Consider the following 71950-nt stretch of genomic DNA (forward strand, 5'->3'; position numbering starts at 1 on the left):
TTTTGAAATAGAAAATCTAGGAGAGTCCAGAATCAACAGTGCTGGTTGATAGTGATAGGGCTGGTTATGGCACTCTAAGAAGACAGAATGTTTACAGTATTCAAACCATCCTCAGTATAACCCTGTAAAACTTATTTTTATCCCAGCATCCTGCAAAACCAAATGCTTTTTAATCAAGAGAGCAGTGACCAAAATGCATGCTCTTCATCAAGTCATTTTGCGGATCTCGTTCGCTTGGTGACAAATGTAACAAATGATAAGAGGTCGGCTTAAAGCAAAATCTTAATCTTTATCATCAAAAAAAATTTTAAAAAATAATAATAATAATATAATAATAATAATAATAAAAATAATAATAATAAAAATAATAATAATAATAATAATAATAATAATAATAATAATAATAATTATTATAACCTCACCATCTTTCTTCTTATCATTATTATCATTATTGTTCATTTTCGATATCACTACCACTATTACTACAGTCGACTCCGCTTAATCGCACACCCTCGGGAGTTCAGATTAGTGTGTCGATGAAGCGGAATGTGCGATTAAGCAGAGAAGCTACAACTAGCATTAGCATCTAAGCACCAGTTTTCATGTACCATTCATCTAGGACCTTCCCCTCTGAGGTTTCTAGGGGTTTGGGACCGTCATGTGCAAGACATTTGACTGATCAGAAGAGGCGTTGACGGGATAGTTTTTTTCACGCGTGATACGATATTAACGCACCGAACTGGTTCAATGTGAAATGCATTTTCATCACTTTTTAAAATTGTATTTTTTAGATATTTTTCTTCAATCAAGATGGAATCAAGATGTAGCGATTAAGCAGAGAAGGTGAGCAATTATATAGAAAAAATTATTCAGTTTTTCGGAAATGTGTAGTGTTTAAGAGGAGTGTGCGATTAACTGATGTGCGATTAAGCTGAGTGAACTGTATTATCATTATTATCATAATCATCATCATTTTTACTATTACAATCAATTATTTTTTGTTTCATTATTATTATCTTAACATTATAGCTAATATTGGCCCAGAGAGCACAAACTTAAAGATTTGTGGATTGATAGAATAACTGTTATAATTATATATAAAATATAGATATAATATACGAGTGAGACTTTGTGACCAATAATATTTTTTAATGTTTTAAAACCTCACCCGAGTGACCAATGTAACATTACACACATATTTTCTATGAACATCACATCGAAGTATTCAACAAATCTATCTATTTAAACACGATATACATTATCTATAATATGCACATTATTTAACTTTTGATTAAAACAAAAACAAAATGGTTAACATTACCTTTATAGCATAAAGATTTCTATTTCTAAATTATTATTTTTTTTTTCAAAGAATGAATTTCCTGAGATACAAGTTAAAGTTGAGTGATGACGTCATCTGCATAGATTTTGTAAGAAATTTTCAAAAACATCTGCAATATTTTACCCACAAGTCACCTGAACAAATCATGTACAGTGCACTTTGGATACATCGACGTTGCTTTCGTCGATTTTTTTTTCTTGGTCCCTCCCCCTTCTTCCTATATAACATTAGTTAAAAAAAAACAACTCCACATAACTCAATGTTCTTATCTCTCATGACCGCAATAAAATCACAAATATACAAGTATTTCTATCGGTTAAAAAAGCTACCAGTAAGAATATTCAATAGTTAAGAATATCCGTAATGATTGGGGCACACCGATGTGATGTAGGTGCTTTGCCTGACGTCCGTACTCAATTGTACATAAGCAGTATCGAACAACTTTGGTTTCTCCCTCTCACATTTTACACCTTCGCAACTTCAAGTTCAAGATTTTTTTTTATTATGGCCCTCTTTTTAAAAAATCTCTAGTAAAAAAAAAAGTGGGCTATGGCTTATTTCGTCAGCATCTCCCAATGGTCAATCAACACACATTTTGTGTGTCTGATTAGTCCATTCAAAGTGTGTTCAGCTGATGTCAGATAATATATTTTTGTTGTTTTTGTTTTTAAGAGTTTTACGGCGCTTGCAACACATTTAGGTTATATCAGCGCCAGTAAAAAGAAAGAAAATGGGATAGTCAAAAGTTCTAGAATTACAATTAAAGCACCCAAGAAAAAGTAAGACATAGGGGAACTGGGAACAAATAGGGATCAGATGTAGATTCCAAGAGCAAACCATCAATGCACCTAGTTTGATATCACCTATAAGTCTCATCCAGACACAAGCACAAAATCCAACAAAGAGGAATACACTCAAATGCCTAAATTATACATTAAAAATAACAAAAAATACATTACAGAGAGATGGTTTACAAGGAAAAAAATATCATCTCCCCAAACAATAATTATGCATTTGACTGTTTCCCTCCCAGCTAGGACTCCGGCCAGGGCCAGGACAAAACCAAGTAATCTCATGCCAAGACAAAGACAGAAAGCATGTTGGAAAACAGATATAAGGGGATAGAAGACACAGTATGTACCCCCCTGCCCACTATGGGAGGTCAGTAATATATTTTTGGGAGGGGGGTTGACCAAAGTATTATTATTATTATGTTGACTCCAATATATGAGGTCAATGACCTGGGTAATATTATTGAGTACGGTCAGATTCTTTCCCTTTTTCATTTTCGGCCTGTGTATTTGTGTGCCGGCACGCCCGTTTGTTTGATTAGGTGTGTGTTGAGGTGGAAAGAGGGGGAGGGGGTAGGAGGGTCCTGACAAGGTTAAATCCATCCATTCAATACTCTGCTCTGTATTTGACCCCCTGATTAAAAAAAAAAACAAGAAAAAAACAAAACAAGGTGACAGCTTGGCTCAGTGGTACAGTCTTTGCTTCGTGCTCAAAAGGTACCAGGTTCGATCACCCACCGTTGCGATTTGTGGACTTGAGCAAGTCACTTAGCCCTAGTTCAATTCACTATGGGATGAATAAAGGGAATTTTATTATATTTATTTTATTTTTACACAATCTGCACATTTTCACACATTTTATATTTTATCATTTGAGTACTTTTGGATTGTCTATTACATTTTCTGTTGCAAAGCATGTCCTAGTCAATAACAATAAGTTGATTCCGCTTTTTTCTAATCTCAAATTCCGCTTTTTATGTATTCTGATTCCTCTTTGGGGCTAGGAGCCTCTGATTACCACTTCAGGGACCTCTGCTTCCCTGGTCAATTCAACGCGACCAAGCAACGTCAGCGAAAAGCGCGACATGAAGGGTCATATTCTAGATTGGTTTGCTTTGTTCACATGCATTTTTGCTCATTCGGTTACACTCCAGCTAAGTTGATTTTCGGTTAAGTCAATTTTTTTCTCTGTTCCCCTGGGCATCGTCTTATCCAGAGTCTATTGTACATTGAAAGCTCATTCCATCCCTGTCACTGTCACACGTGGGACTTAAACAAGTTTCAAGTAGAAACAATGGGATTTATTGTGGATTTTATACAGCTTGTGGTGGAATATGCAATGCAGACGGTTCAGCTATGGGAGGGTAGGGACTGGTTTCACTGTATAATACTTAAATCTCCTGTATGCATTGATATGGTGAGTACATTTATCTTTTATAACACTTTCAGTTAACACAACAACGCATCAACATCATCAAATTGGATTTGATTTATCATAACAAGAACAAAAAATCAATAAATAAAAAAATATGGCTTGTATTTTGAAAGTTGCTGCGAAATGGTCAAAATAATAAATAAATGAATTTAAAAATTGAACAAATGTGGTAAACATAGACCTGTAAATGAGCTCTATAAAAATTGACTGAAACTGAAACTCTTCGTAATTCGTCGTAGCGGCAGCGGTAAAATCCAAAGAATCAAAATGAAAGGTAAACAGCAAGCTCACTTGAGCAAAGCAATGGCAGAAAACTAAATTGCAAGGGAATTAATTAGGCTACTTACCATTGTTCCTTGTAATTAGGTACCCAATCAGTGAAGAAACTTAGAAACGGTCAACCAGTTTGTTTACAACATGAGGTAATCGAGATGTGCTTGTAGCAATCATTTAACTTTCGATTTGAAGGTGTCTACATAACGAACTTCAGGTGTTTCGAATTTTTCTTTCTCATACTTTTCCTGTCCTTCAAGTAAATGTGGTCAATTTTGGCTTAGACGAAACAGTGAAATTTATCGCTCGGCGGCTCAGTTAAAATTGGCTACGACAGGTTTCGAAAGTGAAAAAATAATTTCACGAAGGCTGTGTGAAAATACACTGGGGTGTGTTCAGACACAGCAATTCTAAAAAGCGTCGCTTAGCCTTGGCAATATATATATATCCATCATTAATATAAACGGCCCATGAGCTATGCGTGGGGCTGTGGAACATTCCTAGTTAACTTTACAGTCAATCGACTACGATTCATGAATTCTTTCTTTATTCATTTATTTCTTCCCTTTTTAAAAATATTTGAATTTGACGAATTGACTGATTTCAGTTGTTTGTTTGTTTGTTTGTTTGTTGCTTTAGGTCTCTTCCAACACAATTGAGGTTATATGAGAGACCGCTGAAACAAAAAAACAAGCAATCTAACAAAAATAGTACAAATGGAAATAAAAATCATAACCTAAAGATATCATAAGCTGAATTATAAATAACCAAGGACAAACAGGCAGAAGATTTACAGAAAAAAAATATCCCCTGTCAAAAATACAATCACAAACCAAAGAAGCAGGATAGGCTAGTAAAGAGAAGAAGAAACGACATCACTATCGGATCGTACACCCATGCGAACATCATAGGTATATGATTCAAGGGTGATGCTCCCATCCAACCACCCGCGACTGATTTCAGTTAATTGACTGAGAATTTACAGGTCTATAAACACCAAGGAAATCATTGGTTTACTGTTTTACAAATTTGTAACCCCCCCCCACTTCCACCTTCACCCCCAAATTCAACCTCGTTGAATGTTGGGATGAACAGACTCCTTTTTCATGCCACGACCAAACAAAAGGAAAATCCGAGCACTCACTTTCGCCAACCACATAACCGAAAACCCACTTTCGCCAACCACATAACCGAAAACCCCATTGAGAGATACGCCACAAACAATTCGAACTGTTTCAAAATCCCACAGACAAGAACACAAAACTACAGAAATTCTTTCTTCATTAGAACTATCTCGGAGTGGAATGGGCTGGATGAACTGGTCATCATGGCACCACACCTAAACGATTTCAAGGCCCGACTGACACGGGCCCCCGCCCAGTGAGGAAGCCGCTGAAATACAACCAGACCATTGGTTTCTTCAGCGCCAACCATACAGATACAGAACTAAATGTATTTGATTCACCCTGACATAAGACAAGATTGAGTGGTCTCCCTTTACCAGGAAATACAGTCAAGTATTACCATAGCGGAAAACTCAAATATCAAATGGCACCCCATTGGTCTTTTTAAAATTATAATCTAACTCTAAATCTAGTTCCCGTTACATCTACTTGCAATGTAATATTTTGCCTATACGGACACATGAAAATATGACATTTTTTTTTTTCAACAAAGATTTTCTTGGTAAGACATTAAAGGGTGTGACATCGATTCCTCATTATTTCAGCCATTTTATACAAAATGCTTCTTTTAAAACCCTTTAATGACAAGAGTAAATTTCTTTCTTATCAAAATATCCACCATTATTTATCTGCTAATAAAGAAGATATCAAAATATTAAAATTAAATCTAATCCCGATTATGAAATGTTGAATAAAAATCTTTTTTTTTTTGGCTGTTGGACCCAACGACTTCATCATGTGATTTCAATTTTTAGAAGTTGAACTGAAGGACTGACTTCATTGATTGGTGCTTTTGATTTCAGTGTTGACAAACGACAGGATATGGAACACATCTTGAGCTGTCCTAATATAATTGGTATGTGTGTTCATCATCCATATATTCAATGTACATCATCCATATATTCAATATACATCATCCATATATTCAATGTACATCATCCATATATTCAATGTACATCATCCATATATTCAATATACATCATCCATATATTCAATATACATCATCCATATATTCAATGTACATCATCCATATATTCAATATACATCATCCATATATTCAATATACATCATCCATATATTCAATATACATCATCCATATATTCGATATACATCCATATATTCAATGTACATCATCCATATATTCAATGTACATCATCCATATATTCAATATACATCATCCATATATTCAATATACATCATCCATATATTCATATAATACCCATATATCATCCATATATTCTATACATCATCCATATATTCAATGTACATCATCCATATATTCAATGTACATCATCCATATATTCAATGTACATCATCCATATATTCAATGTACATCATCCATATATTCAATGTACATCATCCATATATTCAATGTACATCATCCATATATTCAATGTACATCATCCATATATTCAATGTACCTCATCCATATATTCAATGTACATCATCCATATATTCAATATACATCATCCATATATTCAATGTACATCATCCATATATTCAATATACATCATCCATATATTCAACTAAAATTTCCGATCTGTCCAGAAGGCCAGACTTTTTAACTTGGAAACGAACACGTCAGATACCAAACCGTAGACACCGTTAATTTATAGCCTGACACTAAAACCTACTAAGACCAATATTTTGACGTGATTTGTTGGTTTGTGGACTGCCTGGCGTGTTGTCTTTGGTATTGGTCAAGGAAACAAGCGATCGATGTTGAATACAACTCACCAATTTGTTTTCTTTTGTGGCCAAAGCCTCGTCTTTTGACGTCAGTTGTAGGTCAGAATCAGGCCATGAGTTTATGAAGGCTACGATCAAACATCTTATTCCAGAAAATGACCTTTGTGAAAAATAGAAAGACAGCTTCTACAACCATAAGTCATAGACTGTATCACTTCTGCTCTCATTCATGCATAAGTCCTTTGCTTGAGAGAATATGTCTGTAAGTGCCATTGTGAACTAAGTACTAAATTTCACTACCCTTTGATATAACACCAAATAACGCGAAATTGTTCTACATTTGTATTTTCCAACATTTTAATCTTAACACTTCGCGGTAAGCCCAAAATGTGGAATTTGTTTAATTTAGAGGTACAATATTCCTCAATATTGAAGATGAGTAAAAATCTCGAATTTCTTAAAATGTCAATGCATGAAAGACTCAAGACAATCTCCTTGTTCTTTTAAAAAGAATCAAATTGTTTTACGATGACATTTAAAATGGATGATTTTGTTTTGTGGCATCGTGCATCATATTTTATCAGTTTTTAAATATCACATCAAGCTAAGCTATCAATTGCATTGAATAACAGCTAATCTTGAATATTTTACAAAGAAAAAATAAAATAGAATGTATGCACCGAGTCATTCAAACCTTTAAATACTGGACAACTTTCAGGACATCCTAGACGCCTTAGTGCCGTCTTGTTTGAGTGTTTCCTCCTTTATTATGAGGTGAGAGAATGACAAATCATTCCAAAAGTCATAACGAATCAGGCGATTCAGGGGAAGCCCCGCCCAAAACTTCTGAAGCCTTCTTGCTGGTTGCCTTGGCGATGGCCAGAATGTCTTCAGCTAGAGTCTCAACTGTTGCATAACGAACCTTGTCAAAACTGAAGATGTCCCTGATGAAACCAAGGACCAGATCCTGAAACAATAGAACAATAGAATATATGGTGGTCATAATAATAACAATAATAGAAGAAGAAGAAGAAGAAGAAGAAGAAGAAGAAGAAGAAGAAGAAGAAGAAGAAGAAGAAGAAGAAGAAGAAGAAGAAGAAGAAGAAGAAGAAGAAGAAGAAGAAGAAGAAGAACAACAACAACAACAACAACAAATACATGAAATCAAAAGAGTTCAACACGTGATAATTTCTCCAATGTTCCCACATAGCTACACACATACACACCTTGAACACATTACACAGCTGCTTGAGATCTGATTCTGGACCAAGGAAACCCCAAGCTAGAAGAGGGCTGGTGTGCTCCGATATTGAGTAGAAATGAGAGATGAATCCATCGTTGAACTGAAAGATTGAAAATCATCAAATTACTTATTTTAACAACTAGTCACAGACGTTTTGTTTATGCATCTTAACTACGCCACTACCACATTATTTCATTCATCTGTGGTGTTTCATTCATTCTGTTTTGTTGATAAAGGGGAAACCCGAAACGTTCATTTGATCTGTTTTTGTAATTAAATTGAAGCTTACAATCAATTTCACATTATTATTTATAATGATATCTTTGAAAATCAAGGCAGGCTGGAGAGAAATCAAATATCCTCCATTAAGGGGAAATAATAATATCTGACTCACCTTCAGAAGACTTCTTTTTGCCTTTAGCACAGACCACACAGCAGTAGCCAAAGCCTATGAGTGAAAAAAAAAAGATAAAGAAAAAGAAAGAGAATTTGTCTTCAAGGCTTTATCAAGTCAAACAAAATAAAGAAAAAAACAAGTTACACGTACAATGAGAATCATTAAAAGTCTTGAGACAACGTAAAGCAAGAAAAAAGACATGGGCAGAGATTCAATATACAATTGAAGGAATATTATTTGTAGTATACAATTCTATTCACTCATGAGATTTTATGACTCTGTCTTATACAACAGTCTTGAAATATGTTTTATGTTTATAATATCCAGTGATAGGATAGCTGGGAAAAGTTGATCCAGCAGAAAGTACTTAGTGATAGAGCAGCGTCCTATGAAAAGGGGTAGCATGCAAGTGTTATTTGATGCATTTCAATAAAACCCTAGCTCCATAAGACTTGTGGCTCTAGACAACAACTTGCCAACTAATGCAGTGTTGCCAACCCTTGCCCATGTACAATGGAAATCCAAAATGAGTCAGATTTGGTAAAAATGCTTACAATTCTGCAAAAACGATAATTAGCACTAAATCTGATGATGGACAATTAGACCAAATTTGCAATATTATAATACTTGATAGTTTAAATCAATGAATCAACCGACTATTTATAGACAACATAAATAGTATCCACTTCCAGAATCCACTTATAAATCTGATATGACCAACCCAGATAATACTATAGATAGTATGCGCTTGACTAAGAAGCTCATAACATTGCCATCCGGAAGTATAACGGACCAACACACAAAACTGTGTGTATCCATGAACGTTTATAGTCTGGTTAACACAGTTCAGTGAGCATTACTCATAAACGTGGATGGCAATAAACAATAACAAAGACCTGAGTGACGTCATCTTCGAACTTTCTATATAGAACTCCCTATATAAACGTCCATGCTAACAAACAGACTAAAGTGTTTAAGTACACAAAAAGAATGTACATGATTGTTAACAATGCTTAAATGATAAAATATTAATAATGTGTACACTGCTGAGCAAAATGTGTACAATAAGCAAAAATGGGTCAGAATATGAATAGGCATTTTTAGGTAAGGTTGGCACCTCTGCCATTGTGACTATTCTGTTGTATTCAAGAAAAATATCTACTAAAAATGTTGGCCAAAACACGGATCCTTCAAATATCGATTGATGAAAATTACCCACATTTTGCCAAAAACTCTCAAACCTGGGACTTGCAAAGTATGGTAATTCAATCAGCATGTGACCTTTAGATTTTAGGTTCGAATCTCACAGTGGGTGCTGGCAAAGCTGAAACCTCGAAGAAAGCTCTTTATTTACATTCATTCTCTCACAACATTCAGGTGTAAAATGAGTACCTGAATGGTAACAGCTTTGTTCTTGTTAAGAAGATATAAAACTCTTACAGGTTATCTTGCTATTACCTTTGGATCCTTTGCAAAGTACGAAGAGCACATTTAGTGGATATTGCTCTATATAAAAAGGTTATTGATTTCCTTGATAAATTGAAACCTTTCATCCCCCCCCCCCACCAAAAAAAAAAAAAGGAAAAGAAAACCAGCAAATAAAATAAAGCCCATACTGTTTCTTTAAATCCATTGGAGAGCCATCGATTCTGTACCACAGTCATGATGGTGGACGGTGGATGGGCCAGGTCATCGAAGGCGTCCATAAGAATGAAATCCAAGACAATGTCGTAGAATCCCATCACACGCACCTGACAATTCAAAGTAGAAAAAAGAAAGTGAAGAGAAACTCACGGATAACAGAAGGAATCATGGGAATGGGCATGATCTATATTAACTTTCCATGTGCTCCAGGTCATTGGTCACATTGTAAAATGTGCTCAAAGTGACCCACTTAGTGAAAAGTGCTCACAGCTTTTTAAATTATCTAACATCATGATTGGTCATTTTGTTCAGCTTGACACATGGGTATGTTTACAGTTTTCATCAACAAAGCAGCGTGTTTACATTTTTAAAGAAATATCCAATTGTTGGACAGCAACAAATCATGTGATTGATGACCTGGTTAGATGAAAACATGAATATAGATTGTTCCCATTAGAATTGAATCAATCAATGATATTTTGTTTGTTTCTAAGGGTTTTACGACACTTGTAACACATTTAGGTCATTTCAGTGCCAGTGAAAAGGAAGAAAATGGGAAAGTCAATTGAAAGCACCCAAGAAAAAGCAAGATAAAGGGGGATAGTTCAAGAAGGGAATAGATGTAGATTCCATGGGCACGCTATCAGTGTACTTAGTTTGACATCACCTAAATGTCTCATCCCGACACAAACACAGGTCCTCACTTAGAGGAATACACGTCAAATGTTTATAAATCATATATATATTAAACACCTTTCTAAGATCTCATTTATTCATATTATATCAATTAAACAATCCCTTGAGAGAAAAAAATTGCTCAACTTTTCTTTTCGTTTGTTTTAAGAACTGTATGAGATCAAAAAGTGATGAATTCATTTTTTGACAAGTTTCATTTTGTACTTTTTGCAGAAGCTGACGTTTATTCCATATATTTTCTTCCAGATCCAAACATGCTACCTTCTTGTTACCCAATCACTGTGTGACAAGTGGCAAGTAAGGCCTCCGATACAAACTAAAATCTAAAACAATTTATAAAAGATAAAGTTCAATGAAACTCTCTTATTTTGATAGTAGTAGAATGAAACCCTGATTTTGTGTGGCTATGTGGTCTGACACTCGCTTTCGGATCGGAAGGTCCTGAGTTCGAGCCTTGCTAGACGCATAGTTGAGTCCTTGGAAAAAGCTCCTTACACACATTCTCTCACTGTACTCAGGTGTAAAATGGGTACCTGGTTGTTAACAGCGTTGTTCTATTGGAAAAAAATTGTAATATCGCCCATCATGTCAAGTGTTTCTGTTGGTCTAGAGCACTTGAGCATGTTTAGTGGATACTGCACTATATAAAAGTTCGTTTTTTTTTCTATAGTAATATCCTAACCTGCCACAGACAACAAACAAAAAAGGTCCCAATTTGAACCAAAAGATCTGTATTAACTTAAAAGTTACAACAGATATTTCTAAGAATTATTGATATAAAACGGCTCAGAAATATAAATGTAATTTAGTTTAATTTTTAATTTTTTTCACTGATTTAACAATATTGCTTTAAAAAATTAAAAACTAAAGCAATTTGACCAGTATAAAATTTGTTCTTATCTTTTAAGTCTGTATAGTGGTAGGTCTGAAAATCATCTATAATTTTTTAAGGATGAAAAAATTTTTTAAATATAAATAACAAATAAAAATAGGATGGAGAAAAACAACTACGTACTCCTCTTCCCCGTAGCTCCTCCTCAATCTTGGACCAATTTCCTTGAACATCCACAAACTGTAACATTTTATCGTAGCATGCATAGAACTCTTCTGTGTCCTGAGAAAATAAAAATTTGACCTGATTTATTGTTCAGATTCTTAATTTGAATGTTGCAAAATTATTTACAGTATACTTGAATATTGTAAAGGGACTCCCGAGAGATTAGTTGGTAGAGACAGCAAAGAGAATGAAGACACAAAGTCAGGTAGATCACTTACAAGAAAATAAAATATCGTCTCTTAACTCACTCAATCCTAGAAATTTTTTGCCACTTTTCACAATTGGAAAAAAATGTATTGAAATTAAGCATGTGCATAGATAGCTTTATTCAACTATCATTAACATGTAAAAACTAAAAACAATAGCTTTGATACTACGGCTATAATTTGTCTCATAAAAAGGTAATAAATAGGCATGGGGTAAAAGTGACCCCGGGTAAACTACGGATATAGTCGGTGTTAGGGTTGAGTGAGTTAATGAAAAAAAAAAACATGCCCTGAGTTCAAATCTGAGTGCATTTCCTACTTTATGACTACTGACCTCCTTCCCCGGACTGGTTCTAGAGAAGACAGTTTAAGTAATGCGTCTTTTAACTCTGCAAATCCAATTGTGAACTGTCGATCTAGATCCTCAATTCAATAGTAACTACCCTGAACCAGGATCTCTCTACATATCAGAAATTTCTGAATTCAGATGAGGCTGAATTAATCCCTGAAGAACTAAGGGAAAAACTGCAGTGGCCTCCGTACAAAAGTCACAACAAGATCTTGACAGCCTCAAAACTCTGGCCCAGGACCGTGACCAATGGAAACAATTAACAACATGGATAAATAGAGCAGCTATACTCATCGAATTTTAGAACTCTGTGGTTGAATTACACTATTCTCAGCAAACGTCATTCAGACTGTGAGGCTTACTACTACTACTACTACTACTACTACTACTACTACTACTAAAACTATTCAGAAACCAGAAAAAGAGGAAAAAGAAGAAGAAAAAAAGACTAAAGATTGAAATTCCGACTCACTTTTTCTGCTTTAAGCAAGAGATCCCCGATTAATTGCTTGCCCATGCTGGTAAACCAAGTTCTGTTTTCCTCCTCCAAGAAAATATGCTGAAAAAAATAACATTGAAATGTTATAGACAGTTTAACCAAAAACTAGGTGCTTAATAAATGAGCCAATAAGATGGAGAGAAAGATAAAACCACACATACACACACACATAAACCACACATACACATACACACACATATAAACCACACATAAACATACATGCACAAATAAACCACACATACACACAAAAACAAATAAATTTTAAAAACTATTAAGAAATGAGTACCTGAAAAGCTAACCGAATTCCATGGAGTTTTGCCAGGAACTCGACATCGGAAAGACATTGCACCATATCAGGCCTAGTGGGAAAAAGAAAGGAAGAAACAAAGGAAACGCCAACAATTAAATGGGGGGAAAAAAAATAATCAAAATTTCTTCCAATTTTTATCTGGTTATAACAACACACCTACATATTTTCACCAAGAAGACAGCAATGGCCATGTTAGTTGGACTTTAAAAAATACGGCTATTTTTGTTCATTTTTTAAGGGTTTTACGGCGCTAGCGACACATTAAGGTCATATCAGCGCCAGTAAAAAGGAAGAAAATCGGATAGCAAAAAGTTCTAGAATTACAATTAATGCACCCAAGAAAAGGTAAGACAAAGGAATTGGTTGAAATAGGGAACAGATGTAGATTCCAAGAGCATACCATCAATGTACTTAGTTTGAGATCACCTAAAAGTCTTATCCAGACACAAGCACAAGTCCCTACGAAGAGGAATACACTCAAAAGTTTACAAATCATATATGATATATAAACAAAACACAATAATAGCATAACAGAGAGATGATTTACAATACAAAAAATATCATCTCCCAAAACTCTTACGATACATTTGACTGTTTTCCTCCCAGCTGGGGTATATGGCCAAGGCCAGGACAAAACCCAAGTAATCTCATCCCAAGGCAAAGACAGAAAGCACGTTGGAAAACAGATATCAGATATATAGGGGGATAGAGGACACAGTAAGTGCCTCCCTGCCCACTATGGGAGGCCAGGAACCCCACCCATCTATTTTTGTTCTCTAGGGGAAAAAGTCAAGATATGTATCTATACGACAAACCATTCATACGTACATATGGTTGTCTGGAGTATCGTTAAATATTGCATTTGGATTAACTCACTCAATCCTAGAGATTTTTGCTACTTTTCAAAATTGGAAAAAAATGTATTAAAAATGAGCATGTACATGGATAGTTTTATTCAACTATCATTAACATGTTAAAAAAACTGAAAACATTAGCTTTGATCCTACACCTATATTTTGTCTCAGAAAAATGTAATAAATAGGCATGGGGTAAAAGTAACCCAGGTAAACTACGGATATAGTCGGTGTTAGGGTTGAGTGAGTTAAATATTATAGCAGGTGTCCAGAAATAGAAGAAAAAAATGGTTGTCCCCTGTTTAGTGTTTGTTCCAAACAACGGGCATATAATAGAAATCAGTGCTGATGGTGCCAAAAACTGAAAAGGGAGGAAAAATTGTAATGATTGCCTTTAAGCCCCATTATTTTTACAGCATTCACCCCCCCCCCCCCACACACAAACACACACGTACATACACACATTTTTAGAGCAATTGAGATGATAGACTATCATTGATACTCTAACTTCGAGAGAGTGGGAAACTGCACCTATTTGTTCCACCACACATCAAATATCTCACTGCCAGTACATTTGATTGAGGGAAATATAACTTTTAAAAAAAAGAGGAAATTCCTCCTCTGACTCAAAAATCGCGGATCCGAGGAAAACCATCAGCATATAGAAATGTACAGGCATACTGTGTTGTGATGATACTACAATCCATAGCAATTTACCTGATGGTTCGACACGGCACATTTCCATATTTGAGTTCCAACAAACCAGCTTCATACAGTGGCACGTTGTGTAGAATATCACGATTACACTCCAAGTCTGTCAGGTTAGCCATCTGGTCAGTTGAAAATAAGAAAACAAACTTTGAAATTTTAAGAATTGGTCGTCTTACTGAAATGTGTATACATTTTTTATTAAAAATACAAATACAAAACAAAATACCTCCCCCCAAAAAACCCAACAAAATAACACACACAAACACAAAAACAACTCCATTTGTAATGAGCAAATCCACAATTTGTAAGTTACCCTGTAACAAGAGGGGTTTGACAACACTTTGGCTTGACATATCTTTTGCTTTCACCATCAGAGCTTCAAACTACATAACTATTTGGTTGGAGTATATACAAACCTCATCTGTAAAGGGTTAAACAACTCATGATTTATATGTCTGGCAATGAATACTAATGTCTTAGAATGAAATGATATCCAACTTTTTATCGGTTCCAAAAAATCACACATTCAATTCAATTCAAATATTTATTTATTGTCAGCATTTTAAAAATGTTTCATAGAAAATGCAGTCAGGCTAATAGAAGCCTTTGACCGACATTAAATAATTAGTATCCTCCCAACGTTAATTGCCAAGAAATGAATCTATTATATTTTTATTCTGAACTATTCAATTTAAAAAAAAAAAAAAAGACTAAACCCCCTCCAAAACAAAAACAATAAAAAACAAAACCCTTACATCTGAGGCAGACACGAATGACTCCTGATCACTAGAATCATCGTCAAGATTTCTTTCTTTGTCGAATCCTTGAAAGACGGACAGAGCCGACTCCAGGGCTATGTTCTCCACCTGCCTCTCACACAGTCGGTCGTAATTGTCCTGCATTTTGTATGCCAGATCCAGCAGGTTTTCCAGCCGATGCTGTAGACTGGCTGTGTCCGAATCCTTCATAGATTAAAATACAAGCAAGGTAAATTTTCTTATAAAAAACAAAACAAAAAAAAAAACACAACAAAAAACTAGAGCATTTATATAGCGCATTACCCAAGATTATTCTTCAGAGAAGACTTACAAAATATCTCTGTTGTCTATCTGGAATTTAGTCATGTCATGTATTTATGTCTTTATTGTTTTTTGTTGCTGGCTGAAGAAGGGTTTTGAGCCCCAAAACGTTCCGTGTTTGGTATTTTGTTCTTGTTTGAAGCTGTCATATTCATTTTTGTTTATTAAATCTCCACGAAAATGTGTACAATGGCCCTAATGAGTAAGATTTTGAAAAAATGTGTGTAATCCTGAAAAATCAATAATTAACGCTAAATTTGATGATGAGCAATTAGACCATACTAGCAATTTTATCATTGATAACTTAAATCAGTGAATAAACTTACTATTTATAGACTATCAATAGTATCCAGTACCAGAATCCACTTAACATCTGATATGAGCCACACAGATAACACTATTGAATTCCCTAAGGTCAACAAACAGATAAAAGTGTTTAAGTACACCAAAAGAGTGTATGATTGTTAAAAAATCTTAAATTAAATGATAAAATATTAATAATACGTACACTCCTGAGCAAAATGTGTACAATAAGCAAAAATGGGTAAGAATATGAATAGGCATTTTTAGGTAAGGTTGGCGTCACTGCTAACTCTATCTCAATGTCAGTGTATCCCTAATCACAGCTACAGCCATTATAGCAATTCGTCTGCATAACCTTAGCTTTTTAAAATGGTGAGCATGTTGCAACATACCGGAATGGCCAGAACATCCGAATGGTCATCCAGATAGGACAATTTCAACATGGCTTCCTCCCAGAAAGATACAGCGAGGGACAATTTCTCCATTCCTGATAAATTAAAGAGTAAAAAATGTCACATTTTAAAATTCCAAATCGAGGTAACAACATGCTTTGTGCTGCCATGGAGTAGTCACTGTGAGGCTTGTGGGCTCAGGGGTTCAGAGTCTCATCCTGTTACATACGTCAAGCAATAGTGGGTGTGATCAGTGGTCTGATGGATGATAATGGTTGTGGAAAATTCTGGCCCTAAAGTTGTATCCCTGGGTAAGGCATTTTACACACATTAGCCCACTTGACTCAGATGTGAATGAGTACCTGGCTACAAGAGTGTTTTTTGTACCAAATAAAAAAGACACTGTGGTCATGTGGTATGACACTTGCTTTCCGATCAGAATGCCCTGCATTCAAAGCCTCCTGGGAAAAGATTCTTTACTCACATTTTGTCACCATACTCAGGTGTAAAATAATACCACCATGCCTACATTACGACATCTTACTTACTTATCCGAACCATTGACCACCTGAGCTCTAACCCTTCGGTCTACATTATGACATCCAATTCACCAACAACAGTGGTAGGCTAGCCATTTGAAACCAAAAAAACCCTCACAAAAGTAACTTTCAACTATTGAAAACTCTAACGACTGGCGTAATGGACTCTTATTTCCGTGCTGCCAACCCTAGCCCATGTCAATGAGTACAATGGAAAGCTAAAATGAGTTAGATTTTGGAAAAAATGTGTACAATTCTGCAAAAACGACAACTAGCACTAAACCTGATAATGGGCCATATTAGCAATATTATGATTGATATTTAAATTGTGGAACATATAAAATAGTATCAACTAACGGAATCCAGGTATAAATCTGATATGATCCACCAACCACATAATATTATATAATTAAACTCCCTCTATGAACTTCCAGGTTTACAAACACAAAGTGTTTAAGAACTCTGATTGTTAAAATGCTTATGTAATAGAAATAGAATAACGCTTACAATCCTCAAAAAATATGTCTTGTTTTGCCATTAACTCACAACTCTGTGCTTTGAAGACAATCGCGACTGTGTGTGTACGGTGAGAACAAATGAATGTGTTTAGGCTTTATTTTGATTTCTTTTTTCAATTTCACTGTCAAATTCAATTTGGTCATTTATTGTTTTAATATTTTCATGCAGAGAATTCCATATTGGGTGGTGCTTGGACTCATGACTGTGGGACCTGGTATAAGTGATGTTTTCTTTTGTTTTGCATACAAGCCTATCAATTGGGATTGTTGCCAGGCCCTGACAGGCCTAAAAGAGGACTTGGGGTTTTTGTATTGTGAGTCTCTCATGTAATGGTGACCAGATTAGGGTCTTGCGCATCTCACTGACACTTTCAGTCCTCCTGTAATTGTTGCAAACAAACCTACATGACCTGTTTTGAACTATCTCAAGCTGTTCTATCTCCTTTTTACTCGTGGGGTCCCAACAATGAACAAAAATGAGTAAGGATATGCATTTGTTTACGCAAGGTTGGCACCACTGTTATTGCATTCCATACCACAAACAAGATCAAGAACTCACCATATTGACATAAATCAGCACTTGACATGTTACTTGTATCTTGGCCTGACCTGGTAATGGTCGATGACGTAGACGCATTGGAAATTCCTCCCAGACTGTTGAGAGACAGTGACATTTCTCTCAGACGCAACATCTCTGCAATATCACCATTCCCCAGTAAAGTCGCACCATCAACACTGTTTGATCCTGGTCTGCGAGGTGTGTCTGGATAAAAATTTAAAAGAAAAAAAATTTAGAATAATGTACATTTTCACAAGTTTAGTGTAAATGTTGCTGCTCGAAGCTCGAAGAAATAAATAATAACGTGAAGTTGAATATAAGCTTCAATTTAATTACAAAAACAGACCAAATGAACGTTTCGGGTTTCCCCTTTATCAACAAAATGGGAAGATTGAAACACCACAGAACAAGTTTAAAATCTTTCACTGTGAATTTTTCCCTGGCAGTTGTGATCTTCTCAAGTTCAATCTAAATGGAAATTAATCAAATTTGATTGACTGCCCAATAATATCTGAATAGGAAGGAGTTAAGAGATAAACAGTAATTGTACACTAAATCATTGACATTGCTATCATAAAGGGGTCAAGGTATAACCTGTTTTACTTTTACATCAAGGCTGTATGTACTTAACAAAAAAACAAAAACATAACACACTATTAGTTTAGACTGCAGATCAGATTTCCTTTTTATAATGCTATTCATAAAAGGAATATAAGTACTTTTTAATAAATCATGTTATTTACCTGAATATAATAATAATAATAATAATAATAATAATAATAATAATATAATAATAATAATAATAATAATAATAATAATAATAATAATAATAATAATAATAATAATAATAATAATAATAATAACAATAATAATAATAAAGAGAGCAATACCTCCATTGGGAGTCTGTGAGGTTGAGACAGTGCGAGGACTTCGTGAAAGACGTTTCTGAGATGATGAAGTTGAACGGTTTCCTGTAGATGCTGCTGAACTGAAGTTACGATGCTGGTGATGATGTGAATGCTTATGATGAGACTGCTGAAGACGTTGCTGTCTTTTAGCTTCTAACTTCTTTTGTATCATTTGAGTGCGTTTCCTTCTCCGTCGAAAGAACATGGCTAATGCACCAATGAGTGCAACTCCAAGGGAGACGCTCAAAGCTGCAAGTTTTATAGGTCTTGAGAGTTTAGTTATCTTTGTTATTTCCGATGGAATTGTTTCTTTCCAGCCAGATATACTTCTGCTTAAAGTGTCCATTTTGACCTGGGTTAAAGCCCATGCTGAGCTGCCCAAAATCTTTTCAGGTTCCATTTCTACCCACCGATATCAATGAAAAACAACACGAATTTTAAAGGAAATAGACGAGAGACTTACTAAGTCAAAGCGTGGGTGCGCCAGTGCCAGCAAAGAAGAATGTCCCCATTCTATCTATCTCCAATTAATTCCTCTCCCAACTTAAAATTGTCCTTTTCCAAATATTAGAATGATCAAAAATGTTACCTTATATTGTCAAAGCAGGTACCGAATGTCAGAGAATAATTGATCATTCTACACGCCTTGATACTTAGGGTCTAATCTCGGCTTTGATCAGTCTCAGTCAGTCATGTCCCTCCCTGTCTCAGTTGAAAAGACAATGAAAATGAATCGTTGCGGTTCACCAAGCACTAACAATCCTTTAAAAATCTTAGCGACACCTGTACACAATACGCCAGTTTTTATAAATACATGATGATTACCATATTCTTCCCAAGGCCAATATCATATCAGTATCTATATTATTTTTATATATACAAGTCTTGGACTCCCAAAACATTCCTGTATTTACAATCGTAACGTCCATGCATCCATAAACAGACCCACCATTCTGACCTTGACCTATGTATATTGTAGAGTTCATAATAATCGATAAAATATCTCTATAACAACAATATATGCCTTTCTAGCAATCAATTTCAATTTTGAAATTAATTTTTGGCAAAAGGATATAAAAAGTCATTTAATATAGTTTTCTTTGGTGGATTTGTTAAACTACTTTTGTTCGTAAATGTTTGAATAGCTAGCTCTACCTTATATTTAATAGTTGAAAGTACTTGATAAAATCGAAAGTAGGATTTCGACTCTTCGTCGACGAATATTATGATGACAATTTCTATTGTAATTAGAGCTATAATTGTCTAAAATAATAAAGATTGTCACTTCATCACATCGACTGGTTTGCTAGGCCGATTGTCCCTGTTTCACATTGCTATTACTCACTTGTTAACATTTGTTGGAAATCTGGATCACCTTTTCAGAGACCACTCACTCATCTCAAAATCACTCACACTCACACTCACACTCACCACTCATCACTCACTCTCACCAATTGCCAATGATCAATTTCAATCATCATCATGGTTCACAAGAAACTGAAAACTGAATCATGATAATCATATGAAACGGAGAAGTTGCATTTAGTGAACATGAGTGAAAACTGACATTGTCATTAAGTGATAACTTTACATAAGACTTAGAAGAAAATCTGGAGAATGTGGGAATGCCGATGACTGCCCTGCTCCTACACTTCCAATGCCAATATTTTTCTTTACTACACTAACATTAACACACTTGAGTCAACTACCACAGCTCCAACTCTAAGAAGTCTACCAAAACACCATCATGTCCACTGAAACGTGGGTAAATGATCAGCTCCACGAGATTTTGGGGATCTCAGACAAGTACATCGCTCAATATTTTATGGGACTTGCCACAAAGTCTGATTCGCCGCAGGAACTTTTGCAAAAATTGAAAGACACTGGTACCGTAGAAATAGATGCAGCTCTAACATCTTTTGCCAATGAACTGTATTACAAGGTTTGTTTATTATTGATAAAGGATTTTTTAAAATTGTCACTGGAACATTATAATTGTGTTTGCCACAGTACAGATTCAGATAAGAAGTATAGTATAGTATAGTATAGTATAGTTTTCCAGCGTATTAGGCGTTTTGTGCCTTTGCTGATCTTGGCATTCAGTTCATCGAGATAAAAGTCAATAAAAAGCCCTAACAGATCTTTTGACCTGTATCTATAATATATAAACTTTTTGATAAATTGAAGGCCCTAACCCTAACAGATCTTTTGACCTGTATCTATAATATATAAACTTTTTGATAAATTGAAGGCCCTAACCCTAACAGATCTTTTGACCTGTATATACGTCTAACCCTTTGATGGGATCTTAATGGGCGGTTCAACTATGCTAAACATGTAATCTGCTAAGTGGCTATCTAAGCTATTTTTGAAGGCGTTGACACTTGGAGCATTGGTCACCGTTTCATGGAGACTGTTCACGCGTCGATCACACGTTGATTAAAGTAGTGTTGCCTAAGCGATGTGTTACACCTTGGTTTATGCAGCTTGTAATTATGACCTCTGGTTCCATTGTTTGCAAACACGAAAAGTTTACTCTCGACTTGATACAAACTGTGTGTAAACTTGTATGTTTCAATCATATCACCTCATACTCGTCTGTATGTCATGCTTGGAATTTCAATACGTTTCAGTCTATCCTCATATTGCTTATCTTTCAACCCAGGAACAAGAAGATTCTTGTTGATTAATTACTCACGATAGACTTGAGTGGCTTGCTATATTATATTTCTTTCAGTGAAGGCTGTGGAGTTTTTTTTTTTGTCTATAAGTATGAATGACCCAAATGCAAACAGATTTGATTTAGCTGCTTCAACTTCCAATTCAGCAATTTTTCTCGCTGCTGAGATTTTCTGCAGAATGTTCTAGAACACATCGCAATATTTTGCATTTTCTGATTGCATGAATGTGAGTAATAAAAAAAGAACAAAAAAACTTGAGCTTTTATATAGCGCAATATCCACTAAACATACTCAAAGACTCTTACAAGGGTTCCCTGGCCAACAGCAACACTTAACATGTAGAACAAGACATGATGCCTGCGAGGCAATATTACAATTTTTTCAGACAGAGACAACATTGTTTACGGCCAGGTACTCATTTTTCACCTGAGTATGGTGAGAGAATGTGGTTAAATAGACAAGACTCAACTATGTGCCAAGCGAGGCTCGAGCCCAGGACCTTCCCATCCGAAAGCGAGAGTCGTACCACTAGACCACATAGCTGCAATACCATTACCATGGGTTATTTGACTGGAATTGTGAAATAAAATGGAACCTCTGCCATGCTCTAATCATGAACACCCTGACCTTAAATCTGATCAGGGGTTGCCCCAAATGAAACATGGTTTACTTTTAAATCTGAGCCTGTCTACCTCCATATTCGCATTTGGGCATACATATCCCTTTTTTGCAGTTCCTCGAAACCCAAATTTCGGGAGGCCTTCCACTCATTCCTTGAGGTAGCTTCTTATTATTTTAACCATGGATCTTTTATCAGATGTTAATTTATTCAGTGGGTCAATTTTTAGTAACATTTTAATTTTATAAGCTGTAGAACAAACCTTGATTGATTGGTAAAAGGTTTAAATCTCCAAATATGATCATGATGCAGAGCAGTCCTAATTAAAAAAATTTCTAAGGGTTTGCTTGAAGTCCGAGGGTTATTTTTTTTTTCTATTATGGATAGTATCTTACTAAAGGTCAAAGGGTGTTTGTTTTTCCTGTTAGGGTTAGTAAGAGGTTTTATTTTTTCTTTTAGAACTTTTATACTTGGGCTGTTTCATTTTGTTTATATCAACATTAATTGTCTAATATCATATATATATTATAAGCAATTGTAGCCGATAACTAACTGTGGTCTGTCGTGTAAATAATTTTAAAGTAATTTTAAATAGATGATGTTTAGATCAGAATTCACAGCCATCACAGGGTGGGATCTTCTGACCTCCTAGGGTGGGCAGGAGGTCATTTGCTGTGTCTTCTATTCTTCTATATTTGATTTCTATGTTGCTTTCTATCTTTGTCTTGGAATGAGATTACTTGGTTTTGTCCTGGTCCTGACCGTGTTCTTTGGCTGAGAGGGAAACAGTCAAATTTCTTGTATTAGTTTTTGGAGATGATATATTTTTCCTTGTAAATCATCTCTCTGTAATATTATTTGACTATCATGTTTTTTAAGCATTTGAGTGTATTCCTCTTGGTGGAGTCCTGAATGTGTCTGGATCAGACTTTTTGATGATCTCAACCTAAATGCACTGAAAGTGAAAGCTCTTGGAATCTATATCTGTCCCTATTTGAGCCATTCCCCTTTGCCTTACTTATTCTCATGGGCTTTTAATAAATCTAAAAAACATTTTGACCATCCTATTTTCTGTCTTGTGCTGGCACTGAAATGACCTAAATGCGTTGCAAGTGTCATAAAACCCTTTAAAAAACAGCCATAGATACTTTACCGATTTAAAACTCATTTTTATTCTGTGTTTAAAATGCCCAAATTGAAGGTCCCACATAAAGAGAAGAAGAGAGAAAAAATCCTGACTTCAGAGCAACAGAGGCTTCAGGAACTGGAACAGAAGAACAAGAGTTATCAGTTGCTTGACGCTGATGATGATGATGAATCTGATGAAGATATGGAGTCTGAAACTTTCAAGGTAAGATCTCTTGTCGTGTCCATCCATATTGAGTCAATGTCTGTGTTACTACTTTACCTCTCCTTGTAGCATAGTGGTAGTGGTGGTGGTAGTAGTAGTAGTAGTTAGTAGTAGTAGTAGTAGTATAGTAGTAGCAATGTAAAAGTAGTGGTGGTAGTAGTAGTAGTAGTAGTAGTATTAGCAATGTAAAAGTAGTGGTGGTAGTAGTAGTATTAGCAATGTAAAAGTAGTGGTGGTAGTAGTAGTAGGGGTAACATTTATTACTAAGTAGTAGAGCAGCAGTAGTAGTTAGTGGTAGTAGTTGCTGTATTAATAAAGGCAGTGGTTGAAGTATTAATATTGTAGTGCAGAAAAGTGAGTGGAGCAGGCACTTATAATTTTTATTCTCTATTGTCTTCTGGCACTTTTCTATTCACTTCATATCTTGTTGTTACCAACATAAGTGCCTGCTCCACTCACTTTTCTGAATTAAAAATTCACCCCATACACCGGAGCATACTCAATGTCTCAATCGTTTCTATGTTATATGTTTGTGTTGAGAATATTGGCTTAAGCTTAACTGCTGGTCAAAATTATTCGCGATGGTGGTGTACGAACGAATCGGCGGTCTCAAGAAGTGGGTGAGAGAGGGATCTAGTAATGACTTTGAGTTTGAAACGAATATTTTTGTGTTCGTGGATAGCTCACACGGTAGAGCCACACTCTCACCTGCCAGGCGGAGTTGTCGTACCAATAAGGTCGCAGGTTCAAACCCCACCACCGCCGCGAAAAAAAAAAAAAAAAATTTTTATTCTCTATTGTCTTCTGGCACTTTTCTATTCACTTCATATCTTGTTGTTACCAACATAAGTGCCTGCTCCACTCACTTTTCTGAATTAAAAATTCACCCCATACACCGGAGCATACTCAATGTCTCAATCGTTTCTATGTTATATGTTTGTGTTGAGAATATTGGCTTAAGCTTAACTGCTGGTCAAAATTATTCGCGATGGTGGTGTACGAACGAATCGGCGGTCTCAAGAAGTGGGTGAGAGAGGGATCTAGTAATGACTTTGAGTTTGAAACGAATATTTTTGTGTTCGTGGATAGCTCACACGGTAGAGCCACACTCTCACCTGCCAGGCGGAGTTGTCGTACCAATAAGGTCGCAGGTTCAAACCCCACCACCGCCGCGAAAAATTTTTATTCTCTATTGTCTTCTGGCACTTTTCTATTCACTTCATATCTTGTTGTTACCAACATAAGTGCCTGCTCCACTCACTTTTCTGAATTAAAAATTCACCCCATACACCGGAGCATACTCAATGTCTCAATCGTTTCTATGTTATATGTTTGTGTTGAGAATATTGGCTTAAGCTTAACTGCTGGTCAAAATTATTCGCGATGGTGGTGTACGAACGAATCGGCGGTCTCAAGAAGTGGGTGAGAGAGGGATCTAGTAATGACTTTGAGTTTGAAACGAATATTTTGTGTTCGTGGATAGCTCACACGGTAGAGCCACACTCTCACCTGCCAGGCGGAGTTGTCGTACCAATAAGGTCGCAGGTTCAAACCCACCACCGCCGCGAAAAAAAAAAAAAAAATTTTTATTCTCTATTGTCTTCTGGCACTTTTCTATTCACTTCATATCTTGTTGTTACCAACATAAGTGCCTGCTCCACTCACTTTTCTGAATTAAAATTCACCCCATACACCGGAGCATACTCAATGTCTCAATCGTTTCTATGTTATATGTTTGTGTTGAGAATATTGGCTTAAGCTTAACTGCTGGTCAAAATTATTCGCGATGGTGGTGTACGAACGAATCGGCGGTCTCAAGAAGTGGGTGAGAGAGGGATCTAGTAATGACTTTGAGTTTGAAACGAATATTTTTGTGTTCGTGGATAGCTCACACGGTAGAGCCACACTCTCACCTGCCAGGCGGAGTTGTCGTACCAATAAGGTCGCAGGTTCAAACCCCACCACCGCCGCGAAAAATTTTTATTCTCTATTGTCTTCTGGCACTTTTCTATTCACTTCATATCTTGTTGTTACCAACATAAGTGCCTGCTCCACTCACTTTTCTGAATTAAAAATTCACCCCATACACCGGAGCATACTCAATGTCTCAATCGTTTCTATGTTATATGTTTGTGTTGAGAATATTGGCTTAAGCTTAACTGCTGGTCAAAATTATTCGCGATGGTGGTGTACGAACGAATCGGCGGTCTCAAGAAGTGGGTGAGAGAGGGATCTAGTAATGACTTTGAGTTTGAAACGAATATTTTGTGTTCGTGGATAGCTCACACGGTAGAGCCACACTCTCACCTGCCAGGCGGAGTTGTCGTACCAATAAGGTCGCAGGTTCAAACCCCACCACCGCCGCGAAAAAAATTTTTATTCTCTATTGTCTTCTGGCACTTTTCTATTCACTTCATATCTTGTTGTTACCAACATAAGTGCCTGCTCCACTCACTTTTCTGAATTAAAAATTCACCCCATACACCGGAGCATACTCAATGTCTCAATCGTTTCTATGTTATATGTTTGTGTTGAGAATATTGGCTTAAGCTTAACTGCTGGTCAAAATTATTCGCGATGGTGGTGTACGAACGAATCGGCGGTCTCAAGAAGTGGGTGAGAGAGGGATCTAGTAATGACTTTGAGTTTGAAACGAATATTTTTGTGTTCGTGGATAGCTCACACGGTAGAGCCACACTCTCACCTGCCAGGCGGAGTTGTCGTACCAATAAGGTCGCAGGTTCAAACCCCACCACCGCCGCGAAAAATTTTTTTTCTCTATTGTCTTCTGGCACTTTTCTATTCACTTCATATATTAATATTGTAGTGGTGCTGTCCACTGTTTCATATTTAATGTTTGGAAAGTAAAGAGTTTGAGGGTTATGGCTGTGACAAAATGAAGTGACATTTGGGAATGATTGACAGTACCCAACTGTCTGTGACAGTAACTTCAAGGAATATTATTTTTTAAATTCTAATGATAATGGATGACTTCTCTAAAATTACTTTCATAAATAATTTGAGTATTCTCAAATGATCGTTTCATCGGTGAAAATATCATCATCATTATTATTATTATTATTATTATATTATTATTATTATTATTATTATTATTATTATTATTATTATTATTATTATTATTATTATTATTATTATTATTATATTATTAATATTATTATTATTATTAGGATATTATGATGGGAGTAAAGTGGAATAAGTTATGTTATAGTTTCCTCATCTGATTTTCTTTTTGAAAATATCTTTTTAAAATTATAATTTACAGGCTTCAACTTCCAAAGGGAAGAAAAGAAATTTAAGAAACAAAGCAGAGACATCAGAGAGTAGCAGTGAGGAGGAAGAAGAAGACATGGGGTAAGAAAGGTGATAGATTATTCACCATTTCTGCATCATTTTCTTGGTTAGGGTAACAATAGGGAATGAGATTACTGGAAGAGTAGTGTCCCTTGATTGGAAGTCACAAGCGGAAAAGTTATTAGAGAGAGAACGGCATGAGACACGTCGCCTAAAGAGAGACGCATGCGCAAAACCATTTTGACGTTCTCTCTGTAAGGCGACATCCAATCAAAGGACGCTACTCTTCCGCTAATCTCATCCCCTATATCCACCCCCCCCCCCTCCCTGCTTCACCCTCAATTTTGCTGAAATATGATCATATTATTAGCACCAGCCATATCACGTGGTGTAAGAAATGAATAGACCAAATTACATATCAAATTGTCAAGCATTAATTAAGACATCATAGTTAATTACTATGTTTTATTATTGTTATTATATTATTATTATTATATATTATTATTATTATATTATTATTATTATTATTATTATTATTATTATTATTATTTATTATTATTATTATTATTATTATTATATTATTATTATTATTATTATTATTATTATTATTATTATATTATTATTATTATTATTATTATTATTATTATTATTATTATTATATTATTATTATTATATATTATTATTATTATTATTATTATTATTATTATTATTATTATTATTATTATTTATTATTATTATTATTTATTATTATTATTATTATTATTATTATTATTATTATTATTATATTATTATTATTATTATTATTATTATTATTATTATTATTATATATTATTATTATATTATTATTATTATTATTATATTATTATATTATTATTATTATTATTATTATTATTATTATTATTATTATTAATTATTTATTATTATTATTTATTATATTATTATTTATTATTATTTTATTATTATTATTATTATTATTATTATTATTATTATTATTATTATTATTTATTATTATTATTATTATTATTATTATTATATTATTATTATATATTATTATTATTATTATTATTATTTATTATTATTATTATTGTATTATTATTATTATTATTATATTATTATTATTATTTATTATTATTTATTATTATTATTATTATTATTTGATATAGCGCTGATATCCACAAATAGTGCTTAGAGGCGCTTTACAATGGGGTTTTTTTATTGGTATCACACACAGTAACGAAAATATCGCCTGAGCGGTAACTTAGTTCAAGTGATGACCCGAGGTTGACCCTGGGTCACGCCTGCCAAATTACGGGGAATCCCCTAGTGAGTTCAGTTACGGTGATATCGCGTGATACCAGTCGATTTATGTTCACTTTCATCTCTTTGTTATTGCTTCACAATGAGCTTAAACACAAATTTCTTTACTCTGTAATATTTATCAAGATTTCCTGTTTCCATTCATATGTATTTTATGTCAGTGCTGCATATAATGATCGTGATATTTTAATCCTAAATAGACCGTTTTTCTGTAATTTAAAATGCATTAATTTTTTTCAATAAAAAATTGAATTCTTCAAACAGAAACATAGAACAAATCTATTCTTTCATAAATAGAATTATTTATAATTGAACTGTAAGTTGCTAAAATTCCATCTGTGCGTCAACAAAATTGAATTTATTATGATTTTTAAAAATTTCATTTAGTCATGGAGCACACTCAAGAAATTCATGATAAACATTTGAATGATCTGTGTAGGCTTTGTAGAAAAGTCAAGAAACACAGAATAAAAGAAAACGAACCTCAAAGGATTTACTACCAGATACTAATCTTTAAAACCAGATATTTATCTCATCTTTAATGTGGACATTGATAATGACGATTCTAAAAAGCCCTCAAAACTATGCGCTACAAGTGTCATGACAGACTACGTAGTGTTGAGATTTTAATCTTTTTTATTTAGCGCAATTTTCACTAGACGTGCTTAAAACGCTTTAAGTAGGGTCCCTGACCAACGGCAACGCGTAACATGTAGAACTGGACATGATGCCTGCTAGGCGATATATTACATTTTTTTTTCCGACAGAGATAACTGGATTAAAAACAAAGATGAGGGAAAGCACTGACAACAGCAACTATTCATGCACAGTACAGTCTCCACATCTGGTCGAAATAAAATAAAAATAAATCAGTGATTGCAATGTTTGCTCAACCTTCTTGAAAAACGCAAAAATAATAAAGAACAGCAACAGGTCGACATTAGAAGCCCCGTTATGTAAAAGTATGGAAACAGTTTGTAACTAGTGGAATGGAAAACTGGCATAATCATGTTCATATAATATTAAGCTAAACTCGTGTGACCATCTGTTGAATATAATTTGTGCGATGAAGACTCAATGACCGGAATTCATAACCCTCTGAACCAGCAGTGATCAAAGCGAAACAAATCGGACAGCTGCTTTCGCATATCATCAAAGAACAAAGAGTGACGCACAAGCACAAATTGTGAGGGAATGAATGAAAGGTTACTTTATTCCTCCATCGGTTAGAGCAAGTTTTGAGAGTTTCTATCGTTTTGTTTGCTTATAATAATGCAATCAATAAATTAAATTTTACAAACTATAATCAAAATTGTGCTGACATCTAAATGCAAAATATCTCAAAGACAGTAATTCTAATGATAGAGTGTTTGGTACCAAAATACAGATCAAAGTTTTCTCAATGTGTTGCCAATTTGTTTAAATTGGTGAAATTGACTGTGGTTGTGCAAAAAGCGATTGTAATTTAACCAGATGTCAGTAACAAATAAGTTAAGTATCACGGGAGATAACCCGTTGCACTGGTCGGGAATTTGATGGAGTGAATGACCTCTTGACCGCGGCGCAGGTAGAGAACTAAAAGCTCGCCTTTTCAACACTGCACACAAGTTCATTCATTCGACAACAGAATCACCACAACAGTCACACTTCTATCTTGTTCAAACTTCACACACAATCACAATATCAGTATCAAAGCTAGCACTTGTTGATTTTTTTTCTGCGATATTCAATTGTAATGTCTTTATCCTATAAGTATAAGCCCAAGTTACTGCTTTGTTGATGAAATGAGTTAGATTTGCAATGGTAACCATTTAGATTAAAGGAAATATGATATGAAAAACAAATTTTGTAAAAGATTATTCCCACAAATAAAGAGTTATTTTTGTGGCAGATAGCTCTTTAACCCGACAGGTGAAATTGCCGATTTCAATCCAAAAAGAAAATTTTTAAATCACTCAATTTTTTTTCGGGAATACGACTGACTGTCATTTCCATTGCTTTCTACAAGAGTTAAGTCACTCTGATGGGGCTTGGTCTTCTACAGAGGCTAGAGTTTATCGCAGTTACTAATCCCTTGCTGAAAGTGATGGGAATCACAGTTGACTTGAGTTGACTTCAAATCGGCACGGACAGCTGAAGAGTTAAAAAAAACACCCCCATAATGCATTATTCTGTAACATTTTTTTCCTGCCAATATCAGTTTATTTGCATGGCGCGGTGTCTAAAAGATATTTAATGGATTTTTCCAGAGACAGCGATGACAGCAATTCGAGTGATGAAGAGTCTGGAGACGACAGAGAAAAAGACTTACAGGAGAGAGATGAATTTGCCAAACGGCTTCGACAGAAAGACAAAGAGAAGACAAGAAATGTGGCGTCTAAATCTGAGAAAAAGGTTTGTATTAGACAAAGAGAAGGCAAGAAATGTGGTGTCTTAATCTGAGAAAAAGGTTTGTTTTAGACAAAGAGAAATATGACATCTTAATCTGAGAAAAACGTTTGTATTAGACAAAGAGAAGGCAAGAAATGTGGTGTCTAAATCTGAGAAAAAGGTTTGTTTTAGACAAAGAGAGCAAAAATATGAACTCTAATCTGAGAAAAAGGTTTGTTTAGACAAAGAGAAGGAAGAAATTGACATCTAAATCTGAGAAAAAGGTTTGTATTAGACAAAGAGAAGGCAAGAAATATGACATCTAAATCTGAGAAAAAGGTTTGTTTTAGACAAAGAGAAGGCAAGAAATATGACATCTAAATCTGAGAAAAAGCTTTGTTTTAGACAAAGAGAAGGCAAGAAATGTGACGTCTAAATCTGAGAAAAAGGTTTGTATTAGACAAAGAATGATAAAAAAAGAGATTTGATTTACACAGGGCTTGTCCACGCTGCACACCATGCTCTAAGTGCTTAAGTTTATTTTCTTATGTTGATGGAACAAATCCCATAAGGGTTTAGATAATCTCAGATTAAAATTTGTTTTTGTAAAAAGAAATATTAAAATGTTTTTGTTAATTTGATTACTGCTATTATTATTATTATTATTATTATTATATATTATTATTATTATTATTATTATTATTATTATTATTATTATTATTATTATTATTATTATTATATTATTATTATTATTATTATTATTTATTATTATTATTATTATTATTATTATTTATTATTATTGTTATTATTTATCTATTTATTTATTTATTTGTCTACTTTTGCAGGCCTATGAAGAAGCAAAGAAAAGGCTTAAGTTGGAGCAAGAGGATCGTCGTAAAATCATACCAGAATTGAGAAAACAATCAAGGAGAGATTATCTGAAGAAGAGAAGGCAGGACAAGGTGGAAGATTTGGAGGCAGCCATTGATGAGGAGGAACATTTCTTTGGCAATGAAAAGTATGTGGTCTTCTACACATTGTATTGTTGTCAGGCTGATGTGCTTTGTTTGTGTGTGTGTGTGTGTGGAGGTTGGGGGGGGGGGAGGAATAGTCGATTGGATTTTTTAAAAAAGTAGTTTTTCCTGGCCATAGGGCCCGCTTCAGGCACTTAGGTTTTTATTCTTGGGCAAGATTATTAAACCCCAATTTGCTCACTTGGACAACATGGGTGATTCCTGTTGACATCAGACATCTAGTTTAATGAATGATCTATATTCCTTCGTGGAATGCCTAGGTGACGATGTCATGGTGGAAGGGCATTATGAATGTGTAGGGCCAATGGAGCCAGGGTTTATCCTGCTTTCTTTAACATGAAATTGCTTGTCTCCATTTTGATTGGACACTGGTCTCACAAAGTGGTGTCCATCAGATCGAACAGGTCCAACTGCCCAATCTCTGATTGGCCGAGAGAGCAGTCAGAAAAAAGCAATAGCAGTCCTTTTTTCTGTTCAGGTGAGTGCTTTATCAACTGTGCTACAGGGACGCATGCGATAAGGTATTCCATTTTTAAGGGACGTGATATCCTGTCTCACCATTAGCATTTTATTTTTATTCTTGAGTCAAGGCATTTTAATTACTTTATTTGTTTTTGTCGATTGTGTTAGTCTTGCTGACCAAGCATGAGTATTGAATATGGCATGAAAAAAATATCGACCATATTAGCTGTAAGTCCAGAGGACTCTGGTTTTCACGATTTTTGTGAAGTTCTAAATTGGGCTTTAACACAGCAAAACACGCTGAACTCAAAAAGAAAGAAAGAAATTGAGCTTTATATAGTACAACATCCACTAAATGTGCTCAAAGCGCTTTACAAGGGGTCCCTGGTCAACAGTAACATTTAACAAGTAGGACGGGACATGACACCTGTTAGGCGATATTACAATTTTTCGGACAAAGACAACGCTGTTAACGGCCAGGTACTCATTTTACACCTGAGTACGGTGAGAGAATGTGAATAAAGAGCCTTTTCCAAGGACTCAACTATAAGCCGAGCGCGAGGCTCGAACCCAGGACCTTCCGATCCGAAAGCGAGTGCCATACTACTAGACCAACTAGCCGCACAAGAAGAAACCAAACCCTGGTCATTGCAGTCACAGTCTTACACAACCTCTGCTACCTTGTTTTTGTGTTAGTTCTGCTTAAATTTTTTACTCATAGACTGCCCTTTCAGAAACTTTTATTTGCAACAGTATTTTTTTGTGTATTAGCTTTGTTTAAATTATTTTACTTTTAAACTGCTCTTTCATAACCTTTTCTCCAACACTAGGATTTTCTATTTATTTTTAAAACTTGATGTGATGGTCGTTTATGATAAAAAGTTCACTTATTTATTGTTCTGTTCTTCAGACTGACAAGGAGAGAACAGAAAGATCTAGAATATAAGAAAACAATTCTCAAGCTTGCCAAGGAACACAAAAATGCGGGGGAAATGGAAAAGTATGATCGTTATTATGTACCGAGGGACGATGTGAAGCCACAGGAAAAATATGTAGAGGAGAAATCAGAGAAGGGGGTGACGGAACAATCCAAATGGGAAGAGGAACATCTGAATGCGGCCATTATGAAATTTGGTGCCAAAGATGCGAAAGATGTGAAGAAATCCAAGAAATATGATGTGATAATGGACGATGAAATTGAGTTTGTTCAGATGTTGAAAATGCCTGGAACGATGAAGGAAAAAGTAAGTCGGATTTTCAACAATTTATTTATTAACTTTTTATTTTTTTGGAAAGTTATTAATTATCTGTCTATAACAAGAAATGAAGTGAGTGGGAAAATGCCAGAAGACAATAGAAAATAAAAAATTTCGCTGCGATGATAGGGGATCGAACCCGAAACCTTACTGGTACGACAACTCCGCCTGGCTGGGGAGAGCGTGACTCTACCGTATGAGCTATCCACCACTAAAAAATAAAAGTGGTTTCAAACTCTATGTCTATCTTGAGCCACTCTCCCCGACCTCTGTCTCTCGCTTTCGATCCAGTATTACGATTGGGGACTTGCAAGTCTAAATTTTAAAACTTGAATTCTATCCACACTTTTTCTGAAACTATCAAAATACATTTTACACAATTCACTACATACAATACAATATCATTCTTTTTCAAACAGGACAAGAAAGACAAGGATAAGTCCTCTTCCTCTTTGTCCTCGTCTTCGTCCAAGAGTCGCAAGAAGAACAAGAGAGAGATGATAGAGGAGACCAAGAAGAGCCTCCCCATCTTCCCCTTCAAGGAGGATTTGATCCAGGCTGTCAGGAACCACCAAATTCTCATCATCGAGGGAGAGACAGGATCTGGTAAAACCACACAAGTGCCGCAATATCTTCACGAAGCTGTAAGTGGATGGGAGATTTCACACACTGTCTCAAAATACAAGCTTTAATACCGTTTCTGTCTTCCTTTACTCAAAGAAGTTGTAAAAATTATGCAATATTTGTTTTTGTTATTTTGATTTCTTTCTTTCTCAGTAATTTTGTTGTGGTTGTTGTTGTCAGTGTGAGGTGAAATACCATCATTATTATTACCGTCACCATGATCATCATCATCACTATCCTCATCATCTTCATTTTGGATTGATTAAGCAATGTACAGTGATGGACAAATTTTCTTTCTATCTCTATCTATCTATCTCTCTCTCTCTCTCTCTCTCTCTCTCTCTCTCTCTCTCTCTCTCTCTCTCTCTCTCCCTCTTCTCACTTCTCTCTCTCTCTATGTCACTCTCTCTCTCTCTCTCTCTCTCTCTCTCTCTCTCTCTCTCTCTCTCTCTCTCTCTCTCTCTGTTTTGCCAAATTGATTTTGCTTAATCTCTTTGTACAGTTAAGTTGATATTTTTGTGATCACCTCCATATAATTCTGTGTTGAATTCCTCTCCAGGGATTTACCAAGAATGGAATGAAGGTCGGCTGCACTCAGCCACGTCGTGTCGCTGCCATGTCAGTAGCTGCCCGTGTTGCAGAAGAGATGGGTTGGAAATTGGGCAACGAGGTTGGATACAGTATTCGGTTTGAAGACTGCACCTCAGAAAGGACCATCTTAAAGTACATGACAGACGGAATGTTGCTTCGGGAGTTTTTGAGTGAGCCAGATTTAGGGGGGTACAGTGTTCTCATTGTCGATGAGGCTCACGAGAGAACTCTTCACACTGATGTCTTGTTTGGTCTTGTCAAAGACATTGCCAGGTTCAGACCTGATCTCAAACTGCTTATTTCCAGCGCCACATTGGACGCTAATAAATTTTCTGAATTTTTCGACGATGCTCCGATATTTCGCATTCCAGGAAGGAGATACCCTGTGGACATTTACTACACGAAAGCACCAGAGGCGGATTACATCGACGCTGCTGTCGTGTCTGTTTTACAAATACACGTCACTCAACCACACGGAGATATCCTCGTGTTTCTTACGGGTCAGGAGGAGATTGAAACAGCTAATGAGATGTTGCTAGAAAGAACTCGAAAACTTGGCTCTAAAATCAAAGAGCTGATAATTCTACCCATCTATTCCACCTTGCCTTCAGAAATGCAAGGGAAAATTTTCGAACCCACCCCACCCGGCGCTCGTAAAGTGATTCTTGCAACAAACATTGCTGAAACGTCACTGACCATCGACGGGATTGTTTACGTCATCGATACCGGGTTTTGTAAACAAAATAGCTACAGTGCCAGAACGGGAATGGAATCTCTGGTCGTTACACCCGTTTCCAAAGCGTCAGCCAATCAGAGAGCAGGAAGAGCAGGTCGTGTTTCAGCCGGTAAGTGCTTTCGGCTGTACACAGCTTGGGCTTACAAAAATGAACTTGAAGACAATTCTGTGCCAGAAATCCAGAGAACCAATTTAGGCAACGTTGTTCTTCTTCTGAAGTCTCTTGGCGTTAATGACCTCTTGAACTTTGATTTCATGGACCCCCCTCCCCACGAGACACTGGTGTTGGCATTGGAGCAGCTGTATGCCCTGGGTGCTCTCAATCACATGGGAGAACTCACCAAACTGGGGAGGCGAATGGCAGAATTTCCTGTGGATCCCATGATGTCCAAGATGATTTTGGCCTCAGAAAAGTAAGCAGAGCTGGTTTTTGCTCGATTGATTTCATTTTCATTGATTCTGACACTGGAAGTATTTCGTTTTTTTCTTTGCCTTTCTCCTCAATAGGGAATGAGATAAGTTGAAGAGTAGCATCTCTTGATTGGACGTCACCCATAATCTGTGACGTCACCGGCGGAAAAAGTTATTGGAGAGAGAACGTCACAGACTATGGGTGACGTCCAATCAAGGGATGCTACTCTTCTGCTAATCTCATTCCCGATAGTTGAATCCTATAGAAGGTACAAAGCTGATGTCACTCAGCTCTTTTTTATTGTCTTTTTTTTAAAGCCATTTTGGTGAATAGTCCTCAATCAGATTCTTAACGTTCCAGGTTACACATAATTCTGTGTGTTGGTATGCTCTGTCTATTGAGAGGTCCAGGGATCAAGTCCTGCTCTGCGTGGCTCATAGTTGAATCCTTGGAAAAGGCTCTTTAATCACATTCTCTCACCGTACACTACTCAGGTCTATAATGAGTACCTTGCCGTTAACAGTGTTGTCTCTGACTGACATTTTTTTTGTAATATCACCTTACAGGTGTCATGTCTCATCCTGTTTTTTAAGTGTTGATTGTGGGGCCCTTCATAAAATACTCTGGGCAGGTTTAGTGGATATTGTGCTATATAAATGTTCAAGTGTTTGGTAAAAGACAACACAGGCGTTTATTGCTTTCAGTTTAGTTCGCCAGGTAAATCTAGCCAGTCTAGTAATGATGAGTCATAGCTTTACACTGAGAGAGGGAGACAATTTTTTCGCCGTTTTGATCGATTTTTTCTGAATTTCAAACTAATGTAGTATTGCCGTTATTAAGTGTAGCAAAAATATTTTTATACTACCGAACAGTTTATTAACAGAGTTTTCATTGATTATTTAATCATAATTATGATGGTGTTAAAAATCAAGAGGGATAACCCATGAAATTGATACATAAATTTAAGTGAATTAAAATTTTTAAGAGAATATTCTAACATGTTCAACACTTAAGATTTTTAAACATAAGTAATGGAAATGATGTTGAATATCTGTAGAATGTAGACATATACATTTTATACCAGTAGATTGAGGCGTTTTTGAGATATCAGTTCACCTGTACGTAAAAGTAAGGATTTTGAGTACGGTAAAATTGAAATCCAATCACAGACATTTTTTTAATAAACCAGAAACATAGTCAAATGTGGTTCATTTATATTTATCCCAGAATCAACGAATTATAAGAATTCCATTTAAAAAATGTTATATAAGGACACTCATTTAAAGACAATCAAAACCACTAATAAAATCTTAAAGAGTTCTTATAATTTTCATAACCTTATTTTTGAGATATCCATGCCCATTACTTTGTTTTAATGTACTTGACTTGCACCTCTTTTAATTTGTGTGCCATATAGACTGCATATAGCACATCACTGGTGAAAGATTAGGATCATATTCACCTCATTAAGTATTTTTTCCTTGTTCAGAGTTTTCTCATTGAACCAAAGGTATCAATACCTGCATCGCATTTCTTTAAATTATGTACCAGTGAGATACATTTCTCGCAAATTGAAATATTTAAATATGTCAGAATTTCTCATTTATATTTATAGTCAATTGTTGATAACGTCTAGAGTCTTTTAATCCTCTCAGCACGGCTCTGTACTCTTTCACAACAAATTCGAAATATTTCATTTGTACTGGTGTGATGACCGTCTTCAGTGTGTCTCTCCATGACCCGAACAGAACTTAAATAAGTAAATTTAAGAAATATCTAAAATTTCCGCTTAAATTCAATGAAATCAAATTAAATAAATGTCTCTTATCATCACTATCTAGTTTTATTATTGGGTTTCTAAAATATCATGAAATATTCTCCTCTTTGTTGGTAACAAAAGTAATGATTGAGATTCCTTTCCACACTCTCTATTCTTAAATCCCTGAATCTACATAATAAAGTATATATCATATGAAAGATAATTTTATCTACTTTTCTCTGATCCCTCACCCTTGATGGTAAAAAGTGTTGGTTTTATATTTTGAATTATTAAATATTTCTTAAACTTATAATTTTAATATTTATTTCATAAAAAACTCTGATTATTCAATAGAGCAAAACACAAACTTATCATTTAATGATGTAAACAAAAATAATTGCGTCTTGTAGAGGAAAAGCTGATCTTTGTATCCATATATGTTTGAAAATTATGAAAAAGATGCTGCGTCCACAATAGGCTGAGAAAATTGAGTATTTTGATGAAATTTCTACTACTCTCTGCCTGAGAGAAATTCAAAGCGATGAGATTTACCTGCAGACATAATTTATTGCCAGCGCACCCCGTCTTGACAGCTGTTATCACTATGGTTGACGGTGGATTGTTTACATAACTTGACGGTAGCCAGTGAGGGAAGAAGTAACTAAACTGAAAGTTTGGGCCCTATTTAAACGGCTGTGACAAGAAACAAAAAACTTGAGCTTTGACTTTGATATAGTGCAATATACACTAAACATGCTCAAAGTGCTTTACGAAGGGTCCCTGACCAACAGCAACATCTAAGGGGCAGAATAAGACATGATGCCTATTAGGCAATGGTACAATTTTTCCGACATAGATAACGCTGTTTACGGCCAGGTAGATGAATTTTTTTTTTAATGTTATTTTTTATTTAATCATTTTTTTTCACCGATTTGTTAATTTAGTCTCTTTTTGAGGCAGTATAATGTAAGTGAATAAGGAACGTTTATCAAATTTCTTCCATGAATCAATTCCTTATGCTGCTTTTTTTACCATATTGAGTGAGAGAAAACTATAGGGAGTGAATATGACTCATATAAAAGGGGAGAAAGCAAGGTAAACATTTTGTTACTTTGCTTTATATGTCCCCTGTTATACGCGAGTCACATCCACTCCTTTTATTTTTTTCTCCCTTTTATCGGCTTATTTAGGCACCTCTATGATTTTGATTTGATTAATCCTCTTCGGGCCTTGAGGCACATAGGGCATCCAACAGACATCTCCATTTTTTGCGATCGGCTGCTTTTGCGGTGGCTGTATTCCAGGACAGGCCTGCTTCTTTTAATTCTTTCTCCATGGTCCTTCGCCAGGTTTCTTTGGGTCTTCCCCGCTCTCTCTTCCCATCTGCTGTCCAGTACAGGGCTGTCTTGGGAAGTGACCCCTTTTTTCCATTCTGGCCACATGACCCAGCCAATGCGATCTTCTTCTTTTTATTTGGCATTCAATGCTAGTGCAGTCAGCTTTCTTTAAAATACCCACTTTTTATTTTTGTAGGCCAACATATGTTAAAAATTCTTTTTAAACACTTAAACACCTCTATCTTATTTTCAATCACTGTCAGATACAAATGTTCCAAAGAGATCATCACGATTGGCGCCATGCTCTCCGTCAACAACGCCATCTTCTACCGACCCAAAGACAAAATCATCCACGCTGACACAGCCAGGCAGAACTTCTTCGTCCCCGGAGGTGATCACATGACCTTGTTGAATATTTACAACCAATGGGAGGAGACGGAGTTCTCATCTCAGTGGTGTTACGAGAATTACATCCAGCACAGGTCTATGAAGAGGGCCAGAGATGTCAGGGACCAGCTGGAAGGGTTGCTGGAGAGGGTTGAGATCGATGTAACCTCTAACCTCCATGACACCGTGGCTATTAGAAAGGTCAGTTCTTTTTTTTTTTAAAAAGTATTTTTCAATGTAAAGAAAGATAAATTAATAAAATGATAACAAATGAAATTAAATAAATGAAAATTAAATTTTAAAAATAAAAAGATTATGTATGAAGATATAAAGTTATAATTACCTACTTTTTTCTTCAAGAAAAAATACTGTCTGCCTGTTTGTGTGTATGTATGTATGTATGTATGTATGTATGTATGTATGTATGTATGTATGTATGTATGTATGTATGTATGTATGTCTGTCTGTCTGTCTGTCTGTATGTATGTATGTATGTATGTATGTATGTATGTATGTATGTATGTATGTATGTATGTATGTATGTAGGCATGCATATATGATGGTATGCTGGTTTCTATGTATGTATGTATGTATGTATGCTCATTTCTTTTGTATACATGTGTAGTAACAATGTGCAAGCGTGTATGTTCGTGTATGGCTGTGTCTGTATTTGTAAATGTGTTGATTTTCATACCATGAATCAAACTGAGCATTGTTTACCTCACATGAATTGCCTTTAATTTGGACAATAAAGATTATTATTATTATTATTATTATTATTATTATTATTATTATTATTATTATTATTATTATTATTATTATTATTATTATTGTTATTATTATTCTTATTATTATTATTATTAAACTGAAAATCAACCAAATGCTTGTTCTCCATTTCAGTCAATCACAGCCGGTTACTTTTACCACACGGTGCGGCTCAGCAAAGGAGGCCAGTACAAAACGGTGAAATCTCAGCAGGCAGTTATGGTCCACCCAAACAGTTCTTTGTTTGAAGAACACCCACGGTGGCTCATCTACTTTGAATTGGTTTTTACTACCAAGGAGTTTATGAGACAGGTTTGGTATTGGTACTCTACTTGATATTTTGCTTGGAGTTCTTCACAAAGTTTACGAAAAAAAAATTGTTCCAGTTCTAGATTTTACTTGTAGTTTTTCACAACCATAATGCCACTGCAATGAGCTTATTGCGATTTGTTGTCTTAATAGGAACTAATGATCATCTGCTGCCCTCTGTATAGGACACCAGTCTATCCCATAATGCTTAATATCAAACAAAATAATTGTCGTTTTGTTTGAACATCCACTGTGGCTTATCTCCTTTGATTTATTTTACAAGACAGGTTGGTTCCCGACGGGTTGGTTCCGATTTTTTACATGTAGTCCTTCTGAGCTTAAGGCAGATGGAAAATTTTATTTCGGTTTTTAGTGTTTAACAATGAGTAACAATTGCTTGCCATCTTTTGGATAGGATGTTAGTCCATTTCTCATACCTAATTTCTATGGTGGAAGTAAAAACTCATTCCTGATTGTATGAAAATGACATGTTAGTGTTAGTGTATCTTGATTGGTTTAATAGATGATCAACACGGCATTTATATCGTGTATGTCCATAGACGCTCCAGCACTTTTCCTTCGAACTCATTCAAATGGCTCAAATCTTTTTCCTTAATCTTCTTTGTTATCATTCCATGAATTCCTTGAACTAATTTTTACCTGGGACTAATTTTACCGTCAACGTCAAAAGATTTAATCAAAGGATTTTTTTTATGTGCCGGTGATTTCAACCACTAATGATTTATTGTGATATGACAGTTATGTAGATATTTATTGTGTGTATCTATCTACACTGCAGGTGTGTCTACCATTCACACACTCCATCCGCGTTTCGCATAACTGACACATTTCTACTTGTTCTTATCACTTCACCATTTGTTCTAATTAATAATGCACATGCCATGATTTGCAAATGGTTGGCGATGATGGTAGATGAATGCTGTGATAGAGCACACACCCCCTCCCCATTTTCCCCACACACTCACACACACACACACACACACACACACACACATATGTACCAATAGCTTGTAACATGTCGTGCATAAAGTTATCTATCTCTCTCAACATATCACTGAAGTAAATAAACAATAAAGTTCTTTTTTTTTTTCATCCTCAAGTGTAAATTTGTCTTAGTCTTAGGGTCTATTCCAAGGGGAAACTGGAATAACCCAGATGTCAGTGTCAGCCACAGCACAGCGCTGCAAATTGAGCTAGGAATAGGTGGCTTGATGAAGGCCACATAACGCGATGGATATTTGAACTAGGTATCTTACGGGTAAATGGCCAAGTCCATACTGTTGAGCCACACTGCCCCGTCCCCCCCACATCAAAGGCACGGTTTCCTCAATCGTTTTGCGTGTCCCGAGGAGTTTGAGGAAACGTTGAAAACACTTCACAAGTCTTTATTTATTCCATTAGCAATGGAGCAAGGTCCAAATTTCCAATTGGAAACAGATCAAGCCTCTTTTTTTATTTTATTGTACGAGCCATCTTATATCTGTCAGTGCTTCTGGCCAGATTGAGTTGTGTAGGGTTATGTATTTTTAAGTGACATTAAGCTTGCTAAAGTATCAAGAGTTTTACAATTAATGTCACCCATCTCATCACTAATCACACTCATGCAGTGATGTCTTCCTCAAATTGTCCTGGCACAGCTTCCAGTACTTCCAGTCAAAAATATAGAAGATCTGGGGATAAGAATTTTGGATTTTTCTCAGAATTTGCCGGTTTCAATTTAATATTTTTTTTTTGATGGTTGGTTTTTCTGCTTTCTACTCTCAGTCGTCTATTAAAAACTCCATTTAAAGATTGACATGGATTAATCACGAAATAACTCAATTTGTGCTGATTATTTTTGTGGGTCTCTCCATAGCCATCATTATGTTATAACCTGACACTAAAATTCAAAAGGACTGGCAGTTTGACGTCATTATTTGGTTTTTGCACCGCCTAGTGAGTTGTCGTTAGTAGAGCTCATGGAAACAAGTTATTTCATTGGTTGAACTATTGAATACAACTCACGATTTATTTTCTTTTGTGGCAAAAAACTGGCCTTTTGACCTCATTTTTTGGTCAGTGTCAGGCCATAACTTTACGAAGGCCACAGTCTCTCTCTATATTTTTCTTGGTAGGTGTCAATTTCGAAATTGATTTTGAAGATATGACTAAATAGTTTCCATGTACTTCCGGCTATTTAAAGAGAGGTGGGATTTCCTTAACTTTTCTTATTGAGAGATGTAATTTAAAGTGTTGGGATTGAAGAATGATAAATAATTTTTTTTTTTTGTTCCACCAGGTGATAGAGATTGAGAACCAATGGCTGCTGGAAGTGGCCCCTCACTATTACAGGGCTAAGGACCTGGAGGATGGATCTGGTAGGAAAATGCCAAAGGGAATGGGCAAATCCAAGGATGATTTGGCACGGAAATACTGACTTACATCACCTTTGCCAGTCACATCATCATCAGCAGCAGCAGCAGCAGTAGCAGTAGCAATATCATCGTCTCATCATTGGCAGCAATATCATCATCATCATCATCATCATCATCATCATCATTACCATCACAATCATCGTCTCATCACTATCATCACCTTCATTAACATCACAATCATCACTGTCTCATCATCATCATCATCATCATCATCATCATCAGCAGTAGCAATATCATGGCCATCAACAGCAATCATTGTCTTGGAGTTCTTGCCCACCTACTGCATTTATTTTGAAATGTCTTCATTTATTTGTCACTGGTTCAGTCTTGGGACTCACAACATGACCTACTGTGGACTACGGATTAGGGTTTGAGCTGTTTATCAGGCACCATTGACGTATTGTATCCCAAGAAAATTATTTTGCACACATTATCCTGATCCTATCACTTTGGTGTAAAGCAGAAAATTATACAATCACTCAAAGTGTTTCATGTCTCACCTTTAAAAAAAAATAAATCTAACCTATTCAATCATCCCAAGATTATTTTTTTAAACAGTAAATCGCCTAGAGCATGGTGTTTACCCTGGATTAAAATGGAAAAAATCCGTTTACAGTAGAATTACTTTAAACCAAAGTTTTGGGGACCTTCTAAACCATTTCGGTTTAAAGACATTTTGGTTTAAAGTAAGTTCCCGTGTTGCAATGTTTTTCAAGGGTAGTAACGATTTAAGAAATTTGCTCATTTAATCGTATCACGGGTTTCCCGTTAAATTAAGTTGTTGAATAAATGCCGTCTTCGTAACCATTAATTTTTTTAAAAAGAATTTTGTGTGTTTTAAAAATATTTTTGGGGGTTTTCGTTTTCAATTCAAAATTGTTGAAAGAGTTGAGTTCGGGATGCCGTGTAATTTACATATCTCCGTCTTGATCAACTTTTTTTTCATCGACTTCACATAGTATTTTGATTTTAAACTGAAACGTGTAAGCACAGTGCTTTCTTTTAGACAACTTTTAGTAAAATGCAAAGCTAAAATAAGATCGAAAGTTCTTGTAAAATTACTTTAAACCGAAAGAAGCTAAACCGAAAAATACCTTAAACCGCAAAGAATTTAATAAATTGTCCAAGTTTCTTCATTATCTTTGTACTAATTCTTACGATGAACCGAAATACTTCTAAGCAGGACTTTCTTTAAACCGAAACAACTTGAGAGCACCTTCCCTTTTTCTCTCTATATTTTTCTTCAAAAATTCCGGAAGGAGGCCACACGTAATAATGCCCGACGATATTAAACAGAGCGTAAGTATAAGATGAGGGTGATGGGTGGGGTGGGGTGGGGGGGGGGGGGGAGACAAACACTTCAATCACTGCACTTGGGCTTGGCCAACACCACAATCGCACAGACTGGAAAAGTAAGACAGTGGGTGACTGACAGGCGAAAAATGAGGAAAGAGGGGGAGTTGGGGTGTAGAATAACGCAAGCGAGATGTTCTCGCTCGTGTGTTGATGCTTTGGAACTGACTGGATTTTCAACATGACGATAAGGGGGGGGGGGGGGGGGGGGGTAGACAACTCACCATTGAAATGCCATTTCATTTCCACTCTGTTTAAATGTGTGTATGTGAGCGGCGGGGGGGGGGGGGGGGGGTTCTATGTAATTAGGCCTTTGAACCTAATGGCTTTTCAACAAAAGAGGGATGTGTAGTAGACAGCTTAGCATTGACACGCCTTTTCATTTCCATTTCACTTCACCTCTGAGGAGCTGCGCATCATTCATTATCAATTATCACACAAGAACTTTCGATCTTATTTTAGTTTTGCATTTTACTAAAAGATGTCTAAAAGAAAGCACTGTGCTTACACGTTGGAGTTTAAAATCAAAATACTATGTGAAGTCGATGAAAAAAAGTTGATCAAGACGGAGATATGTAAATTACACGGCATCCCGAACTCAACTCTTTCAACAATTTTGAATTGAAAACGAAAACCCCCAAAAATATTTTTAAAACACACAAAATTCTTTTTTAAAAAATTAATGGTTACGAAGACGGCATTTATTCAACAACTTCATTTAACGGGAAACCCGTGATACGATTAAATGAGCAAATTTCTTAAATTGTTACTACCCTTGAAAAACATTGCAACATGGGAACTTACTTTAAACCAAAATGTCTTTAAACCGAAATGGTTTAGAAGGTCCCCAAAATGTCGGTTTAAAGTAATTCTACTATAAATCACACCTTCAAAATTGTGTGGTAAATTCCTGTTGCTTTGATAAGGTCAAAGAAAATTGTTTTGACAAAATGAATGTTTTTGCTGGATTGATTTTAGAAAATGAAATGTTGAAAATATTATCTGTTATATTAATGTAATAAATGATATGAAATACCAAGTCAATACTTCAGCGTTGTCGTGTTTGGTCATTCATTTTTCACTTCAATATATTGCAATCTTATCTCTCCCAATGTCTGTGTCCATCTCCAGTTAGACTTCTGTCCAATATCTGTTGTCCGTCTCTATTTAGACTTCTGATTGTATCCTAGAATGAGATTATCCAGATGCTCCCACACCAGATTTTACCCCGAAATTTTTTCCCTGAATTTTAGTTTCTGAAAACTCAACAAATCTGCACCAGTGACCTTAGGGTGTCTCAGGCCCCGAGTTCTAAATCTATTTAGTTTTCCTGTGTGTTAGTACACAGTTCAATATTCCTTTTCCAGTGATTTGACTTTGCCAATAAAAGACTGAAAGGACTGTTCAAGTTCTAAAATTAAACATAACTTTCGGGTAAAAATAACATTCGATCAACCTGCCCAGCTGTCCCCATGCTGGATGTCGTAACATTGAGAGGTTTCTTATTGTATTTCTTAGCTTTTTTTGGGGGAAAAAACCTTTTGGTCTCTGTCACTCACTTTTACTTAGCTTCTATTTTTGGTACCGTATGTTACCCAGTCATAGAAAGTTACAAATACCAAGAAACTTTTCAAACTCAATGAGAAGTCACTCAGTTTTACGCCACTCTGCCCACTAATCATGGGCAAGGCTTAGTCAACCATTTCTTCTTCTACTGCACTTTCTTTTTGATTGTGTAGTGTTGGTATTAGAAACCATCTGTGAAGGCCAGTTTCAGGAGGAATTCAGTGATGACTTTTCTATGATGCTTCAAGATACTGTCACTCACTCAGCTGCTGCTGACACTATCCTCAAAATGTCTGTAACTATTGGTGAAATAAAAGGTAAGTATCCTTTTTAACACCTTTGTAAGTTATGAATATAAGGAAAAGGCTAGCCGTACTTAATGACAGCCAGACTGGCAGGCTAGCCGTACTTAATGTGTAGATTGCTAAGTTAGACGTACTTAAGGATTGGTAGATTATTATGTGCGGTGACATATTTTGCCTTCGCATGTATTCTCTGCATATTTCGTCCGGATGTTTTTTCCCCATCACCTGGAATTATTTGGGACAACTGAACTCCGTGATACCACTCTACTTATCTATGTGTAACCTCAAACTTTTATAGTCAGTTTAGTCTTGATACAATTAATGAGAACTAATCATGAAAAAAAATGGCTAAAAATTAAAAACAATAACAAAGTACTAAGTGACGTCAATTTTGTTCTATCTCAATGGATAATAGATCTAGTGGTAGGGAATCAAAGGCTATTTAACACTGGTGTTAGGGGCTCTATGGCTAATAGCACTGGTGTTAGGGACTCAGTGGCTAATAGCACTGGTGTTAGGGACTCAGTGGCTAATAGCACTGGTGTTAGGGACTCAATGTCTAATAGCACTGGTGGTAGGGACTCGATGGCTAATAGCACTGGTGTTAGGGACTCAGTGGCTAATAGCACTGGTGTTAGGGACTCAGTGGCTAATAGCACTGGTGGTAGGGACTCAATGTCTAATAGCACTGTGTGTAGGCTCATGGCTAATAGCACTGTGTTAGGGGCTCTATGGCTAATAGTCACTGGTGGTTAGGGATCAATGGCTAATAGCACTGTGTGTAGGGACTCAGTGTCTAATAGCACTGGTGTAGGGACTCAATGGCTATTTAACACTGGTGTAGGGCTCTATGGCTAATAGCACTGTGGTAAGGACTCAGTGGCTAATAGCTACTGGTTGTATGGACTCAATGACTAATAGCACTGGTGGTAGGGACTCAATGGCAATAGCACTGTGGTAGGGACTCATGGCTAATAGCACTGGTGTAGGGACTCAATGGCTAATAGCACTGGTGGTAAGGACTCAATGGCTAATAGCACTGGTGGTAGGGACTCAGTGGCTAATAGCACTGGTGGTAGGGACTAAAGTGGCTAATAGCACTGGTGGTAGGACTCTATGGCTAATAGCACTGGTGGTAGGGACTCATGGCTAATAGCACCGGTGGTAGGGACTCAATGGCTAATAGCACTGGTGGTAGGGACTCATGTGCATAATAGCACTGGTGGTAGGGACTCAATGGCTAATAGCACTGGTGTAAGGGACTCAATGGCTAATAGCACTGGTGGGTAGTTAGACTGGTGAATGGCTATTATACACTGGTGGTAGGACTCTATGGCTAATAGCACTGGTGGTAGGACTCAGTGGCTAATAGCACTGGTGTAGGACTCAATGGCTAATAGCACTGGTGGTAGGGACTCATGGCTAATAGCACTGGTGTAGGGGCTCTATGGCTAATAGCACTGGTGGTAGGGACTCTGCTTACATGTGTAGGCTCATGGCTAATGCACTGGTGTAGGGACTCATGGCTAATAGCACTGGTGTAGGGACTCAATGGCTAATAGCACGGTGGTAGGACTCAATGGCAATAGCACTGGTGGTTAGGGGACTCAATGGCTAATAGCACTGGTGGTAGGACTCAATGGCTAATAGCACTGGTGGTAGGACTCAATGCTAATAGCACTGGTGGTAGGACTCAGTGGCTAATAGCACTGGTGGTAGGGACTCAATGTCTAATAGCACTGATGGTGGTTAGGAATCTCATGTTGGCTATCTAATAGCACCTGGTGGTTAGGGCTCAATGGCTAATAGCACTGGTGGTAGGGACTCAATGGCTAATAGCACTGGTGGTAGGGACTCAAGTCTAATAGCACTGGTGTAGGGAGCTCAGTGGCTAATAGCACTGGTGGTAGGGCTCATGGCTAATAGCACTGGTGGTAGGACTCAATGGCTAATAGCACTGGTGGTAGGGACTCAGTGTCTAATAGCACTGGTGGTAGGGACTCAATGGCTAATTAAGCACTGGTAGGACAGTGGCTATACATGGTTAGGGCATCTAGGTGGTAAAGGACGTTGACAGTGGCTATAGCACGTGTAGGACTCATGCTAATAGCATGTGTTGGGACTCAATGGCTAATAGCACTGGGTTAGGGACTCATGGCTAATAGCACTGGTGGTAGGACTCATGCTAATACAGTGGTAGGGACTAATCTAATGCACTGGTGGTAGGGACTCATGGCTAATAGCACTGGTGGTAGGGACTCAATGTCTAATAGCACTGGTGGTAGGGACTCAGTGGCTAATAGCACTGGTGTTAGGGACTCTATGGCTAATAGCACTGGTGGAGGACTCAATGGCTAATAGCACTGGTGGTAGGACTCAATGTCTAATAGCACTGGTGGTAGGGACTCAGTGGCTAATAGCACTGGTGTTAGGGGCTCTATGGCTAATAGCACTGTGGTAGAGAATCAATGGCTAATAGCACTGGTGGTAGGGACTCAGTGTCTAATAGCACTGGTGGTAGGGACTCAATGGCTATTTAACACTGGTGGTAGGGGCTCTATGGCTAATAGCACTGGTGGTAAGGACTCAGTGGCTAATAGCACTGGTGGTAAGGACTCAGTGGCTAATAGCACTGTGGTATGGACTCAATGGCTAATAGCACTGGTGGTAGGGACTCAATGGACTCAGTGGCTAATAGCACTGATGGTATGGACTCTATGGCTAATAGCACTGGTGGTGGGGACTCAGTGGCTAATAGCACTGGTGGTAGGGACTCAGTGGCTAATAGCACTGGTGGTAGGGACTCAATGGCTAATAGCACTGGTGGTAGGGACTCAATGTCTAATAGCACTGGTGGTGGGGACTCTATGGCTATTTAACACTGGTGGTAGGAGCTCTATGGCTAATAGCACTGGTGGTAGGGACTCAGTGGCTAATAGCACTGGTGGTAGGACTCAATGTCTAATAGCACTGGTGGTAGGGACTCAGTGGCTAATAGCACTGTTGGTAGGGACTCTATGGCTAATAGCACTGGTGTTAGGGACTCAGTGGCTAATAGCACTGGTGTTAGGGACTCAGTGGCTAATAGCACTGGTGTTAGGGACTCAGTGGCTAATAGCACTGGTGTTAGGGACTCAGTGGCTAATAGCACTGATGGTAGGGACTCTATGGCTAATAGCACTGGTGTTAGGGACTCAGTGGCTAATAGCACTGGTGTTAGGGGCTCAATGGCTAATAGCACTGGTGGTAGGGACTCAATGGCTAATAGCACTGGTGGTAGGGACTCAGTGTCTAATAGCACTGGTGGTAGGAACTCAGTGGCTAATAGCACTGGTGGTAGGGACTCAATGTCTAATAGCACTGGTGGTAGGGACTCAATGGCTAATAGCACTGGTGGTAGGGACTCTATGGCTAATAGCACTGGTGGAAGGGACTCAATGGCTAATAGCACTGGTGGTAGGGACTCAATGTCTAATAGCACTGGTGGTAGGGACTCAGTGGCTAATAGCACTGGTGTTAGGGGCTCTATGGCTAATAGCACTGGTGGTAGAGAATCAATGGCTAATAGCACTGGTGGTAGGGACTCAGTGTCTAATAGCACTGGTGGTAGGGACTCAATGGCTATTTAACACTGGTGGTAGGGCTCTATGGCTAATAGCACTGGTGGTAAGGACTCAGTGGCTAATAGCACTGGTGGTATGGACTCAATGGCTAATAGCACTGGTGGTAGGGACTCAATGGCAAATAGCACTGGTGGTAGGGACTCAATGGCTAATAGCACTGGTGGTAGGGACTCAATGGCTAATAGCACTGGTGGTAGGGACTCAATGGCTAATAGCACTGGTGGTAGGGACTCAGTGGCTAATAGCACTGGTGGTAGGGACTCAGTGGCTAATAGCACTGGTGGTAGGGACTCAATGGCTAATAGCATTGATGGTAGGGACTAAATGACTAATAGCACTGGTGGTAGGGACTCAGTGGATAATAGCACTGATGGTATGGACTCAATGGCTAATAGCACTGGTGGTAGGGACTCAGTGGCTAATAGCACTGGTGGTAGGGACTCAGTGGCTAATAGCACTGGTGGTAGGGACTCAATGGCTAATAGCACTGGTGTTAGGGACAATGTCTAATAGCACTGGTGGTGGGGACTCAATGACTATTTAACACTGGTGGTAGGAGCTCTATGGCTAATAGCACTGGTGGTAGGGACTCAGTGGCTAATAGCACTGGTGGTAGGACTCAATGGCTAATAGCACTGGTGGTAGGGACTCAGTGTCTAATAGCACTGGTGGTAGGGACTCACTGGCTAATAGCACTGGTGGTAGGGAATCAAAGGCTATTTAACACTGGTGGTAGGGACTCAATGGCTAATAGCACTGGTGGTAGGGACTCAGTGGCTAATAGCACTAGTGGTAGGGACTCAATGGCTAATAGCACTGGTGGTAGGGACTCTGTTGCGAATAGTGCTGGTGGGAGGGACTCAATGGCGAATAGCACTGGTGGTAGGGACTGTTGCGAATAGCGCCGGTGGTTATGACTCAGGAACTCAATGGCTGATAGCTCTAGTGGTAGGGACTCAATGTCTAAATGAACTGGTGGTAGGGACTCACTGGCTAATTGCACTGGTGATGGAGACTGAATGGCTAATTGCGCTGATGGTAGGGACTCAAATGCTAATTAACACTGGTGTTAGGGGCTCAGTGACTAATAGTGCTGGTGGTAGGGACTCAATGGATAATAGCACTGGTGGTAGGGACTCAATGTCTAATAGCGCTGATCGTAGGGAGTCAGTGTCTAATAGCACTGGCGGTAGGGACTCGGTGGCTAATAGCCCTGATGATAGGGACTCAGTCTGTGAATACAATTTATAATATATTTTTAAAAAATAATCCCACAGTGGAACGCGCTACAGTCCGCTTACAACAAACCCTCATCTGAGCTAGGAAATATTTCCCCTTAAAGGGGGATCTGTAGTCAAAAAAACTTCTTTTTTTAAAAATTGCAATGCCAATATTGGTATTCCCGTTACTTTTAGGTGGTAGAGGTCTAATTTGATGATTAAAAACAAAAAAACAAAACAAAAAAATAAAACAAAAACTAACTAAAACAACTAAATAAAATGTGCGGCTATGTGGTCTTATGGTATGGCACTCGCTTTGGGATCGGAAGGTCCTGGGTTCAAGCCTCGCTCGGGTCATAGTTGAGTCCTTGGAAAAGCTTAGTTTATTCAATATTAGGCTTTCGCCAATAAATCAACAATTTGATGCCAACATACATGAAAGTGGAAAAAAAAAAAAAGAAGGTAAATGGAACCAAAAAATAAACTGATACACCACACAAAAATACACGAATGGTAATAACATCAATACGTTCAATAATAATAATAATAATAATAATAATAATAATAATAATAATAATAATAATAATAATAATAATAATAATAATAATAATAATAATAATAATAATAATGATAATAATAATAATAGTAATAATAATAATAATAATAATAATAATAATAATAGTAATAGTAATAATAACAACAACAATAAGAAGAAGAAGAAGAAGAAGAAGAAGAAGAAGAAGAAGAACAACAACAACAACAACAACAAGAATATCAATAATAATAACAATAATAATATTACCATAATCCCCACACCCCAATCATCACCGTTACCACCACCACCATTACCATTATCACTACCACTATCACCATCACTTTTACATTTCCAATCAGTTTTTCTCATTTAAAAAAATAAAAAATAAAAAAAATAAAAATAAATAAATAAATAAATAAATAAATAAATAAATAAATAAATAAATAGATAGATAAATAATAATAATAATAATAATAATAATAATAATAATAATAATAATAATAATAATAATAATAATAATAATAATAATAATAATAATAATAATAATAAAATATTGATACCCATCACAACAGACCTCCTCACTACCACGAAAATTCCCGTAGTACTACGGCTAAATCCCGGGCTGGATATAATAAAGGTTTTTAATTAAATGTCATTTCTTGAAAACGAAGTTCTGGTGCCAGAGCTATCACATAGAGTTAATATTTTTCCCCACGCATTATAAGGACAAACTGGTGGTTTTTAAGGGTAGTTAAAATGTCTACGATGTTATTTACCCTGAAAACTACTTATTACATTTTCCTATTTCAAGTAGGCAGGTCTGCCATGATAAGTATCAGTTCCATAGTCAAAATAAGACAAACAGAAATAACTTTTATTTTAATCAATAATCCATACAATTTGATGACAACAGACATGAGAGTGAGGAAAAAAGGTAAATGAAACCAAAGCATAAAATGATACCATAAATAATCATAAAAATACAACATTGTAATACCACCAATACTTACAATAATAGTAATAATAATAATAATAATAATAACAATAATAACAATAATAATAATAATAATAATAATAATAATAATAATAATAATAATAATAATAATAATAATAATAATAATAATAATAATAATAAGAATTGTAAAAATAACATAAGCGCCCCAGCAATAATATCTAGTATTGTATTTGTAAATGAGGACCTCGCTCGGCTCATAGTTGAGTCATTGGAAAAGTCTCTTTACTCACATTCTCTCACCGTACTCAGGTGTAAAATGAGTATCTGGCCATCAACAGCGTTGTCTCTGTCAATCGCCTAACAATCGTCATACATGAGACTGCTTATTAAAATTCGTCCATCTCATAACAATTATAAAATGCAAAATAAAACGCGACGATTTGCCAACATGTATAGAGAAAATCTTTCAATATTAAAGAAGTAAAAAATAGAGTTACAATGCGAGACATCACCAACCTTCCCGACGCCCACACAAATTTTCTCTCTTACTCCCCTTGGACAAACCCTCTGATGACTAATGACAACTTCCGGTTAACACTTCCGCATACACGATAACAAGCTGGTTGAGTCTTTTTTCGCTTTTTGAGAGCAATAATCCAAAAGAAAAATAGTTGGAAGATGTCGGCTTTTCATTATAATTTTGCCATCATTTGCAGAGTACCAAATTCAATCAAAAACAGAAGTATTGGATCGGATCAGTATGCGGACGGGATCGATGTTGACAAGGCAAGGGAAGAGTACGAGACAGTCCGTGAGGTTTTGAAAAATTGTGACATCAACATCATTGAGTTGGTGGAAGATGAGAGCTATCCAGACAGTTGCTTTGTTGATGACACCGCTGTTGTTATTGGGAATACTGCACTGATTTCTCGACCTGGCTCAAGTACTCGGCAGGGAGAGGTAATCATCTTTCATTTACTGTTAAAACACCAGGGAAAATGATTCCTATTCCTGGGATTTTGATTTGCCTCAGTCAGTGGTCAGTGGTGAGGAGAGCCCGACAAGTCCAGGTCCAGAGCCAATTCGAAATCAAAGATTTTAAAGATTAAGACAAGACTTGTCCTCTTGTTCACAATCATTGTGACTGTGACCATTGCTTGGTTTTAAGTGCCAGTGCATTGAGGTCGAAACCAAATAATATTTCTTAATGAATGTTCATTCCGGATACAGTTGGTCCCCCAATTTTGATCATATTTTTTTGTTATTTCAGAAATAACACCATCATCATTATCATAATCATATTTTCATTTAAACCACAGTTATGCCAAAATACAAAATTCCCAAATTCTGTCTATTATTATTAATGCTACAACAATTAGAAAATAAAAAAAGATCTACTGACAACTATAAATTATAAATAATGTACTCTTCTCAGATTCTCAGTGCAGAGGACACAGATTAGATAATTCTAGTTAGGAGTAGTTGAGCTTCTTGAAATGTCCTCATGATTGATGTAATTCTTTATTTTATTTCACATTTTGACTCATTTTGCCATTTTACAAACAATAAAAATCATCTGGTGTCAGGCTTTTTTATAGTTTTTCTTATCTATGTAATTTTTAGTAGTCAACCCTCTTTTCTTTTTCTTTTTTCTGTTCCTCAAAGGTTGGTGAAATTCGCAAAGTGCTGAAAGGGGATTTAAGGCTTAATGTTGTTGAAATCCACAACGCAAAAGCAACTCTAGATGGAGGAGATGTTCTATTCACAGGTGAGCGTTGATGTTTTTCTTTGTTATCTGCTGTTGTTGAATGAGAAGAAATTGGTGGATAGCGTGCATTTAAGAGTGTCTCTCTGGTGACCAGGCAGAGTTGTGTAACACTGTAACAGGTTGTGGGTTCGAATCCTCACCATTGCAAAATGTTTATTCTGTTTTGTCTTCTGGTGATTTTCTACTCACTTTATTTTTCTTGTTACTCTGTTGCTCTAAAAATGGTGGTTCATGCCAGTTAATGCTATAAAATGGGGTGAAAAGGCAAATGTTCAAAAAATTCCTCCTTTATCACTTTTTGTCACCATCAGCACTGAGTAATAATGACTCATCTCCTTTTACTTCTCTAGGAAAGGAGATATTTGTTGGCGTTGGGAAGAGGACAAACAGGGCTGGTGCTCAGGCCGTGGCCGAGGCTTTCCCAGAGTATGCCGTGTCCATGGTTGACTTTTCCCACTGCGAGGCTCTTCACTTGAAGGACGTCTTCAACATGGCAGGCAAGCGCGTCATGGCTGTTGCTCCTGGCCCAGATGTACAGGCTGTTCTCAGGGTAAGTTCTTCTTTTCCTCCTCCTCCTCCTCCTCCTTCTTCTTCTTCTTCTTCTTCTTCTTCTTCTTCTTCTTCTTCTTCTTCTTCTTCTTCTTCTTCTTCTTCTTCTTCTTTTTCTTCTTCTTCTTCTTCTTCTTCTTCTTCTCTCTCTCTTCTTCTTCTCTTCTTCTTCTTCTTCTTTTTCTTCTTCTCTTCTTCTTCTTCTTCTTCTTCTTCTTTCTTTCTCCTCTCTCCTTCTTCTTCTTCTTCTTCTTCTTCTTCTTCTTCTTCTTCTTCTTCTTTCTTCTTCTTCTTCTTCTTCTTCTTCTTCTTCTTTTTCTTCTTCTTCTGCTTCTTCTTCTTTTCCTTTCCTTCTTCTTCTTCTTCCTCTTCTTCTTCTTTCATACATAACGATATTCTTGTTAGTACTCGGACCATGTATTTATTTTTGTTCTCCTTTAGGGTTTTAAGAGTTTCCCTAGCCCTTTATGTTGATTATTTCAAAGTAAAGAAGTTTTGATATTAAAGTGTTGAGAATTACGATTATTTTTGTAGAAAACGGTAAGGGCTGCCTGAAGCCGGTGATCGTAAAATACTAATGAAAGAGTGAAAGTGGAAAGGCTTCTTATGGGAACAAAACAGACAATGGACGTTTCGGGTACAAACCCTTTGTCAGAACAACAATACACAAATAAACGTGGAAAACAAATAAAGAATTTTGATTATTTTTATAATGTGTTGACTGGAGTTAATTGGGATTATTTTATCTTTTTGTTGTTTTTTTTTTTCTTCTGCAGAGTGTTCATAACCACTTCCTTTTTTCTTAAATAAAATGAAATCGTGACAAACTCACAAATTTGATCCAAAAGAAAATATTAGATTTTTGGTTTTGTTGTTTTGGATTTTTTGGGTTTTTTTTGGTTTTTACAAAAATATTTTGTTTCTACTTTTCATTATTGTTTTCATCTCTTTTCTTATTCCAGTTTTTGTACTCATAGTGGGTGATTTTATTTATTTAATTTTCTACATTTCGATGCTCTACTGCAATGTGATGTTTGAAGTGTAAGTAAAGTATTGATTGTCTCCACAGCAAATGCAAGACGTTGCTGACTTCCCATATCAAGTGATGCAGATGGACTCTCGTTTGGCCACGGATATGCTGTACTGTAATGGCCACCTGATCCATCATGTCAGGAATGAGATGGGAGACAAGAGTTACGGGGTGAGTCGAGTCGTCTCTTTGAACATGGGCTACTATTAAACTGTAAAAGCGACACCAAGCTGCTAGAAGTAGAAGCTGTGGACTGTCAAATGGAATAAACAAAAGAATGAATAGAACAGCTTATAAACAAGAAGAACAAAATACCAAATACAAAGCGTTTCGGGCTCAAAACCCTTCTTCAGCCAACAACAAAAGACAACAATGAAAACATGGCTCCTTGTACATATTGTATTTGTTAAATCAATTTACAAAAATTTTATCTTTTGACCCAATTTTGAAATCCTGGCTCATCATTTTATCGTTGCCAACTTTGATTCTGTGCACTTTTGGTAGTCAGGTAATTTTCACACCATGTTCTTCATTGCTGGAGAAGGAAGATGAAAATAGTTTTATTTGTTTATAAATTTTAAAAAGATTTTTTCATTCATTTGGCTATGGGAAAAGTATTTTTTTAAACTCATAGGATTAGTTTTTGTGATATTTGTACCTTTTCGTGTGTAATATATAAACCATTGTTGTTGTTTATTTTTTTTTTTTCATGGTACTTTATTCTTAATAGTTTTAGATTTACATCATAGTCTGTGTAGTAGATGTTTTTGTAGAAGAGAGGTAAGTAAGTGATTGAATGGATGGAGATACCCAGCACGTTTGCACACTGTTGTATTATATTTGTTTACAAAATTGCATGGTGTGTTATGTTGATTTGTGAAAGAGTATAATATCCTATCTTGATACTTTGCCATAGGTGTCAATTCCAGTTTGGATTCTCTCTCTCTCTCTCTCTCTCTCTCTCTCTCTCTCTCTCTCTCTCTCTCTCTCTCTCTCTCTCTCTCTCTCTCTCTCTCAACAGTGAAGAAGTGAAACATTTTTGATGCATGTACAATTGGTTTATATGAGTGCAACTGAAAATAATTTAAAAAATATTCCGTGGTCAATGGACCATTGTTGCTTTATATCAGAATGGTGAATCATTTTAAAAATTGACTGCGTTTTGATTGGTTTGCAAATGAAAGCAGAAAAGCACCATCGACAAATCTCTGATAGTCTCCAATGAATCGTCTATTAAAATGTCCTCATATGTTCCAGCTATACGTCGTTTATCACATCTCTAATACTCCAAATTATAATGGTGTATCTATTTTTAAAAAAAATGTTGCTTGATTTCTTTTTAAAAACAAAACGATTGTATGTTTATTATTATTGCCACCCATTTGATTCCACCGCTCACTCACAAAAATTTGTAGATACAACAAAGAGAATCACTGCCTGTTTTCCACTGCTACACCATTAACATTGCACATATAATGTCTACCTCAGTACTGCTTAATTCTATTTCCGTTTTTGTAGTGTATTCTATACTTTAATGGATAAGCCAAGAGGGTAACAACCATTATTCTAGTATATATCAGTAAAGAACCTCAAAATACATCGGGGAAAGTCGGCTTTTTCAAATATTCTGATCCATGTATTTGTGGGATGGTTTGTCTATTATTATTTATACAGTTTTAATTATTTGAATGGGCATTGAAGCTTTGAGATTGTCTTTCAAGACAAGATGGAAGGAACCAGAACATGAATGACGTGATTTTAAAAAAGTATTGTCTGCAACATTTCCTTTTGTTGGCTTTTACTTTTACTTGTTTTGAGACCAAAATAAACATAACATTTTGGAACTCATTTAGCATGCTGTAAATTGTGAAAGTGTGTCATATCCCTGTATGTATTGCTTTTTTATAATATTTTATTACTGCCTTGGAATTGTGCCATGTAACTTGCTTGAGACTGTCACATTCACATACATTGGTTACAGTTGTCAGATAAAATGGATGATTTTGTCTGTGTCAGGGAAGATACACTTTTTGTCATTCTTCTAACAAAGGATTGTGCATGAAATTTGACACATACTGCTTTACTGTATAGTCATTGGTTTTTGCCACGTGTGGAATGTGGAATGAATCCAAGCATGGAATGGGACACACTCTACGGATTGGAAACTTTCATCGATGGATGATTTATTATATTTATATATATCAAATTGCATTGGACTTCTTAAAATATTTATATCCTACCAAATGGCTTTGTGTAACACAATAATCACCTCCCTCTGTTTCTGTTACAACGTACGGTTTACTTAAAATAAAATGGTAGTTTGACCCCTGTGCCTGCACTAAAAAATTATGACCCTTTTCTCCCTTGCTTGAATGAAATCTCTACCAACCTCTCCCACCCGCATTTCCATGATCAAAGTGCTCATCGTTTTTGGATTTGAAGTTCCTCCGTTGACTGACTTGACACTGCATGACAGCTGGTTGATTACTCACGGCATGAGATGAGGATGTTCACATTGACTGAACCAGTTTCCATTTTTCTTTTCTCCTTTTTTTTTTTTTGTTTTTCATTCGATGTTTTGGCTTCATTTTCATGGAATCGTTGGATTCTGCTTGGATTATCATCATCTTCGTTGTCACAACAACGACAACAACAACATGCCAATCCCATCCCATCGATGACGTTGTTACAAACGCCATGCCGTGTTTGGACGCACAGATGTTGGACCAGTTTGTGGACCCAGAAATTCAACGTGTTGAGTTGAGCATGGACCAGCTGACTTGGGAGGGGAGAGGCATTTGTGGACTGGGTCTGCTTTGCCTCAAGCTGAAGACTTACACAAGCCTCATTTACGACTGAGTGGTGTGAGTTTTCAACTGCATGACCCTTTCATGATGAGTTTGTTGATTAGGCAAGGGATTAAGAATTATAAAAGGAAAATAAAACAAAACCTGTTAGTGTCCCCTCAGGTTTAAAAAATGAATGGAAACTGAACAAAATATTTGATTGTCTATTCATATGTACGTATGGACATTGATCGTCTATTCCTATGAACATACGATGGTTCATAGAATGAGAGAATGAAAATATTTCTGGCCTTTTACGTTGAATCTATTGACTTTCCATATTTCCAAGGTGTTCTTTTTTTTATATTCTGGTAGCGAAATGACCCAAAAGTGTTGCAGTTTCATTAAACTCTTAAAGATTGTGCAAGCAATTTTTAAAAAAATATGAAGAGGTACTGTTGTGTCCTTGCAGGGAAAATAACATCAGACATATTATGTTTTGTTATAGTCTCCATGAAAACTTTTCCATTTGAAAGGCATAAGGACAAGGAAACTTATGTTTTTTAAAAATCCTTTTCTTCCACACTTTATTGTATTATTTTGATTTTGCTCTTTATATAAGTTGGTGGTCTCAGTAACTCAGCTGGTAGAGCACTTGCTTCACATGCAAAGGGACTGAGATTGATCTGGGTGTAGTCGACGTTTGATTTTTTTTTTTTACCCCTCAGTCACCCAACAGTGATTGGGTAGCTGGGTCTGTTAGATCTGGTGGAAAGTACTTTGTAATATACTAGCGTCTGTAAAACTATTGGATAAACATGGAGGTGATCGTTTTGAATAAAAGATCAGCATTTTAAACGATGACCATTTGTGTTCAAAAACCTTCTTCAGCTGTCGCCACAAAATGAAGAAACCAGAAGGATGGGAGAAGTCTTTGTCGCATCTTCTTCTGTCCTGATATTCATTCTACAAGCTGCTGGATAAGGACAAAACAGCAGTCATGGATCAACAAATTATCACAAAAGTGAATCGATTTCTTTTTCTCCATTTGGTAGAGAAAGAAATCAGTTCTAATTGTTTTCCGTGGATCCTCAGAATTCTACGATTTTGGATATGTGATTTTCAGAGGAGAAATTTCCTCCTTTTATAAAAATGACATTTCCTCCCAATCCAATGTACTGGCAGTGAGAGACTTGATGTGTGGTGGAACAAATTGGTGAAGTTTCCAACTCTCCATAAGTTAGTTAGAGTAATAATGATAGTTTATCATCTGAATTGCTCTAAAAGTCAGGGTGAAAGCAGTGATAAATTGGGCTTTAACTTTAAGGCAATCGTTCCAAATTTTCCTCCCTTTTCCACTTTTTGTCACCATTGGTTTCAAATTCTCATTCCAACAAAATCATGGAATTTATGATTTAATCTTTCCTACGTTTTCATTCTTCAGGCGTTGGACGAGAAGATTTTGTGGCCCAGACATCACATTCAGATGACAGAGTTGAGCAAGATTGGAGGGACCATCGCTAGTCTGCCCCTTCTCATCACGCGTAGTCGATTCCCCAAGAACATCATCAGCAACATCCAGGATGAGGACCTTGGCTATTTCACACAGTGGAAACGTGGGGATGTTTGAGAGATTTTTATTCAGATTGACCAGTTAAAGACCAAATGATGGAAAAAACTTGTATTTAAAAGTTTGGCCAGAAAGTTTGTCCTTCAAATATCGATCAATTTAAATGACCCTCGTCTGGGCAAAAACTCTCAAACATGGGACTTTTGCGACGTCCCAGATTTGAAAGGTTTTGCCATGTTTAGGGCCATTTAAATGGATTGACATTTGAAAGAGGCGGGATTTCTGACCAAATTATTAAATTCATGTTTTTCAAGAGTTTGGTAGTTATCAGGTGTATTGATAAAGTTACTTTCAAACAATTATAGTAAAGTCTGTACATTAGGAATTGCTTTTTGAAAACAAATTGCATGATGGTTGTTGTTTTTTTTTTTGTGTGTGTTTTTTGGATCACATTTTATCAAGCTTGGAATTGAAGACTATAAGTTTGAGTTTTTTTGGGGATTTTTTCTCATAGTAATAGTAGTGGGGAGGGGAAGGGGGGGGGGGGCAGTATTTAGATTGGGTTTTATTTTAGTAAATATATAGCAATATTTTTATGTAACATGAGATGTGTTTCTAAACCTGGGCTGTATTTGGTGTGAAATTTTGAATTTTTATACAGATCCAATTTTTTAAAATATGGGATATTTGATATGGGTACCTCGTGTCATGAGCATATTTTGCTTTCGGACAGCTGGGGTTTGGCACTCGGCAACAAAAGATCAACAATTCATTTTGTGAACTGAGACTTCACTTCTTGTGATTTTGTACTCAGAAAACATAAAATTTGATTTCATTTTACGATATGACATGGTTTGGTACGCTAGTTTAAATTTTATTCTCCTAATCCATGGCGTGTCACCAATTTATAGTTTTAGTTTGTAACTGATTTTTTGGCAGGCTTCAATATAATTTAAGATAGAATAAAGAAAGAGAGAAGATACTGTAAAAGCCTTTTTTGATTTGTATTTTTTTGTTTGACAATTTTTTGCAACCATTTCCTGCCATCAATGTCATCGTTGTCAACGTTGCTACTGATTCCACCTTCCCACTTTGCACCAATCAATTGTCTTGGGTCTCTCATTTTCTGTAAAATTTGATGTACAGTCAATGAATTATGTCATTTGTTACAATTCTATTTTTAAATTGTTTTTTTAAATTCACACCACTGTTAGTCGAATTAATCATTGAATCATTTTCTTCATGTTGTGCTTACCATATTTCATTCTCTTTAATGCCATAATTTTATTGTTGTTGTTGTTATTATTATTATTATTATTATTATTATTATTATTATTATTATTATTATTATTATTATTATTATTATTATTATTATTATTTTGGTGAATTTTATTCACATTGAATACAGAGGCAATGATTGGATTTTATGTACGTTTTCCATTGTAAGACACACACACACACACACACACACACACACACACACACGTTATTTTCTGTCATTTTTTGTTCCCCGTCCCAATTCAGGTAAGGTGCTATTTAAATTTAAAATTTTTTTTTTTTATTTTGAAAGAAATGTCTGACTCTCTTTCTTTTTTAGAGTTAATCGTGTCTTTTCTTCTTCTTTTCATTTTTCTTCTTCTTCCTCTTCTTCTTCTTCCTCTTCTTCTTCTTCCTCTTCTTCTTCTTCTTCTTCTTCTTCTTCTTCTTCTTCTTCTTCTTCTTCTTCTTCTTCTTCTTCTTCTTCTTATTATTATTATTATTATTATTATTATGTTGTTGTTGTTGTAGCAGAGTATATTTTTAAAGTTGTAATAAATACTGTAAAAATGTTTTAATTTGTGTATGAGTTGTCTTCCTCCCAATTTCATCATTAGAAAAAAATTATTGATAATTTCAAGTCTTATCATGTCTTTAAATATTCCATACACAATGTGTTTCACACACACACATACACACACTGATTTAAAATAGATACAATTTATTGAGTTTTTTTTGTTATAATTTTTTTTTTTTTGTTTTTTTTTTTGTTCTAGTGAGATCGAAATCTCAGAGTATTGGTCACAAAAAGTCATTTCCAAATCTGTTGCATTCCCATTGGATAATCATGTTTGTATATCTCTGCTCTTTCAATGGAGTGAATGATTCAAATAATATTGTTGACGAAGAGATGAATCTTTCTTTGTGTGCTTGTGCTTTCACTGTCTCAGGCCGACCTCGAATACGCTTAAAATCATTAGTCATAGGAAAAAAATTATTTGAATATACAAAATATAAAGGCATCCAAAATTTTTCACAATTTTGTATTTTCTGTCCAGAATTATCTGAGATATCCGAATTATGATGAAAATTAAGAAAAACAATTATGTATTTACTTTGGGTCTATTTTCAATTGGAATGATGTCACAATTGAAACTATTCGTTAAACGTTTTGGAGTAATTCATTTATGTTATTCAGACTGAAATTCTAGCATCTTAAATCCTTCAGATTACTGGGTGGGGTTCCCTACCTCCACAGTGGGCAGGGAGGTACTTACCGCGTCTTCTATCCCCTTATATCTGTTTTCCAACATGCTTTCTGTCTTTGTCTTGGTGTGAGATTGCTCGGTTTTGTCCCAACCCTGGCCGGAGTCCTTGACTGGGAGGGAAACAGTCAAATGCATAGTTATTGTTGTGGGAGATGATATTTTTTTCCTTGTAAATCATCTCTCTGTTATGTGTTATTATATTTGTTATTTTAAATGTATAATGCAAGCATTTGAGTGTATTCCTCTTTGTTGGATTTTGTGCTTGTGTCTGGATGAGACTTATAGGTGATCTCAAACTAAGTGCATTGGTGGTATGCTCTTGGAATCTACATCTGATCCCTATTTGTTCCCAGTTCCCCTATGTCTTACTTTTTCTTGGGTGCTTTTATTGTAATTCTAGAACTTTTTACTATCCCATTTTCTTCCTTTTTACTGGCGCTGATATGACCTTAATGTGTTGCAAGCGCCGTAAAACCCTTAAAAACAAACAAAAACAAACAAACTTCAGATTAAAGAAAAATGTAGGCGTTAAAAGTCTGATTTTTGTCAAAGAAGATTTTATGTCATATCGTTTGTGGAAGGTCTGCTGCATATGATAAATAATTTGCGTTCATTCACAAACCGTTTTGACTGTCACTATTTGAATGATTGCTGCTAATAAATCAATCTATAAATAGATATATTATTGCTTTCAATTTATATATAAATATATCATTGCTATTTTTAAATCACACACCGTATGCTCTAGGGCTGGATTATTTTTCTAACCATGCTTTTTACTCTGATGTATCGGCGCCATTTTTGTATCATAGATTTTTAAAAAACATAATGCTCTTTTTGTCCTTGACTTAACTTTAAGTTCCTGCGTGTCATTTAGAATGACTATACAATTTACTGCCACATTTGTTTGTATTCATTTTGTGTTCTTGTTTTGTTTTGTTTTGATTTTTAAATTGTTTAATAAATACTGAATAGATAACTTTGAATTCAGACACAGCATTGTGAAAGCGAATAGTTAGTAAGTCATGATTAGGAATGGGTTCTTTATTTTGTGGAAATGTATGATGAAACAGTTTTCAAGTTAATGTAACACAACATTATGAATAGATCGAATATACTTTGGTGGAATTTCAATTTGAAATGATCTTGTTCATATTCATCATATTTTATCACCGGTTGCATTTTTTTGGGTTTTTTTTTTTTGTTGTCATCTGACTGTTTTAGAAATTAATTAATTCATCAAAACTTTATTTTATTTATTTTGGACTATCTGAAATACCTCAATTGAACTGTAAAAATATTTCCTATATTTACCCACGATAGAATATTTAGAATATTATATAGAGTTATGGATGTTGCTTACATGTTTGTATTGTGTAAATTTTATATCACAAAATACTATAAAGTACCCAATATTTTGATCCGGTTTTCGCGTATGCTTTGCGAGTTATTGGATGCTTGTGAATTTTTGAATATTTTATTTTTTTCACATTCCATTTCCAGACAAAAGTTATACTTGATTGGCTTTCAATGTTTCTCTATGTCTTGATATGCTGTCTGTTATGATTGGGGATCTCTGGTCACAGTGATAACGAGTTTGGACAGTCCGTTGGTGTAGTGATGTGGTCATCTTCTTTGGATTGAAACGTCTTAGTTTGGACAGTCGTTGGTTTAGTGATGTGGTCATCTTCTTTGGATTGAAAAGTCTTAGTCTGGATTTCTGGACCCTTTGGCTCTTATAAATCTGGAGTTCTTTTGTTTTGTTTTTGATTCTTGTCCAATTTATTTCTTTGTAGAAGCGTGTGAACAAATGCTCCAGAGGTGATAGAAATAAGGGTAGACAACTGCAAAGTCGAACAAGGGAGCACCAAAAAAGTGAAAGGAATTTGAAAAAACTTGTTGAATTCCTTAGCAGTCAAGTGAGATGGGAAGTGTTTCATCAATTGTCCTTGTCCAATCTGTGGTTTACTTGCAAAGTCAATTTGTAATTTTCCTCACATCTACTTCCTATCCATAACATTGGGTCAGGAGTCCATTGGGACGAGGCCTGGTAGTCAATCTGGGCATGTTGATCACATAGTGGACAGCTTTGTGTATTATGGCCTATCTAAGCCACTGGTATTACATATGGACTCATTGATCACATAGTGGACAGCTTTGTGTATTATGGCCTATCTAAGCCACTGGTATTACATATGGACTCATTGATCACATAGTGGACAGCTTTGTGTATTATGTCCTATCTAAGCCGCTGGTATTGCATATGGACTCATTGATCACATAGTGGACAGCTTTGTGTATTATGGCCTATCTAAGCCGCTGGTATTACATATGGACTCATTGATCACATAGTGGACAACTTTGTGTATTATGGCCTATCTAAGCCGCTGGTATTTCATACATACAGACTTATTCTAGTAGTCTACGCACAAATATATATTTTTCATTCCAAATTTGCCGGAGAGCAAGTGTGTTTCAAGGGATACCCGTCGTATTGCTGTTTAATTTTGTTTTTTTTAGTTAGCTGGAATATTGGGTTGAACCTGAGACGTGTCATGTGATTTAGAGTACATACTTTGTTTGACATACAGTACTTTCCTGTGATCTACAGCACGTTCTTTGTTAACATTGACACTGTTGTATTTTGTATTCTAAGATGTTTGATAGTTTGCCAGATCGAGATCTTTTGACTCTTGAGTCTGTTTTCCATTTCCTGGCGTTGAGTGTCGCATGTATTGTCAAATTCTGCCTGAAAATGAAGGGAACAAATTCACCAAAACTGGTGCAAATCCTAACCTAACACTAACATTGTCTCAATAAGTGCTGTCAAATTTTTGAAACAAATGAAAACGAATCATTTGATTCCATTTCGATTTTCAATAGGGAATGAGATTAGGAGAAGAGTAGCGTCCCAATTTGGTTTTGAAGTGTCTCAAGCCGCTTTCACCGGAAGCGAGGACAAGAGACGCATGCGCACAACCAACATGACGTTCTCTCTCTAATAACTTTTCCGCCTGTGACGTCACAGACTATGGCTGACGTCCAATCAAGGGACGCTACTCTTCCGCTAATCTCATTCCCTATACATTGACATGACGGATGTTGTAACATTTATTTCTAACGCACTGCAGGGATTACTATTTCCATTTTCATATGTCAGAAAGCGAGTATCATATTTTTTATTATTATTATTTGTAAAATGCATTTGTCATTATTATTATTGGTATGTAGATTTTTTAAATATTTGATCGAGTGCCTTAGCCATAACACCAATAATAATAAGGATGATACAATTAACATTTATGTGCAATGAATGAGAATTGTAAAACAAAAAAAAAGCTTAATAAACCTTTTATTTCATCTCAATCTTTAGAATTTTTAATATTTTTGTTTGTCATTCCATGTTTTCCTCTCCCATCTTCTATTTCCAGGGTTGCCAATTTCCCGTATATTTACAGAATTCAGTATGTTATAAACCGTCGGTATATTTTCCTATTAAATGTTAAACCTGCTGGGTGGGGTTCGTAATGTCTTTTTACTGAAGTTCAGCACTCAGACAGGGGATGATCTGTGTGTTTGTGTAACGGTCAGTAAATTTTGTCTCTTGCATGGGCAACACTGTATTTGTTCTTTCCAGCCTGGGTGGGGTTCCTGACCTCCCATAGTGGGCAGGGAGGCACTTACTGTGTCCTGGGTGGGGTTCTTGACCTCCCATAGTGGGCAGGGAGGCACTTACTGTGTCCTGGGTGGGGTTCCTGACCTCCCAAAGTGGGCAGGTAGGCACTCACTGTGTCCTGGGTGGTGTTCCTGACCTCCCATAGTGGACAGGGAGGCACTTACTGTGTCTTCTATCCCCCTATATCTGTTTTCCAACTTGCTTTCTGTCTTTGTCTTGGAATGAGATTACTCGGTTTTGTCCTGGCCCTGGCTGGGAGGGAGACAGTCAAATGTATAATTATAAGAGTTTCGGGAGATTATATTTTTTGTCATGAAAATCATCTCTATGTTAAGCACTGTTATTTTCTTGTTCTTCTTCACATACACACATGATTTGTAAACATTTGAGTGTGTTCCTCATAGTGTGATCTGTGCTTGTGTCTGGATGGGACATTTAGATGATCTCACTGGGTGGGGTTCCTGACCTCCCATAGTGGGCAGGGGGGTACATACTGTGTCTTCTATCCTCTTATATCTGTTTTCCAACATGCTTTCTGTCTTTGTCTTGGAAAGAGATTACTTGGTTTTGTCCTGGTCCTGGCCAGATGCCCTGGCTGAGAGGGAAACAGTCGAATGTATACAGTGCACTCTGGATACGTCGACGTTACCTAAGTCGATTTTTACCCAAGTCGATTTTTTTTTCTTGGTCCCTCCCCCTTCTTCCTATATAACATTAGTAAAAAACAAAAAACAAATCCACATAAGTCGATGTCGCTTAAGTCGATGTTATTATCACTCACGACTACAATAAAATCACAAATAAACAAGTATTTCCATTGGTTCAAAAAGCTACCAGTAAGAATTTTCAGTGGTTAAGAATATCCGCGAACGATTGGCGCACATCGATGTGATGTAGGTGCTTTGCCTGACGTCCGTGTTCAATGTACATAAGCAATATTGAATAACTTTAATTTCTCCATCTCAAATTTTACATTGTCGCAACTTCAAGTTCAAGATTATTTTTGGTTCTAATCCCAGGCCATCCTATGTAATGGCCCTCTTAATTAGTATCAATTTTATCAAGAATTCAAGTCAAGTCTACAACTACAATGCAAACCTGTCGCGGAAAAGGAAGATTCGATGCATTTGGAAAGTCTGGCATGCGACAGAAAATAGTCGCATAGGAAATTGGCATACCAGCTATTTCTGTCTCGAGGATTTACAAGAAGCATGACCTTGACCTAGAGGCTCCTACCCTTCCGCTTTTCGCGGAATAGTTTCAACTAATTGGTATACATTCGACATTCAAGGCAAAAATTCCGCTTTTCACCTTTCCAATCGAGGAAAATTAAAAAAAAAAATCTCCAGTGAAAAAAACGTGAGCTATGGCTTATTTTGTCAGCATCTCCCATGGTCAATCAACACACACTTTGTGTGTCTGATTAGTCCCTTCAAAGTGTGTGCTGCTGATGTCGGATAATATTATATTATGTTTGGGAGGGGGGTTGACCGAAGTATTATTATTATTATAGTGACTCCAATTTGTGAGGTCAATGACCTTGGTAATATTATATGTTGGCTTCATTCGGTAATAATATTATTGAGTACGGTCAGGTTCTTTCCCTATTTAATTTTAGCCCTGTGTACGTGTGTGTGTGTGTGTGTGTGTGTGTGTACCGGCACGCGCGTTTGTGTGATTAGGTGTGTGTGTGTGTGGGGGGGGGGAGGAGGAGGGTCCTGATAAGGTTAAATCCATCCATTCAATGCTTTGCTCTCAGACGGCCTGGACTTGTGTGTTCTCTAATATTATTTGACCCCATTCTTAGTCTTTACACAATCTGTACATTTTTACACATTTTATATTTTTAATTATTTGAGTACTTTTGGGTTGTCTATTACATTTTCTGTTGCAAAGCATGTCATAGTCAATAACAGTAAGTTGATTCGGCTTTTTTTATCTCAAATTCCGATTTTTATGTATTCTGATTCCTCTATGGGGCTATTGGGGGTAGGAGCCTCTGATGACCACTACAGAAACCGCGCGATATGAAGTGACATACTTAATCTAGATTGGTTTGCTTTGTTCACATGCGTTTTTGCTCATTTGATTACACTCCGGTTAAGTTGATTTTCGGATAAGTCGATTTTTTTCTCGGTTCCCCTGGGCATCGTCTTATCCGGAGTCCACTGTAGTTAGTTTTGGGAGATGATATTTTTTCATTGTAAATCATCTCTCTGTTATGCACTGTATTATGCTTTCTTTATATTTTTATGATTTGTAAAACATTTGAGTGTATTCCTCTTAGTTGGGACCTGTGCTTGTGTCTGGATGAGACTTTTAGGTGATCTCAAACTAAGTACTTTGATAGAGTGCTTTTGAAATCTACACCTGTTTCTTATTTGAACCAGTTCCCCTTTGTCTTCCCTTTTCTTGGATGCTTTATTGTAATTCTAGAACTTTTTACTATCCCATTTTCTTCCTTTTTACTGGCGCTGATATGACCTTAATGTGTTGCAAGCGCCGTAAAACCCTTAAAAACATAAAACATAGATGATCTCAAACTAAGTACACTGATAGTATTTATTCTCTTGCAATACTGCGATGAATTCTCTCACTTCCTGTTCGGCGGAGGGCGGTATAAGCAGATAAAGTTCGTTGGATGAAAAAATAAAACTCGAGTTTTTATATAGCGCAATATCGTGCGCATTTCCGATGGGAAGAGACAGGTACGATGTGACACAATAAAGACGATGATAATAAATACAGGAATTTGTCTTTCATTCAAAGTTCAAAGGGTTTTATTTGGATCGCTAGAACGTATTTCTCTTAATGAGCAAAGAATATCCACGATAACCAAATGATGATGATAACAAGAATATCAGATTTGAATGAAAAATGTTTTCCTAAAAAAATATGCCCCTCTCTCTCTCTCTCTGACACTCTCTCTCTCTCTCTCTCTCTCTCTCTCTCTCTCTCTCTCTCTCACACACACACACACACACACACACATACACGCTGTCTCTCTCTCTCTTTTTCTCTCCATCTTTCTTCTTCCTCCCTTTTTTTCTTTTGCTTTAAGTGTTTTAAATCACATTAAGCACAGCATTCTGTTTAAACGATTATCGAATACAAAAGTAAAATCTTGATACTGATCTGAAGACTCAATGCATCTTATACTGTACAATGACAATGGTAATGTTATGGCTCACTTTATGTTTTCATTGTTTTGTTTTTCTTTTAAATAAATAAAACAATATTTGAAATTCTAAATATTTAGATATTTAATAAATTTACGCCACATCAACTGCCGGCATCGTGTTGGCTGCAACGTTCTTGTTTTCACGGATAAGACTCATTCTCGTTGGCTTGGAAACGCGGGCAGTAATGGCGTCCATTTCGTCTGCGTTGATCTCGCGGAGCCCGAGATATTTCGGGTGTTGACTTGCCTGGTTTTTCACCATTTGTTTCTCGCTTCGACCAGACTCACCTTGGCTGGCAATCGTGGGTCTTGTCAGCCGAGACACGATGTCGTCAACCTGTGAATGTGATATAAATAAAATTATTATATTTGTTATTTTGAATGTATAATGTAAGCATTTGAGTGTATTCCTCTTTGTTGGATTTTGTGCTTGTGTCGGGATGAGACTTATAGGTGGTCTCAAACTAAGTACATTGGTGGTATGCTCTTGGAATCTACATCTGATCCCTATTTGTTCCCATTCCCCTTTGTCTTACTTTCTCTTGGGTGCTTTAATTGTAATTCTAGAACTTTTTACTATCCCATTTTCTTCCTTTTTACTGGCGCTGATATAACCTTAATGTGTTGCAAGCGCCGTAAAACCCTTAAAAACAAACAAAACAAACAAAAATTAGAAGAGAAAGAAAGTAAGACAAAGGCGACTGGTTCAAAAAGAGAACAGGCGTAGATTCCAAGTAGAGATAAATACAAAATTGGGCATTTATACAGAGCAATATCCACTAAAAATGTGCTCAAAGCGCTTTACAAAGGTTACCTGCCGTACAGCAACATTTAACATTTAGGACAGGCCTATAAGGCGATATTACAATTTTTCCGAACAGAGACAAAGCTGTTAACGTCCAGGTACTGATTTTACACCTGAGTACGATGAGAGAATATGAGTAGAGATCCTTTTCCAAGGACTCAACTATGCGCCGAGCGAGGCTCGAACCCAGGACCTTCCAAAAGCGAGTGTCATACCACAAAACCACATAGCAATCTATCAATGTGCCTAGTTTGACATGACCTAAAAGTCTCATTTTTTCGGGTAGATAGCCAAGATAGACTTCGTAAGTGGAAGATCGCAATCTAGGAGAAGGGCACCACAGACTACCGTTATCTATGAAGGGCACTAACCCCCCCAACAAACAAGAATAGGTGATGTTGATAATAATTATAATAATAATAATAATAGTAATAAATAATAATAATAATAATAAATAATAATAATAATAATAATAAATAATAATGATAATAATAATAATAATAATAATAATAATAATAATTAATAATAATAATAATATAATAATAATAATAATAATAATAATAATAATAATAATAATAATAATAATAATAATAATAATAATAATAATAATAATATATAATAATAATAATAATAATATAATATAATAATAATAATAATAATAATAATAATAATAATAATAATAATAATAATAATAATAATAATAATAATAATAAGAATAATAGTAAAAGTAAAGCACGTTCACCTCATGACGAGAGAGAAGTCTAAAAGCCGGGGCCCTAGGAATGAGACATTTGTATTCCGACTTGTATTCGGATGTACGGAGGACGGTGTTCTTGAGTTGCTGGTCGTCTCGCTTCTGTCTCAGCTGGTCCAGGTTGGGGTACTCGCTGGAATGTCTGGGTCCGTGGAAGAAGGGCAGAGAGTGAGAAAGGGGAAACGTCCAAACACAGATCATATCATTGCAGTAAATTGTAGTCCTTCGGAGCCATTTTGGGGCCGGAGTTTATTCCCTGTTTCTATAGCGTTAAACGGGCAATTTAAATTGCTTTTTACCTTTTGGGTAGGACGCTAGTCTATTGCAAAGTGCTTTCAGTCAGATCAAACAGACCTAGCTTCTGATCAAGGATACTGGGTGGGGATCCTGGCCTCCCATAATGGGCATGGTGGCACTTACAGTGTCTTCTATCCCCCTATATCTGTTTTCCAATTTGCATTGTGTCTTTGTCTTGGAATGAGATTACTTGGTTTTGTCCTGGCCCTGGCCTGAGTCCTAGCTGGGAGGAAACAGTCAAATGCATAGTTATTGTTTTGGGAGATGATATTTTTTCCCCTGTAAATCATCTCTCTGTTATGTATTATTATGTTTGTTATTTTAAATGTATAATGTAAGCATTTGAGTGTATTCCTCTTTGTTGGATTTTGTGCTTGTGTCCGGATGAGACTTATAGGTGATCTCAAACTAAGTACATTGATGGTTTGCTCTTGAAATCTACATCTGATCCATATTTGTTCCCAGTTCCCCTTTGTCTTCCTTTCTCTTGGGTGCTTTAATTGTAATTCTAGAACTTTTTACTATCCCATTTTCTTCCTTTTTACTGGCGCTGATATAACCTTAATGTGTTGCAAGCGCCGTAAAACTCTTAAAAACAAAAACATGATCAAGGATATTTTCTCCCAAGTCTAGATTACATACTTGGGTGGGGTTCCTGACCTCCCATAATGGGCAGGGAGGCACTTATTGTGTCTTCTATCCCCCTATATCTGTTTT

At 36.2% G+C, this 71950-nt stretch overlaps 4 protein-coding genes across 10 annotated transcripts in view; 2 read left to right on the plus strand and 2 right to left on the minus strand.

Moving 5' to 3' along the window:
- Nucleotides 1-4407: 4407 nt before the first annotated feature.
- Nucleotides 4408-19947, minus strand: LOC144979478 (mitoguardin-like). 5 transcript variants are annotated; one of them, XM_078926154.1, is made up of 14 exons: nucleotides 19928-19947; nucleotides 18961-19380; nucleotides 18071-18274; nucleotides 16455-16549; nucleotides 15436-15642; nucleotides 14687-14799; nucleotides 13092-13164; nucleotides 12779-12865; nucleotides 11710-11808; nucleotides 9971-10105; nucleotides 8352-8405; nucleotides 7941-8057; nucleotides 4796-7681; nucleotides 4408-4438 (listed from the first exon to the last, which is right to left on the minus strand). In XM_078926154.1, the coding sequence occupies exons 2-13, from the start codon at nucleotides 19376-19378 to the stop codon at nucleotides 7517-7519; spliced, it is 1767 nt and encodes a 588-aa protein (XP_078782280.1). In that variant the 5' UTR covers nucleotides 19379-19380; nucleotides 19928-19947; the 3' UTR covers nucleotides 4408-4438; nucleotides 4796-7516. The 5 variants fall into 5 exon arrangements, with proteins under 5 accessions (XP_078782280.1, XP_078782278.1, XP_078782282.1 ...); XM_078926152.1 differs by having other exon boundaries at nucleotides 19804-19943; XM_078926156.1 differs by having other exon boundaries at nucleotides 19859-19937.
- A 227-nt stretch (nucleotides 19948-20174) lies between these two features.
- LOC144979479 (pre-mRNA-splicing factor ATP-dependent RNA helicase DHX16-like) lies at nucleotides 20175-43252 on the plus strand. The gene is made up of 11 exons (XM_078926157.1): nucleotides 20175-20920; nucleotides 23480-23629; nucleotides 26913-27001; nucleotides 30508-30652; nucleotides 31474-31646; nucleotides 33035-33368; nucleotides 33800-34024; nucleotides 34564-35744; nucleotides 39103-39427; nucleotides 40127-40303; nucleotides 42600-43252. The coding sequence occupies exons 1-11, from the start codon at nucleotides 20726-20728 to the stop codon at nucleotides 42735-42737; spliced, it is 3132 nt and encodes a 1043-aa protein (XP_078782283.1). The 5' UTR covers nucleotides 20175-20725; the 3' UTR covers nucleotides 42738-43252.
- Nucleotides 43253-52863: 9611 nt separating this feature from the next.
- On the plus strand, nucleotides 52864-65886 carry LOC144979480 (N(G),N(G)-dimethylarginine dimethylaminohydrolase 1-like). 2 transcript variants are annotated; one of them, XM_078926159.1, is made up of 6 exons: nucleotides 52864-53252; nucleotides 53958-54060; nucleotides 54411-54610; nucleotides 55679-55810; nucleotides 58358-58503; nucleotides 59870-60007. In XM_078926159.1, the coding sequence occupies exons 1-5, from the start codon at nucleotides 52971-52973 to the stop codon at nucleotides 58496-58498; spliced, it is 858 nt and encodes a 285-aa protein (XP_078782285.1). In that variant the 5' UTR covers nucleotides 52864-52970; the 3' UTR covers nucleotides 58499-58503; nucleotides 59870-60007. The 2 variants fall into 2 exon arrangements, with proteins under 2 accessions (XP_078782285.1, XP_078782284.1); XM_078926158.1 differs by lacking the exon at nucleotides 58358-58503 and having other exon boundaries at nucleotides 59870-65886.
- A 3555-nt stretch (nucleotides 65887-69441) lies between these two features.
- LOC144979484 (uncharacterized) overlaps nucleotides 69442-71950 on the minus strand; it is a 15112-nt gene continuing 12603 nt past the window's right edge. For both annotated transcript variants that reach the window (XM_078926162.1, XM_078926161.1), the window contains exons 3-4: nucleotides 70925-71078; nucleotides 69442-69714 (exon numbers count right to left, since the gene is read on the minus strand). In XM_078926162.1, the coding sequence (XP_078782288.1) occupies nucleotides 69469-69714; nucleotides 70925-71078 (400 nt within the window). In that variant the 3' untranslated portion in view covers nucleotides 69442-69468. The remainder of the gene's footprint in view (nucleotides 69715-70924; nucleotides 71079-71950) is intronic.

The sequence above is a fragment of the Berghia stephanieae genome, chromosome 9 (assembly GCF_034508935.2).
Source record: "Berghia stephanieae isolate SIO BIC M18660-M18661 chromosome 9, UCSD_Bste_1.3, whole genome shotgun sequence".
Lineage (NCBI taxonomy): Eukaryota > Metazoa > Mollusca > Gastropoda > Nudibranchia > Aeolidiidae > Berghia > Berghia stephanieae.

Bases quoted from the DNA above. Each gene is read 5' to 3' on its own strand.
- LOC144979478 (XM_078926154.1), bottom strand. From the start codon at position 19,378: ATGGAACCTGAAAAGATTTTGGGCAGCTCAGCATGGGCTTTAACCCAG. The intron at 14,800-15,435 runs GTAAGGGTTTTG...TCAACTGACCAG, and splicing joins CATTCGTGTCTGCCTCAGAT to ATGGCTAACCTGACAGACTT. The intron at 8,406-9,970 runs GTATGGGCTTTA...TTTCACTCATAG, and splicing joins CCAATGGATTTAAAGAAACA to GCTTTGGCTACTGCTGTGTG.
- LOC144979479 (XM_078926157.1), top strand. From the start codon at position 20,726: ATGTCCACTGAAACGTGGGTAAATGATCAGCTCCACGAGATTTTGGGG. The intron at 35,745-39,102 runs GTAAGCAGAGCT...AATCACTGTCAG, and splicing joins ATGATTTTGGCCTCAGAAAA to ATACAAATGTTCCAAAGAGA. The intron at 39,428-40,126 runs GTCAGTTCTTTT...TCTCCATTTCAG, and splicing joins ACACCGTGGCTATTAGAAAG to TCAATCACAGCCGGTTACTT.
- LOC144979480 (XM_078926158.1), top strand. From the start codon at position 52,971: ATGTCGGCTTTTCATTATAATTTTGCCATCATTTGCAGAGTACCAAAT. The intron at 53,253-53,957 runs GTAATCATCTTT...TGTTCCTCAAAG, and splicing joins CAAGTACTCGGCAGGGAGAG to GTTGGTGAAATTCGCAAAGT. The intron at 54,611-55,678 runs GTAAGTTCTTCT...TTGTCTCCACAG, and splicing joins ATGTACAGGCTGTTCTCAGG to CAAATGCAAGACGTTGCTGA.